The 72,089-nt window shown below is 38.6% G+C and overlaps 1 protein-coding gene across 5 annotated transcripts; it reads right to left on the bottom strand.

The window, feature by feature from the left end:
• Positions 1–17,595: 17,595 nt before the first annotated feature.
• GK (glycerol kinase) lies at positions 17,596–56,483 on the bottom strand. 5 transcript variants are annotated; one of them, XM_065654881.1, is made up of 21 exons: positions 56,306–56,483; positions 48,438–48,511; positions 47,661–47,767; positions 47,007–47,084; positions 45,100–45,179; positions 43,698–43,835; positions 43,077–43,186; positions 42,412–42,478; positions 40,238–40,273; positions 39,524–39,591; positions 37,940–37,982; positions 37,171–37,251; positions 35,213–35,291; positions 33,235–33,331; positions 31,544–31,628; positions 27,592–27,712; positions 25,702–25,845; positions 24,660–24,740; positions 22,954–23,043; positions 20,947–21,017; positions 17,596–19,859 (listed from the first exon to the last, which is right to left on the bottom strand). In XM_065654881.1, the coding sequence occupies exons 1-20, from the start codon at positions 56,381–56,383 to the stop codon at positions 20,974–20,976; spliced, it is 1,701 nt and encodes a 566-aa protein (XP_065510953.1). In that variant the 5' UTR covers positions 56,384–56,483; the 3' UTR covers positions 17,596–19,859; positions 20,947–20,973. The 5 variants fall into 5 exon arrangements, with proteins under 5 accessions (XP_065510953.1, XP_065510963.1, XP_065510971.1 ...); XM_065654891.1 differs by having other exon boundaries at positions 22,954–23,040; XM_065654899.1 differs by lacking the exon at positions 20,947–21,017.
• Between the last annotated feature and the right edge of the window lie 15,606 nt (positions 56,484–72,089).

Raw genomic sequence — 72,089 nt, 5'->3', positions numbered from 1 at the left:
TTTACACCCATTTAAAGAGAAAACAATATGTGCAATAAGATCAGTATATAAAAAAAAAAAATACCAGCCCCAGCCCCAAAACTAAGACCTGTGCACAAGGTGCCACCAGAGCAGATCACTCAGACCATTCCTAGTGCCAGGATCCAGCCTCAGGTGTCCTCAGCCTCCATCCAGCCTTGCTCCAGCAAGGTCCCCAAGCGTCTGCCGGGAAGGGTTTGGTCTCTGTAAGAGCAAGTTCACCCACAGCACCTGTAGTCATGCCCCAGCAGCTGCCCAGGGAACGGGCAGCCGAATTTGTGTGCTGATGCAGAGAGGCACCACCGTCTGGAACTGAGCTGGAGCTCTCTGGTGTGCTCGAGAGGCTGCCCCTGATTCGGCACCTGGGCACCTGGAACTTTTATAGTTCACAGAATGCAATCATTCAGTCACAGCCTCGGGGAAAATACTGCTATTCCTCTTCATCTGCGGTCCTGATGCCGTAAGGTGCAGGTGTCTTTCACCTTCCCAGTGCGTGTGGTGGTGGCAGCTGGGAAACTCAGCTCCTGGCAGAGCTGGGCTGGCTGGTGCAGGGCGACCCACCAGAACAACCAGTGCGGAGCAGCAGCCCTTAACAGGGCAACCAAGTTGGTTTCAGCACCCTTTTTTTGCCACTTGCTGTTTTTTTTAAAGTAATCTGAAGATTTTGGGGGTTGGACTAGATGACCTTTGAAGGTCCCTTCCAACCCAAACTATTCTATGATTCTATGATATCTGAATTCATACCCGTGTAATTCTGCGTAAAACAATGTAGATCCAAGAAACGCAAGTAAAACGTCTACTGAGAACTACCTAGTACTGATTTTGATGTATGAACATTCTTAACATGCTTTACAGGAATATTTATGAGAACGACATAACCGTGGTGTCCAGCACTTAATGTTCAATGTGCATTCTTGAAACATCTGAATTATAGTACTTAAAGACTTCACAATGCAGAGTAAAAAGGTATTAGACTGGAGCATAGAGTTGTGCTTATTTATTGAACCCAGTTGTATTTTGCAGGAAAATATGGAATGAATCAGCTCTAACACTAGTGCAATTTCTTATTTCCAGCACTAAAGCACCTCTGCAATAATAGAAACCCAGTGAAGAGCATTAATGGAAAAAGGCTCTTTGGTGTTCATGTGCTCAGTTCTCCTTTGGGTAAGAAAAAGCATTTTTTTGGTCCGCATTTTCCACAGATTTCAGTGGATTCTTTTCAATCTGTTTGTTACTTGTTTTGACAGTTCAGACTGTGTATGTTGAGAAAGGTAATGTAGACAAAAGTCCAGGCACAACAGAGAAAGCATGGCAAAATTCAGTGCCAAAACACAGAGGTTACTTTATCTAGTAAACATAATGCAAGGCATTTAGAACAAGGCTGAGTATCATCAAAGTAAATAGCAAATACATAGCAGTCCATTTATTTTCCCTTTCTTTCCATCAGAAATAATTACTGTTTAAAGATACCTACCTGAAGACCCATCATGTCTAGGAAAGACCAACAGAAATAATCACATCCTTCAAAACTGATAAGAAATCAAACTGTGCAAATTAAATTTTCCCCACTTTGTCTGGCAAAAACTGTCAATCACACAAGATGTAGCAAACAATTCTCTGATTAAAAGAGCAGAAGCAGTGTCATTTTTTTCCCCAAAGATAAAGTAGAAAAAATTCCTCAGCAGGTTTTATGGAAAATACAGCAATTAGACACTGGAAGAACAGAAAAGATACTGCAGTTTGAGTTTCAGGTTCGCTATAACCCTGTTTCTTTTACTGGAGTTTATAGTCCTTTTCATAATTCCCTATCTGCATGGAAAGTTCAAATCAAATTCATTTATTTTTTCCTCAAATAAAGCCTCTACACCTTATTCCATTTCTATTAAGTGGGACACAAAACCTGAAATAAAAACAACTGAATAAATCATGGATACCATACTATTTTTAACATTCAGATCATCTTTTACCTGGCAAAAAGAAGAACGAAAAAAAGAGTAAACCACTGGTGGAAGGTTTATTTTTTTGGTCTGGTCTTCACAAGTCCCCAAAATAACACAGAATTATTTTAGCCAATTCAGTCTTGCTTTAGCTACAGGATACAGCTGGAGTGATTTGCTGGTACCTTCTCAGGTGCACCCAAGTAGTGCTGGGGGTTCAGCCTACTGCAGCGCTGTGCAGCCTTTGCCAGAATATTCCTCTTAATCTCATTCATGCAGTCAGCATTTATAGTAAACACAGTGTGAAATCTCGAGGCTCAGATTTAAAACTCCCTTAACAATAACTTTTTCCCCCTAACACAGGCATTTAATCTATATTGAGGGGAAAAAAAAGTGTTATCTGGACCAATTTATCACAACGTTGGTAAGCTATTGAAGGAAAACTGAAAGGAAATGAAGCCGTAAAGCAGAACTAGGTAGAAGATTAATTTGGGGATTTCCTCGTTCTTTATGTCCTACTGCATATTTAATATTTAAAGAAGATACCTTCGTCTCCAAGAAGCTATAGAAAATACAGGGGAAAAAAGGAACATAAAAAGATAAAGTGTAGTCATGAAAGAGAGGGGCAAATTATAAAACTGGCACTGAAGTGAACATGAGCTGTTGAAAGAGAAAAAGGAACAGATTTTTTTTTTTTCTGAAAAAAACCCCCACATGGATTTCAATTTAAAGTGTATTTAAACAGAAGCCTGGCTGGCAATTTAACATAGAGAAGATATCAAATAGCCATTGCACAGTAGCAAAGTGGTTTTAGTTAGCCAGCCTGGTGGATTAAATAAAGACTGTATGTCCCAACTCTTAACATCACTAGAAATTAAAATGTATCTGAATTGCCAACAGCACTAGGCATAAAGTTACTACTTTTACTCTTGTCATTCCAGAGACTGGCCTGACCACCTCCCACACTTACTTCCTAGCTAAAGGTTGGATATTCATTGTACTACTGCCTATGCTGTCCAGATTTCCTAAATTAATGATGTTAAATATTTATGTGCCTTGAAGCAATAAAGAAGCTTAAGTAAATGCATTAAAAAAGCTACCAAAAAAAAAAAAAAAATCCAAGCATATGCACATTAGCTCCACCTCACTTAGACACTTTGGTGTCCAGGTAAATAAACAGCCTCACAGTCCATCTCCCTCTGCTGACCAGATCATCCCCTGCCAGGGGAGTGTGGGGCAAGTCCAGAAGACAACTCAGGCCACCAGAGATCCTGACTGTGCTCCAGCGGTGACTTTCTGTGCTGAATACAAATGTGGCGCAGGGCAACAGGGTCAGAGCTGTGAGACTCGAGGGTACCTAAACTCGAGGCATTACATAGCTGCAAAGGAAAATACTTTCCACACTGTCACTTGAAGACCTTTTAGTATGTTTTAGCTGGAGAACACGACACCTGCATCCAAGAACATCCATGTTTGGAGAAGGAAACCAGCAGGATTTGATACCTAGTGCAGAACCATCACTTTCACAAGGGTTAACCACACAACCACTGGGACAACGGGGCTGGACATTGTCCTTCACTGGTGGGTTTGTGTGGGAAGTCAACACACGTATGAGCGAATGGTCCAAGCCCTGAAAGCACACACATGAATGCAGAGATTGTAAAGTTCTCTCAGGGGAGGGGAAAATCTTCGGCCATCAGGCTGGTATTTGATCTGCACATTTTCTTTTACGGTGTCTCTGCTTAGTCCAGAATTTATTTATACAGGAGTCCCACATGTGAATGTCCTGGGTTTAACATAAAACTGTAATAATGAGGGTCATAAATCAGCTAATGATGTGATGTTGGTTAATGATTCATTAAAAAGCCCAAATAATAGAACTTAATAAATCATCGTGTTAGGGTAGGGAAAAAAACCAAAACACCTTTATCTTAAAACAGGTCCATGTGTGACCTGTTACAGATAGTAACAGAAACTTCACGTTTGTTGTCTGGCAGCTGGAACTCTTCTTCCTTGCATACTATGTGGAACTAGTGGTTTTCCAAAAATAAACAGTCAGTGTGACCTTAAGTAACAAATACACGGCTTTTCAGGGTGGTAAAATCCATAACTTCTCAAGGTTCTTCTATATAATTCAGCAATGACCTGCTGGTGCCTTTCAAAGGATAAATATAACATAAAAATCAATACTGAGTTACAGAATTTTTTTGGTAACTTTCCCATTATTGATTTAACTCTTTTTAGAATTTAAGGCAATGAAACATTTATTACTTTTTCAAACTTTATTTTCCTGAAAAATTCTTACTCCAATTTTGCTGTCCTGTCCTTACAGTTACTCATTTCACTTTGCATCAGGCCCTCTATATTTCTGTGAAGCGAGATACATAACAAGATTTTCCCTACTTAATTTATATATATATATTTTGCTAAGTCTGATAAAAGGACAATTCTTAATGTGCTTGACCTGCATATTTGTCATTTTAATTCATCAAGGAGCCCAGACCTCCTGCCCTTACTGGAGACAAGCATTAAGCACGCAAACTGTTGAAAGTTGATTTCTTTCTCTAGAAACAGATACCTACTTCTTTCTCATTGAAGCTGTTAACATTAAAATACAGTCGAACACCTTTTCCGAATGGAGACATTTCTCTGGATCAAAGCTATTATGACCAGCATTTTGTCCAGGGTATTATTTTTTACACTTGACTGTCCTGAAAAGACAAAGAAGATCTGCACCGTCAGTGGAAAGTAAAAATCTCTCCTTGTCCTTCAAATTACAACTAAAAGATGGGAAAAGCACAAGAGGAAATACAGCAAAAGTAATGACCAGAGTGCTGTCCACACAGACCAGTTAGACATCTTTCAATTTAAGGTTATTTATTCAGCTTATATCAAGTTTCAATTATAAATAAAATAGTGATAAACTGTCCTTCACTGTTTTTTCATGAGGCTCTTAGGCTATCGGATGGCAACATGCATCAATAGTTTTGTTTAGTTGCAAACTCGAAGTGCCATGTATTCCCAACTCATAAAGACTTGTTGAGATATGTGCTCTAATTTTTATACTTCACCTTTTAAATATATACACAAAATTCTGTTCAGGAAGGCAAGAAAATACTCAGAGCACAGGCTATGTTTTGGACATCATTTTTGGGTTTATATGAAACCATATCAAAGATCTCTACCAATTTTGAACAAGAGGTACTGGAATTATTGATATCCCAGAACTCCGAGCTATGTGCTCCACACAATTTGCAATTGAGACGCAGTAGCAGAAACCAGCAAATTGATGCATTTGCTCTTAGCTCCATCTTCATTCCACAGAAAAGACACAACCATGTTTCAGTGCTGGGTGAAAGCAGCTTACAAATTGTTTGAAAAGCATTGATGTCTCTTTCACAATTAAAAGGACATAGCTTTCTTTTTTTAAAAGTCAGAGTACAGTGAGGCACTGCACATTATCTGCGCATTCAAATCTTTCCTCATCGCATTTACTAAGTACATCAGCAAGCATTGAAATAAATGCTGGGTTGAAAATTTCCCCTGTGTGAGTTAATGTAAGAGCAAAAGTATTGCCTGATCTGAGCAGAATTTGTAGCAACAGTTTGAGGCTTGTACTTAGGGACAAACAGGGTAAATCATGCACCGCTGCTGTGGGAGGTTGATGTCAGGCAGAAAGGGTGACTGGGCCAAGTGATTTCTGCTTCTTCTTCGTTTCATAGTCATTATCCTCTCACCAGCAACCCCAAGTACTGCTCCACCAATGCTCGTAAAGCAAATCATAGAATCATTTGGATTGGAAAAGACCTTTGAGATCCTCAAGTCCAACTATTAATGTAGCACTGCCAAGTCCACCACTAAACCATGTCCCTAGGAACTTCATCTGTGCATCTTTCAAACACCTCCAGGGATGGTGACTCCACCACTTCCCTGGGCAGCCTGTTCCAACGCCTGACAACCCTTTCCATTAAATGAATGTTCCTAATATCCAATCTAAACCTCCCCTGGCACAACTTGAGGCCATTTCCTCTCATCCTATCACTTGCTACTTGGGAGAACAGACCAACACCCTCTATGCTACAACCTCCTTTGAGGAGGTGAAACAGGGCACACACACTAGTGGCACCTGCACAGCTTGCTCTCCTCATCCTGAGGAAGGCTCTAGGATGACTGGGAAAACGTTGCTGGGCAGTGGGAAATGCCACCAGACTCAGCCCTGGTCAGCAGCTGCCCAGGTCTCCAGTAGCCCAGGTGTGACCCCTGCGCTGGGCAAGCACAGAGCACGTCTTGTGCCAGCGGCCACTGCACAGGACTTTCCAGCAACAGCTTCCCTTGACCTACTAACAAACGCGGTGGACAGTCAAGTCACCTTTATTCCTACTGTTTGCACTAATTGTCTATTATTTAATCACAGGAAGGATTAGAAAGATGTCCTTGGGTACTGGCTAACTACTTCTACAACAGAAAATAAGGAGAAAGCATCCTGTCTTCTCTTGATCCCAATTCACAGTCTTGATGACCGCTGGAGTAAACCATCTCTTTAGACATAGTCATGATCCAGTCACATGTAGGCATGTGCCCACATCCCTAAACCTTCCTCAGTAACTCCTGCTCACTCTGATAAAGTTTAAGTGTTTGGAAATGTTATTAATATGCAAACAAGACCTGATCAGACCCCATAGTCATTTAGAGACCAAATCAACAGCCCAATACATAATATTTATCCTGGAGGAGCTATGTAAACATCACTTGGCTGATTTTAAATGACTAATCATGTCTTGCAATAACACTGTTCTCATCAAAAATTGTTTCTTGCCAGCAATTAAGTTCTGGGTGTTTTACTGCCTTTGGGATATTTTGCATAAACATTGCTCATTAGCCGCATCAGGAACAACAGAAACAGAATGAAGTTTATTTTGAAACTAAAATGATCATGCAAGGAAACAAACACTCCAGCTGAAAACTCAACCTGGAGCTGATGGGTCGTCACAGTTAATATGTAATAGATCCGTGATACAATATAAATAGTACAAGTCCCACCATGCAGTCTGGAAAACATAATAATTGCAAGGATTTTACATATTCATCCACCTACTCACATTTTGATTTTAGAGTGGTCTGTGACCTTCTTGCATTCTAATAATAAGCCCCTTTATTCACTTCCCTCTCATCAGAAAAAAAAAAAAAAGTCAGACTACAAATAAGACAATTTACAGATTAAATCATAAAAAGCAGAAAACATCGTTTAATTAAAAATAGGGAGCCAGGAAAACAAAAACCAGCTATTTGACATATTGAAACTATAAGAAACACTATAGTCTAAGTTTCTCTTTTCAGAAAGAGAGGTAATGAAAAAAGAATAAACTTCAAGCACAATGTTCCAGATGTACTCCTCCTACTCTGCATATAGAAAAAACAAACAAACAAAAAAAGGTACATATAAATAAAGAGAAGATAAGCTATGGTAGACTCAACAGACCTTCTAAGAGGTCTTCCAAAGAAGAGAATGGAAATATGCTGCCATGTCCAACAACTCAAACACTACATAATTTGAAAAATAGAATTATTTCTATCTTCTTGAGCTTGAGAGAGAGAGAAAAGATTGAAAAGGTGAAAACTAGAAGCTTTAAAATACATATATATATAACTATACCTGCAAGTAATAATTTTAACCCAGTACAGTGAAATTTGTATTAAAATAATTAAAGCTACCAATGGCAATCCCATTAGGTGGAAAAGTGATCCCTAGGGAGGGAGAAAGTGGAAAAGCAAAGAACCAACGGCCGGAAAACAAGTTGTAGTAAGAGTAGTTGCATTTATGCAGTCCTAAAATTACATTCAGCCCTTTGAAGGCAACCATGAGGCTGATGTGGCCCTCAGTGAAAATGAGTTTGACACCCCTGACCTAGAGGAAGGGAATAAATCCTGTATATTGCCCGTGCCCCTTACGGTTTATATCTACCTCCGTTTTGTTACTACACCGTCCCTGAAGCAGTGAAGAGATGTCATGACTTTCTTCACCAACTACAGATTCACGGCAACAGAGAGGCTGGTGGCAATGAAAAACATCCACCCCCACCCCACTGGGATGAGTAATTTCCTAATGAAGAGCTTTATTTCCACCCCAGCAGCACGGATGTATCATTGAAACCCGTTTTGGATATAGCTGTAAATAATTAAATGCTGCTGGATGTAACTCATTTATTGACCATCTGGGAGTGAGACCAGGGCTCTTCCTAACTCATGGGTAAAGAGCAGTGGGGTCCCATATTGCCAAATAGATGAGCAGTAGTCAGGAGAAAAGCACGTGCATTGTGTGAAAGAGTACGGCAGGACAGCAAAGTTCATCTTCAGTGTAATACTGGATGAAACGTGCAGATAACTCCGGATCCTCACTATAAGAGTGAACACAAGGAAGCAGGCTGACAATCCTGTTTGAGTTTTGTGACCTTTTCCAGACATATCCTCGCTAACGGTACTTTGGCTCCTACTGGAGCTAATCCTGCAAAATTTGTACGTTGGACTACCCAAAGAAATCTCTCTTCGCCTGACAGTGTCTCTTTCCTGGGGAGAGCAACAAATTGCAGCTATTGCAAAAGGCAGAGCCCTTTTTGCCCCTTATTTTTCAGAAAACAACAGACTTCCTTTGTGTGCAAAACCAAACACAGAAAAATAGTAAGGAGCAACCACGTGCTTGACAAAACAGAGAAGGAAAACTCAGAAAGTCCAGCTTCGTTTTGCCAGAAAGCTGTAATTTGGGGTCAGTTAAGTCAGAACAGGGGAAAATAAAGCTATGGCTCTGAAAAGGACACCAAAAGGAGGAGGGAGGGAAGGAAAAGTGGAAGTGATGAAAGCACCACCTCCACTTTCAAGCTGTTAATGATATCCAGCTGGTTTTCACTACTAAGGGTATTACTTTCCTCCCTCTGAAAGTTAAGGTAATGCATTCTATTAAGCAGGAAAGAGTTTGAAGTGACTAATATCCGCTATTCTGTGGAGAGGTTTCAGCATGGTATTTTTATTCTTCTCCTTCCTACTCCATCAGTAAAGCAGCAAAGAAGCCGTGTTGAACAGTGTTAGACAATTAATGCAACTGATGCACTGACATTTTCCAGTGAAATCCTTTTGCTAGAATTTAATTATAAAACTTAGTGGACTCCTTTTACACAGTGAAATAAATTTTAATTAAAACTTTTGCAGTCTTTTCAGTCCCTTTACACAATTTACGTGATGAATTTGATAAACACGTGCAATTACGGTGCTCTGGATTTTTAAACTCTAGCAGCCTTCTAAATGTCACCGAGGCAAAGATGACATGATATGAATGGCTGGGTGGGAGCTGCCCTTGGCTGCCATCCTAGTTAAGGGCTCAGTCTTTGATCAAACTATGCCTATCTATCTAGATCCTGTCACTTGAGAGTGACGGCCCTGAGTGAAAGCGTCCCAGACTCCTGGTGTGACTCAGGGTGAATTACTTAGTCCTATTGCGAGCACCATGTTTTGCACCTCCAGTCTGGACAGTGTGGCTTTGGAGACCCAAAACTAAGCCTCCAAATCTGTGAAGTCCCCTCAAAAGTACCACCTTGCGCTGCATGTTGGGCATGAGTTTAGGGCACCGGTCTGGCAAGTTGCTGGTGTAAACACCACGGTCCCCAAATGCAAAGGGGCGGAGAAGGCAGCCTCTCGTGTCCTAGTTGTCACCTCTGCTGGGGCACTGAAACTGTGTGGCTTCAGCTTGTGTGCTTGGTTTTTAGGGGAAGCAAGGAGAACACCTCACCATCAGATGTAACAAATAATTCAGGTGAGAATCTTTTTGCTGCCTCGCGGATGGAGGGCATTTGTGGAGCTGGTGGGTGTGACTTGCCGTGCTACTGCACAGTGGGAAAACACAATTTTCCCTCCCAGGGCCAGCTCTGTGCTCCCAAGGGACTTCAGTCACACAGGGGTGATGGGATGAAGCCCAAGAGCCTTACTGGCCCCTGATGGCTTAGGGGTTAGACTTACATTTACATACAACTGTAGCCATCATAAACAGGATTATTCCACTCATAACTAACCAGGGTTAAGAGACCCTGTGCTTTTTCATCTCTACTAGGATACCCAACACAGTGTTTAAAAAAAAGGAAATACAGCAGAACAATGAATAACTGAGTGACATTTCCCACACTGCGCTGGTCTAGCACAACTATTAAGAAATGGTTAGTCTTATTTTGACTCATTTAAACATACAGAGTGTGCCCACAACAAAACAGCCAGTGAATGAAGAAAAATAAAGGAAAGAAGATGACTGAATGGGATCCAGAATGCCATGTTGTTACCTGGCTGATTCAGCCACAGGTTAGTGACAGATCAGTGTCCTTGGTGGTTGTTTGCCCATCCACCGACAACGGCGTTAGAAACTCCTTTGGTATCTATCAGACAAGACAGGGACAAATTGTAATCTCAACAGACATCCTAATGCCCAAGACCAGGGTCCAGGTTTAAGTGGCAACAAGAATCCACTTGTGTATGTGGTGCACAAGGGTAAGAGAGTAAGACTTAGTCTGCCGCCTGTGCATGGCTTGTTTTCTGAATAAACAAAGGGCTTCTGCTTGTTATACTGCCAAGTGAGAACTATAAATGAAATTAGCTTTCCTGAGAAATTAATGCAGTCAACTAGTGTCTTTTTTTTGTTTTCTTTTTTTTCTTTTTAAAATTATAAACAGTCAGTACTTTTCACCAAAGACAGAATGTGGTTAAGAAAGCTAACACAATTCTCTGGTCCTCTGTTAAGAAAATCAATTTATGCTTTAAATTTTGAATCAATCAAAAGCTTCAGATTTAAAGCAGAACTTGCCATAACCATACAGAAGGTTTTTATGTTGCAGTTTTTTATAAACTACATAATAATTTACAATTTTCTCTCAAGTCGCTTGTGGCATTAACTTAATGCTAACCTAGGTGGCACTAGTAAATGACGAAAATATCAAAGAATCAAAACAAATGTATGTTTGTTGAAAACGAACATAATAAATAACGTAATAAATATCTGTGCAACTGGATTTTGAGTACAAATATGCCTTGATTAAATAATAAAACTCCCATGCATTGGGCCAGCAATGTCTGGTTACTTGGCTGATCAAACAGGAGTTTAATTTTTATAGTTAAGGCTACATTTCCTTAATATCTGCTGTGGTAGGAAAATGACAGTGGTGACAAATCTATTTTTTTGGAAAGTTTGCACCATATGGGATGGTAGCAAAGATCATTCTAAAGAAAAAAGGAGACTGGAGAAATCAATCAGTCTTAACTGTACACATACCCAAATAAAGAGATACCATCCCTGAGGGCTTTTTTTTAAACTCTTACCCATAATTCCTTTCTCAAATGCTTTAGAAGTTTTCTTCATTGAAGAAAGATTACTTTTGAATAGATTAACTTTATTCTATATTGTTTAAATTAGAAGTGTTATGCAACTTGGCCTGAAAAACATGCTATTAAAATTGCTCTGATAACAGTCTGGTTTAGTTCAAGCCCAAGATGCCAAGGCTAGGTCTGCAAAATTGTTTCTTAAAGCACAGAAATAAGATAGTAGTAAGGCCATTTTGCTGTGGTAAGACAGAGATTTTAGATCAGTTCCCATCTAAAATGCCAGTGAAGCCATGAAAGTACAGCATTGCCGCTATGTCTGATGTGGATGGGTGCTAAGGTATCAATCAAGCAAAGTGTCCTTGTCCCCAGGGGTAGCACAGCTGTGCTGGCAAAGGGTTACAGCATGGGCCACACTTCAGCACTGAAGTGGGGATGGAGAAGGACTATTTAAATTTATACACATGCAAACATACTTTTTTCTTCTGAATGCTCTTTTCCAGAAGCGGTACTCTATTCTTGTTATGATGGAAGTCAGATCCACAAAAAACCCTGTAAGATACTATCCTGAATCCCAACAAACACCCAATGTGTGAACTTCAGCATAACTCTTCTTCAGCTCATCCCTCTGTATAGTGTTTCTTTTGTACTGTAGCTACAAGGCCATCTGTCAAGAGGAAGGATTAACTCTGTAAAGGTGGATAAGGAGTACACGCTCTGAAAAATGTATCTTTAAAGTATGACAATGTCTCTATTTGCTCTAAGACTGTCAGACAGTATCTTACTACAGTAGCAGGGTGAGGGGACAGATGGAGAAACCTCAGCTTCTTGTTCCTGTTCTGGAATGGCAACACTTTTAGTGACATGAGGTCCTGACTCAGAGTGGTGGAGTAGACAAGCAAACTCCATATAATAAAAGAAGAGCTCTTAGCAGCCTTCCGAGTGGATAAAAGGTTTGAGTTTTTTCAGGGCCAGAGAAAAGAGGTAGAGAGAAAGAGGTATCTTGGAGATGCCTTTGCAAAGGTATGTAGCTCAGTATAATTTCAGGCACCACAATAATGAGAACCCATGCCTTATGCACTGCAAAACCTCTAACTTCAAAATAAAATAAAAGAAAATAAAGAGACATGGATCCCAGTTACATCTGTTTTCTTCACTATGGAACATCAGTTCATTTCAAAACCTAGGCAGTGTCCTATATTAAATATCCATAGGGAGAAAGAAATTACATATAGACTGGGGGACAAGATGCTGGAAAGCAGCTCTGCAGAGAGGGATCTGGGGGTTCTGGTCAATGGCAAGTTGGACATGAGCCAGCAGTGTCCCTGGCAGCCCAGAGGGCCACCCGTGTCCTGGGTGCATCCAGCACAGCATGGCCAGCCGGGCAGAGAGGGGATTGTCCCGCTCTGCTCTGCACTGGTGCGGCCTCACCTGCAGCACTGGGTACAGGTCTGTGTGCCACAAGATAAAAAAAGATATTAAACTACTAGACAGCATCCAGAAGAGGGCTATGAATGTGGTCATGGGTTTGGAGAGGAAGCTGTATGAGGAGCAGCTAAAGTCACTGGGTTTGTTCAGCCTGGAGGAGACTGAGGGGAGACCTCAGGGGGCTACAGCTGCCTCACAAGGGGAGGAGGAGGGGCAGGCGCTGAGCTCCTCTCTGGTGACCAGTGACAGAACCTGAGGGAATGTCAGGAAGATGTGCCGGGGAGGTTTAGTTTGGACATGAGGAAAAGGTTCTTCCCCCAGAGGGTGGTGGACACTGGAACAGGCTCCCCAGGGAGGTGTCCCGGCCCCAAGCCTGGCAGTGTTCAAGAAGAGACTGGACAAGCCCTCAGACACATGGTGTGACCTGTGGGGTTGTCCTGTGCAGGGACAGGAGTTGGACTTGATGATCCTTGTGGGTCCCTTCCAACTCAGGACATTCTATGATTCTACCTAATTATACTTTAATGGCTACTTTGTGCATATGTACTATTAGGTCTGTGTGTAACCTTGGCACTGGAACGTTGTGACTTTGGGTGAAAATTTGTAACATTACAAGTCTTAGGGGGATTTCTGTAAACAAGAATTGCTACATCTCTTGGTTTTTTAATTTTATTATGAAAGAGCTCACTGTCTTTCCTCGTACGTGGTTATTACTATGCATTTACTGCAAACTAGTTTGGTAGCACTGATCTGCAGCGTGTAAATGAACTGCTCATATGCTGATGTTATCTTTGTTTCTATTGTAAGGTAGTACAGCTGTGACTCATGTTTTTGCATAAATATTTACATTATTATTTCAACATTTTCATTTTGAGAATACTGTGCCAAATGCTGCTGCGATAGCTTCAACAGATGCTACTTTGAAAGCAAGTCAAAATAACTCTTTTTTTTTTAATGAAGCTATAACAAAATCTTCCAACAATTTCAGAAATTCAAGGAAATTCTGTAAACCAGTATCATCCTTCTGCTATGACCCACAACCATCCTGTTGCTTGTTATATTGATCTACTGTTGTGTTACACTTGATTCTGAACTGCTAAAATTCTGGTATGTTTTTTTCTACCTTTCCTAAGTGCTTATCTCATGCATCAAATCTTAAAACCATGCCTGCATATTCCAATATACGACATGCCTCATTTGCACATCAGTTGGGACTTGGTGTTTCACATACTCATGAATAAACAAATAGCCTATTTCAAGATTGGCAAATAAAATCTTTCATCACTATTGTAATATGTTTAATTTAATTAATTAATTAATATGATTTTTACTTAACATTACTTAACATTTAGTAGTTTGACAAACCCTGTGTATGCTTGTTTGTTGTTGTAGTATCAGTGGGGAAACAGAAAGACTGGTATCAAAGAAATGATCGCATGATCTGAGACCTGTTGCTGGGTATGACAGCCCTTGGTCACTCTTGAGTCTGAAGTTCATCAATGAGCTTGAAATGCAAACCAAGGTCAGGTACAATTCATCTACTTCAAGGCTTATGTATCAGAAAGTCACAGAACAGAGGCATCATGTTGCACATGAAGTGGTTTGCACCTTGTTGAAGACTAACTAGAGTCCAAATAGAATAGGTTTTGTTGGTAATATGAACCTGTTTCCTGAGGGGGTGTGTCTTAAAGAGACTTAATAATATTGTCTTGAGGTTTAACTGAGATACAACAATCATTACTTAGAAAACAATGTTAAAGTTATCATCTCGTATTTTGAAGACAGGGTTCTTGCATGTTCCAGATAGGTCACTCTCCCCTCTTTTCCCCTTCTTCCTTAACGCAAAAAGTTTGGACAGTATCAGATGCCTCCAATATTTGTAGCATGAGAGCTCTAGAAGCTTTTCTTCTTGTCGGCATTTTCTTCAGCTGAAGAATTCTTTAATATTTGTGGATGAAAGTGATGTTGATATTGAAACATAATGCAGAGGAGTGCATTAATATTTGTGTTATGCGTCCTCTCAACTGCAAGCTGACTTGTTTTTGAACAGAGTAGTAATACAGTAGGGATTTCTGTGCTCATAAAAGCTGATGAGAAACATTCATCAATCTTGAATTCCTCTGTATCAAAGAGTAAGCTCTACATCAGGTTTTCAGTAATCAGTTCACCTGCAAGACAACATATGCAAGAAAGATGGATAGGGCTGATGTAGTCAGAAAACTTAAAAAATAAGTAGCTGCAGTGATAGGCTTAAAACTCCTGATGCTGTTTATGGAGGAGCCTGGGAAATGCAGGTGCTGCATAGCACATTGACTAACCCATCCTGTTGCCAAAACGAATAGAAGACAACCTGAACAGCTTTAGAACTGTGAGGGAAAATGCTTGTTCAAGGCAGCGACAGCCCATCACCAATACCATCCTGTCTGCAAGGTCTTTTCTGGTTGCACAAGACACAAGAAGTGCATCAGGTGATCCAGAAGCTAGAGCTCCTGGACCTTCAGTTCTGGGAGTGCTCCATCCCTGCAAAAATGAAAAGTAATGGTGCTGGAGATTCTTCCAATGGAAGTGAATGTAAGGATAGTCATAGAAGGAACCCCCAGGTCAGAATCCCACAGATTTAAAGAAAAAAACACCACAGACAAAAAGAAATTACTCCCAAACTGATGTATTCCCATTATAAAAAATTAAGGAATCCATATCTTTGGGTTTTGCTAACTACAATTTAACTATAGTCTCTTTGGAAGCATGTCATACCATGGTTGGCTTTTGGGCAGTTTTGAAGCACCTGGTGGTATAATTCCATATGAAAAAATAGGGTATTGAATTAATGCAATCAGGAATCTGAAAAACAGTCTGGTTAAATTCCCACTAGCAACTGCTTATAAGAGCGGGATCAGCGAGAGCAGGGCCATGTCCCATTGGGTTTTGAGAATCTTGAAGGATGGAGACTCCACAACCTCTCTGAGCAAAGTTCTCCTGCATGTGGCCAGCTTTTCTTTCATTTGAACGGAATTTCCTGCATTTCAGTTTGTGCCCACTGCCCCTCGTCCTGTCACTGGGCACCACAGAGAAGGGTCTGGCTCCATTGCTTTACTCCCTACATCGGGTATTTATATCTGAGCTTTCTCCAAGCTGAGAGGTCCCAGATCTCTCAGTGTCTCCCATACGACAGGTGCTCCCATCCTTTAACCATCTTTGTGGCCTGTCACAGGACTCACTCTGGTATGTTTGTCCGTCTCTCATACTGGCGATCCCAGAGCTGGACCCAGCACTCCAGGTGTGTCTCACCAGGGGAAGGATCACTCCCTTGACCTGTTGGAGATGCTCGGCCTGATGCAGCCCATGGTGCTGTTGGCCCTATTTCCTGCAAGTGCTGCCTCATGTTCAACTTGGTGTCCACCAGGACCATTTCTGCAAAGCTGCTTCCCAGCAGGTTGGCCCTCAACATGTCCCAGTACACAGGCAGGACTTGGCACTTCCCCTTGTTGAACTTCACAAGGTTCCTGTCAGCCCTTTCTCCAACCTGTTGAGATCCCTCTGGAGAACATGGTAAAACCATTCCAGCAATATTCTTTTGTCATTTTCAAGATTTAGAGGGCTGCTACTCATTTGCCTGCCCTTATCTCCAGAACTGATGAGTACTACTTCCATGAATGCTGGTAAATTATAATAATTAAAAAAACCCCCCAACAACAGCCAAAGATCCTGGGCTTGTGTTACAGCTCTGAATGGGTCAGCATTACAACAGCTACAGATCTTGAATTCTTTAGATGGAAAGATTAGGGCCTGGATGCTGGTATGGATATTAAGAAGCCTATTTGGATAGGGCTCCAAAAATAGACTAGACATTGTATTAGCTTTTGTTGAACAAAAAAATCTTCATACGTATAAATTTCTGCTACTGATTACATCAATAAAGTTCTCATCTCGTAATATTCCAGCTTGATGAATCAAGAGATTTGAGTGTGCTCTTGAGCAGCACAGCCAAGGGCAAGCCTGTAATTTTGCTGTGTGAAAGGAAGACTCAAGAGAAGCCTTATATTGAGTAATAACATATTACCTCAGGTTTCTGTGTCGATGTGATATTTAAATGCCTTTTCTGGCAGGAGGGTGAGGAGGTGGATTGGTTCTGACTCACACAACTGATTTCGATACAGGGGACTAAAGACTTTGTAAAAACTATGGATGAAGGCCATATCCTTGGGATCATTATGCAGCATCAGATGTGCAGGATACAAGTGGGAGCTTTGTAGAGCCAGAACAAACAAGAATCTGGCAGGCTCTCTTCATACTTGTACCTCCACATATACACATACCTCCATGCTTCTTTCTTAAAATAACCTTAAAATAACACCTGACACTCCTGGCTAGTGCCCTCAGCAGTATTCTCTACTCCATGAGCATTTCTTCCCCCAACCCATAAAGGCTTTTGATCTGTAGCAGTTACCAGACCACGGTATAAGGGCAAACGCCGCTGGGCCTGTAGGCCCCGCCAAGTGAAGTTGTTTGAGACCTTCGGATCAAACTTGTATTACGACTGTGTCCGTTTTTGACATTCCCTTTTGTTTTCCTGCTTTTTTCCTGAATATGGAGGGACTTGATGAAATGTAATTTCTAATCCAGTCCTTGAAACCGAATATATCACTGAAAAGCAGAATGAAGTACTGCATGGAGTTGAGCTGTACACGAGAGCACATTAAAGCACATCTGTGATATTTAAAGAGGGTGCTCTACTATTTAATGTGTCAATGTATGCTAATGTCTCATACAAAAAACATTAGTTGAAATGTGTTTGAAAGATAATGTGCAAGAATAAACTGACAGCTTATATTGATTTATTTATGGTATTTTAATACCAAGTTAACGCATTTCTCAAGTAAGAATTTTATAAATCTGGCAATTTATAGAAAAAAAATAAATCACAGCTTCACAAAAATCTAACTTTCAACAGCTTGTTCCCTCCCTCCCAACACACAGTTTAAAATATATTTCAACTATGTTGGTAGAAAGTTAACAATGGTGTGAAATTCTTAAAAAACATCGCAACAACCACTAAAAATAAAATAACGATTTTTGCTCAGTGAAAAAGTAACAGGAATTGTGTTTCCCGGTAAAATTCAGAAAAGCAGCAAAAAATTTCCCTTCTACTTATTATGTGCTACTTTTCCTCCTGTCACGTACATCACTAGCAAAGGCAACACTTCAACATTAATCATTCCCAGGTTCAGTACTTCAGTGTTTTTGGCAAGAAGTCATGGGCAGAGGTCTGGTGTTTGAGGTGTGTGCTGCCCCTGCCCTGTGTGCTCCAGAGGCTGCTGTCACTCCTGTTCCTTAGGGTGAGGTGGGATCAGCAGCAACCCCAAGTAAAGGTAAGGAGTATAAAGATTTTTCTATGGATTCACGTTAATTTTTCATTCTTTCTTCACCTCTCCAATACAAACTGGAAAACACAGAAATTTTAGCCAGCACACCTCACATTTGAGTATTTATAAGATAGAGGATTCGAATGATGTTGTTATATTTTCTCCTGTGCACAAAAACCCTCTCTGTTGAATTTATACATGCAATCACAGGACAAAAAAAATGTTCCCTTCTCTAACTTCTTAAGTGAAAGTCACATTTTCAAAGGTCATTGCACTCAATAATAAAAATAAAATTAATATGCATTTGATATTAAATATCTTGTACAGACCTGAAGTTCTGTGCAATCCATTGCTTCAGACACACATATTTAACATCTTTTTAAAAACTAAGCCTCTAAACATAGTTTCTATACTGATCTAATGACACTATATGAAAACACATTTTCTTTCACCTAAGCAATAAGGCTGACATTTGTCATGCTGTTGGTGCAAACAGGAAAGTTGAAGATACTATTATCGTGTCACTTCTTTACCCTTGGAGGACAAAAAGCTTCCAAGTGGATGCAACTCAGTAGTCATAAACGTTGCTTGAGAATTTCAGTGGCCCAGTTCAGGTGCCAAGTGCTTACTCTTCCAGGTCAGGGTGTTGGTTGTCCCAGAATACTTTGCGACAACTTGCTGTTAAAACTATGGATATGGAAACTGAAAGGGAGATTTTGGTCCCTGAGATATACTAAATGAGATCAAGAACTAAAGCACTGATATTTAATTTGGAGTGGACTCTACTTAAGGAAAACTAAGTTAGCTTCAACTTTCAGAAGTTTAACAAATATCACTAAAATATTCTTAAGCAGGATGTCAGAATATATGCGGTATTGGTGAAGAAAAGTGCATTGTACAGAGTAGTTTTAAGAGTTATCGGTTGCTGAGGACCTGTCAGCAGTCCCGTATCAAATTTGTCTTTCCAGCTCAGCAGAATAGCACAGGAACATGAAACATGGCCTTAACCAAAACATCTATTTACTCCTATTTCTTTAAAGAAACAGCTACAGGACTTAGTGTCTTACTTGTAATGGGAAAACTGAACACAAATGCCAGAAGGCAAACCAAACTTTTAAACTTTGTAACTGAGCATTTCAACTGTACCCTGTGGACCATACCAGAAATCTCTTCATTGCCAAACCAGTGGCGATGTGTGCTACTGGTACTACATTTTGAAATAGTGTTTAAAAGGTTTGTACCATTGAAGGTGTTTCAGACCAGCAGCAACTACAATAAAACATCTTTGGCAACCATAAACATATGAAAGGTAATTCACAGCAGCTGGAAGAATTGTAAGATGTTTACAAAGTTCTATAGTGCATTTTTAACTTTCTGCAGTGTGTTGTATAAAGTACCAAAGCCCTGAAAAGAGGAGCTAAACATCTGATATGACGTCAGAAGGTGCAGGGTTTTGACATACCAGCTTTCTCACACAAAGCTACGGCTTGTGAAATTTTAGAGGATGATATGAGAAAGTCCACGCAAAGACCTCCAGCGCAGTTGGAGTTGATGGGGTAAGGAGCAGAGTAACAAAGGCTGAGGACTTAAGTTTCAGGGTACCACTGGGAGGTTACACAGAGACTGACAACAGACGGATTCACGAACGGATTGAGTCACACAAATAGTACAATCACATTGGTGGTGGAACCTCTTCAGAGAACAAAACAAAACAAAAAATCAGCTGCATCTGGACAGTCCACTAAGTAATTTCATTTACCAGCACCTTAAATAAGAAAAAAACATGTGTTAGCAATATAGAATTTACTCTAAAACATTAATAACACTCTGTAACACAGCTGAGCTATTATATAAGAGCAATTCAGTATAACCATCTTTTGTTTTCAGTTAATGGGATTATAAATTAGGTGTATCTTGTGACACCAGATAAACCAGCACTTAAGTGTGTGGGATGTGCAGGAGAGAAAAGACCACGCTATTAAGATGGGTAAATTTTTAACAAGTAGAAGAATTGAAGGAAGGTACTCTAAGCTTACTTTTTCTGAATATGAGCTCAGCTTTCACAAATTTGGGAAACATTATTGCAACTAACTTGCAGAACTGCATAGTGATCCCTGTATGTAAATTAGTATGCAATTTGGCAGTATCACAACACAAGAAACTAAAAAGGAAAAACAGAACCTTAAAAAAACCACAAAGCATATTTAAGCAGGAAGAATACAGTGTTACTGTCAGTACTGATGCCTTCTTCTGTGAGAATAAAGTAAAAGAATTTATGTCACATAAGATCCCATATATAGCCAATCCTCATTTATACCTCACTTGAGAGGTGCCAGTTTAAGCATGCAAAGGCATTTCTTTAAATTTCAGTCTAATAAAATATAATATCACTTCCAGCTAACTTCCACTCCCTAAAAAAGTACAGCTGCAGAATATGTTGAAAACTCTCAGATGTCCACTTCCAAAACTACTGTGAAAAACTTAAAAGAATCTTAGCATAATGATTCCAGTCGCTACACACAACTTAATAGTGACATAAAACAAAATACTGGCCCTTTCTCTCCTGGGAGAGAAGAAGAATGAGAATCATAGAATAAGGTACAAGTAATGATCTGATTTTGATGAAATTATGAAATTATATCATGCAATACAGTATTGTACTTCATATGCAGTCATCAGGTTCTGCATGAAAAGGCAGTTAGTCCAGCAGTTCTGTAAATGGGTTTTTGCCATGTTAGTGTTCTCTATTCTGCCACAGCAGATTTTTCCTTTGCATTTCAGTAGCTGTAAAATCATGGCCCTGCCTTACAGAGACATGTTCAACAACAGCACTGTTGACGTGCAAGACTTACTGCTGTTTCAGCACATGAAGGATGAATTCAATCCTCAGTAGATTCAATCCTCAAACCTACAATACTGATGACTGCGTTCCAGTTCCAGTGTTTTATTAAAAGATAAAATATAACAAATTAATTGAGTTCCTGTACTGAATTAGAAGGAAAGTCTGGTCAGCTGGTTCCAGCTTTTAAAAGCAGAGAATACTTACCAGAGGAAATGTCTAAGGGGGAAGCAGCCCTGCTCCAATCAGCAACACAAATTCTATATATCATGTTCTACCCTAACACACAGCTGAGCAAAACTACAACCTGTACATATCATCACTGATGCTATTCCTGTTTAGACATCATCGTTTTTAAAACAAATAAAAGCTGGAAATTTCTTGCAACTTCTCCTGTCCCCAAGCTTACCATGTAAATAATATACCAACACATAGGTATATAAAGTTCCTGTATTGATATATATTGTAACTATATATAGAGAATAATTTGAAAACAAGGGTAAAAATGGGTTCTGAAGGCCAGAGTGATGGGATGAATATGTTTCCCACTTGTGGGTTAGAAAGGCACTGACAAGCTTAGGGAAGGGAGAAAAAGATTTTTTTTTTTAATGAGTTCCAGCAATGCAGGTTTAGATATTTATATGCAGGTTACTGATTAGTTAGTTTTAAAAAGCAATACACCCAGAATTTAAATTGCGTATCTGCACACTTAACATTGTTCTTCATATTATTTTAGGTATCCTCCATGTTGTGAAGAACCTGACCTGGAATTAATATTCAAGTTGCTTAGTTCAGCTTCTTAAAAATTTACCCACTTAATCACAGCTGGTTTTAATCAAGATTGCTCTCATTCACAGATACATTCCAGAGTTAGTAAATTAATGTCAATCCATTTGTTCAGTTTGATTTTTGCCTAGCATTTGTTTAGTTTGAATTTAGTTCTCCTACAAGCTCAGACAGTCTCTTCCATGCAAGAAAAATTACACTTGAAGAGTTAATTCAGGCTGAATGAGTAGAAACAAAATACGAACACATAATCCCAGGAGCATGCTAGAGTCCTCAATTGTCTGTTTAATTAACACCTCCCCCCATCCCACCAAAACCAAACAAAGAAAACTAAACAAGCCCCCTCCAAAAGCTTACTAAGCAGCAACATGGCTATACTGTAAAATATTTTATTTGGAATGAAATTATGAAACACCACAACAAAGAACAAATGACATCACCATATAATCTTTTTCTTACCATAAGAATATCTTAATGAAATGTCTTACTTCTGGCATAAGCAACTAACACCGTCATCCATGTTAAGAACTTCATTTTCAAATAAAACATATATTAATAGGTTGAAGATGCATCTTCATTGCATATGCACACAGTCCCTTTCCCCAGTTCTGCAGATAGGCCTTTCAGGGTCTCTTCTCTTTACACCAAATGAATTCAGTTATCCATCAAGAGTAAAGTACAAGAGAATATTCTACATATTTAGTTGATGAAGATTTCTAATAATACAACAGTTCCAAGGGGACCAGAAAAACTAAAAGGACGCATGAAGCCTTTCAGGGACAGAAGAAAAGTCTTCCTTTTCTTTAAACAAGATCCTTAAAATAATTTTGAACATTATGAGAAGAAATAGAGAATAAAGGATGGAACCTTATTCTAACTGCAATACACACAGTAATGCAGGCAATGCAAAACTCTGCTGGGCTGCTCCAACTTATACCCCTTTGGTAAACTGTTTACAGTCTGTGTAGCCAGATATAGGGAAAGGAGAATTCAGAGTTTCATGTGCATCTAATAACTATGAATTTCATGGCACATGAGGATGAATTGAAGATGGCATTCACCTGGTTCCCCTAGGTACTGTATGTCTAATTCACATCCTGGAATACTCGTGTGCATGAACAACAAAAAGCATCAGTCATTTTTGCTAAAACTAAACAGATGCAATACAAAAAAACCCAACACTTAAACCAGTGTAGATAGCTTTTAAAGTGATCTAGTTCAAACGATAACTAACCTGAGACGTACTTTGCTCCGATTAACATTATCACGCTACTCATAATAAAAAAACCCAAAGGCAGACTACAGAAGATACTAGGGTCAACTGCTGTCATCCAGGGGAGGGTGTTTCCAGTCAAGCAAATCAAAAGAGAGATATATATATATAAATTACAATATATGTGTTACAAATCATATGAACAGCAAAAAGTAACAAATGTAATGACATTTGCAGAAAAACTGAAAAAGATCATGTGTAATCCCCACAATAATTCAAACAGGCTCTCAATATAAGATTTCAAATCCAAATTCCACTGTTAGCCCTATCTAGGTTAAGCCCAGTTCTAGTATTCTTCAATCTTAAATATTCCTAGCAGGCAGAAGACAGAGTTTCAAAGCAAGACCTGAGGAAAGTAACATATCCCTCCCCCCAGTGTTAAACAAGATAATGACTGAGGGTAAGTTTTGATAAACATATCCCTTTTCACATGAGCTGAAGAATAAGACAGAGTTTTACTTTTCTGCAAGGTAGAATTTTCTATCCTTCAAAATGAAATAATGATATCAAGTAAGACATGCATCAAGGACTTGGGATTTTAGGATACATAACAGAGAGTTTAGATGTAAGGCTACTAAATGATAATGGACAACACTGAAGTGAATTTTGTCATTCATTCGACGTAACCCACTTCCCTTCCAAATAGCCTTGACAGAATTTTGTATAACCATGATGTTAAATAAAACACTTAAACATATAGGATGGTAAAAGGAAAATTTTAGCTTTAGCTTTCAAGAATAAAGGAAGAGACTTCATGCAGCTTGAGGACTGCAACTGTGGATTGTGGGGGTAGATTACATTTTGAGCATTCTTTACTTAATACTTTTCATTCTAACAGTTTTTCTAGCACAAGGAAAGTGAAATTAAGATAAAGCCCATAAATGATGTGTTGTAGGATGACTCAGGACTAAAAACCTACCCTGAAATAGTGCTGAAATATAAATTCAAATTACAGACCAGAGAAGACGGCAGATTTTATTTAATTCACATCTGACAGATGAAAAAGCCCTCTACTTCAAAAGAAAGAATTTGTTCTGTCCCTCAAAAGTGTTTGTATATTCTCTGTGTGTGAACAATAGGTTTATGCAATTTTTCACTTTGTAACTTCTTGCTCTTAGCCCTCGTGGGTCAAACAGGTTTTGATGTGGCTATCAATCCCTCCTTCCTATACAGCAAATAATAAAGGCAAACTATAGCAAGAAAAACCACAGGATGAAACTTTTCTCCTTTGCAACATGAGGTTATAATATAAGAAGAAAGTTTATGAAATCCCTTCACTGTCTTAGAATTGTGCTGTTTCTCTTCTTCTAGGTAAGACTTTTTTTCTGTTGTAAACCAATGCTATTCTGCAAAACCTGCACTTAGTTGTGATTTCATGTCCTCTGTTTTCAGAGCCCTATGAGATATTGCTTGTGCCTTCCTTTCAAGAGGAAGACCTGTCTGTCTGTCTGTCTTTCTATCTCTCTATCTCTCTTTCTCTCTTGCTTTCTCTCTCTCTCTCTTCCTATCTTCCTGCTTTGTTTCCATAGTGGTTTTAAGTAACAATTTTAAAATCATCGGAATAGTCCAGAGATGCTATGAACAGAAAAGGTCACCAAACTCAAGATTAAATACCTAGGCTAACTGGTTAATTAATAATAAATGACTTGCATTAGTTTCTGGTTTACCATTTGACGGAGCTTCAGATGTCTCCCAGTCCATAGATCTCATCACAGCTTTCTTCCATCTGGCATAGCGAGATTCACTTTCTGAAATTGAGAAATCAGCAAACAGAAAAGCTTCTCAATGCATACGAATAAAAGTATTTAAAAAGCAGAGACTACAATATTAGCTTTCCACTCTTTTGCACAGTATAGTTTGTCTGCACAGAACAAGTATTATAAAACGCTGTTTTGAATACAAAACCCAAATGAAACCAACTCCAAACCCTACAGTTATGCATAGTAAGGAGAAATAAGCCTTAAAACCAATTTTATGCATGTTTGCCAATAAGAAGATTTACAAGTAGGACAAAATGAAGCCATTGTTATTCACGTAGAAGCCCTTCAGTGCTGAAAATACTGTCTTAAGTAGGGATTATAGCAGTAATTATAATCAAAATGGGAAGACAAAATTCTGTACCAAAAACTAAGAGATCACTGAAAAGACAAAAATGCATTTGTTTTGCATATGGATTAATTATGTCAAGAACATCCTTCCCATCTCTAGAAGCACATAAGAACTGATGAAAAAGGTGAAAGCAATGATTCTTTTGGCTTTAAAAAGCCTATATTAAAAGTCTCCTCAAAACAGTCTGTCCTTTCTACATCTGTGAAAACTCACAAACGCACAGGAGCTTTAGAAGACATCTTTCTCAGTAAAAACCTTCCAAGATTTCTTTGATTTTACTTGCTATAAATCAATAGCTCCTAACTGCAATGCTCAGTACAAAGCTTATTTCAAAAAGAAGAAAAAAAAAAACAACCTGTGGAATTATGTTGTTTTAACCATTTTCCAATCTTACTAGTCAATAAATGGACAAAACAGCAAGTGAAATGCACTTTTCTCTAAACCAAACACTACAAATCTGATCTTCAACATTTGCGAGGATATTCATGTATGTAGCTGGTTTTTATATCACTGTATTAGACCACAACAAATAAAAACCCCCTATCTGTGGACATAAAGTATTGATTTTGCAACTTCTTAGATAACATGAAAGAGTTTTACCCTCTGGGTTGATCTGTGGTTCAAATCGTTCACATGTCACTGCTGTCAAATCTCCAGGATTCAGACTCCAAACTCCAACTCCTTCTGCAGCTCCTGCTGCCATAGCAGCTCCTAGAGCTGTCGTTTCAGGCATTGATGGCTTTACTGAAGTAAATCACAGAGAAGGCCGGGACGATTTTAATGAAAGTCACCTTGATTACACCAGAACTAAAGATTTACATCTCTATCTAGAATAATATATATTTTCTACAACTGCTATATGCTTCCTTTAAGTTTACCAACTGCAAACCTTATTTTATTGCCATTCACATGGTTATGAGGCTAACTTCACCTATGAGTCATTCAAGTCTTTGAAATATCTCAGATCGCTACTTCCTTCAAGACTGAATCATGCAATTGCCCATTTTCATACCATGTACAGGGCTGCTGGCCTCAACCATCAGTTTCCTTAGAGTATTCCTGTTCACAATATACCACTTTTTTGTCTTCTCCCTTCTCAAAAAAGTAATCACTGGCTAAGTTACCAGTCTTGTTCCCATGCTCTGGATATTGCGTTATTGAACGCATTCAGAAAAGGCATCTTAAAAGAGGTTACACACCTGTACTTATCAGCTTGTTTGCCTTCCAAGACACTATAGAGGACCATCCCATGATCATCTATTAACTCTAGAACTGCTTGCTTCTCTGCTTCAGCCAGAGGATCCTTTAAAATCTGATTTTACTGATCCAGTCCTTTCATCTGCTAACTATGCATCTGCACTGCTAGTATGAGCCCTGTGTATTATGTATTATTTAAGGCAAGATATAATACCTCTAGAGTCAAATACTTTCCACTGAAGTGTCTCACATTTATGCATGAGACAATATAATGTTTTTCTAAATGATTTTCTAGAAGCTGCATATTAGGCAAGATTATTACATTTATGCAGCAAATTATCAGTATAGATGAAGATATATAATATCTTTATGTTACTCAGTGACACATCGCATCCTTAAGAATGCTAATGTATGACTTACACTACTCAGCAATTTGGGATCTGCTACGGGTGTTAAAACATGTCTTCAGAAAGATGCACCCTTTTCACTGACGCTGAAATGCTCCAGGTTTCAAGTAAAGTCTTTAAGGAACTTTAGTGTACTGAAATACATCCTTCAAAAGCTAAAAACCCTTTTCTATTATTCTAGGCGGCTTCTGTGAGAGAAGTGTTACATGCTCATTTCTAAAACAGTCACATTGATGTTAGATCAGAATAATGGTATTGGAAACTTTCATGTGCCTCAGAGAAGAACAACCCCATTTGGGTTTGTATTTTATCTTATGCATGTGAAGAAAACTGGTTGCAAGATTCCCACTTTTGTTGTAACCTCTATTCCCTTATTTGTTGCTGCTGTGGGAGGAAACAAAATAGACAATGTGTTCTGTGGGTCTTCTTTTACACTGTAAATGAAATCAAAGTTTTGTGCAGGCAAGGAGAACAGAAAAAAAGGGTATTTGCTGTTTGCTGAAATGCAAGAGCAAAACATGTGCAGTGGAGGTGCAAAGTTCTGATTTTTCTCTGAGTAAGATTCTCAGGGACAACATGTTGCAGGAAGGCATTAATTTAACTGATTTTAAAATTGATAGATGTTTAGAAATTGATATAAAAATTTTGAAGTTCAATATCATCACAGTACTGTCATATTTCAACACAAGAAAGAAGTCAGTGATTCTCTATGAAAGTGAATCTCAAAACTGGATGCAAGACCTAAAAACTTTTTCTGAAAAAAACTCCAACATTCTCAAACAGTAGCAAAAGACCAGCAAAACCAACAATTTGCCCTCATTAGTCATTACAAACCAATGTTGTTTTCAGCTTTAAAAAGAAATTAGGAGTTGTAATTTCATCTTACCTACTGGAATACAGAGAATGTCTGACTGGAGTTGCATGAGGAGCTTATTATTGGTCATTCCTCCGTCTACTTGTAACTGATGTAGTGGTATCCCGCAGTCCTTGTTCATGGCATCTAAAATCTTATGTAAGAGCAATATATATTATGATTTCATTACAGAGAAATCCATTATACACTCTGAGTGTAAAATACTACTAATAATAATTAAATAATAAATTATAATAATAAATAACAATTATTAATAAATTACTAATAATTTAATAATAATAAGTAATTAAATTTATAACAAGAAATTAATAATAAATAATAATTCAGCATTTGCTGAAGAGTAATAAGTAGGTAATTGCCCTCCCCTATATATCAAGAGGGCAAAATAGAAGCAGTGGCAATACTTTTTTGTTTAACATACAGCAAATGCATTCTATTTATTACAGAAATGGTAGCGCAGGAGACATTTCTCCCCTGATGCTCTGTATCTAGCCTATGTATTTGGTCTGAGAGGAAGAATTTTGAAGAAAAGCTGATGACAACTACAACATTTATCAAAGCAACCAAAGGAAGAAATAACACTAAGTGGAGGCCTTTAGCTGATTACAGTTTGTCTAGACACTTTCTCCAATTTGATGCACTAAAGACTTGAAAAATTTAAATGTTTGAACTGGCAATCTGGGAGACACTTCAACAGGAACTGCTGAACATTGAACTGTTTTGAAAGAGCAGCCTCTTGAAATATTTTCAATTAGTTGTTGAAAAATTTACATTACATGAGATAGACTGGAAAAATCAACTTAGTGTAATTTTTTGTAAAATTATGTTTCCTTCTTTTGAGCAGAGTAGAGGGATAAAAATTAACAAAAAGTGTCCAAGTGTTTGCACGGGATAATTAACTAAGAGTAGAGTATTTAATTCACTGATACCTATCAGTATGCATTTTAGGGGTCTGACATATCTTTCTTATGAAAAAAGACTGAGAGTCTTTTCAGCCTGCAGAAGAGAAGGCTGAGAGGGGATCTCACCAATGTTTATAAATATCTCAGGGGTGGGTGTCAAGAGGATGGGACCAGACTACTTTCAGTGGTGGCCAATGATAGGATGAAGGGCAACAGGCACAGACTGAAGCACAGGAGGTTCCATCTAAACATGAGGAGAAACTTCTTTACTTTGAGGGTGCCAGAGCACTGGAACAGGCTGCTCAGGGAGACTGTGGAGTCTCCTTCTCTGGAGACATTCAAAACCCATCTGGACACATTCCTGTGTGTGATCTCGTCTAGGTGAACCTGCTTTAGCAGGTGGGTTGGACTAGATGATCTCCAGAGGTCCCTTCCAACCCCAAACATTCTGTGATTCTGTTTCCTAAACATGTAAGATTTGCCTTAAACCTTAGCTACTGGTAACACCACGGCATTATCCTACAAGCACCTATTAAATGCCGAACAGTGGGTTTTCTAGGGTTTTGTAAAAGCAGCCAATTACATACCTCACTTACATTTTTTAACATTAGAGCAGAATTTTTGTTGATTAAGTTAGGCATTAACTAGCGGAGAATGATTTTCTCTTTGGAATTTTTCTATTTATTTGAACAAAAAAGAGGTGTGCTTTTCTCGGCTTTAAATGATTAAGCAACATAGACCACAAAAAAGACCAAAACTACAATGCATTCTGTGCTGTTCTGTTGTTCACAAAGTACCCAGTTATGCAATCCTTACTGGGAAAATTCAACATGTTTTTTAAAAAAGAACAAAAAATTTATAGGTTTGTAAGGTAGTAAAAACTACACAGAGATGAATTGTCCAGTAGATTCTACCCATTCCCAGGAAGTAAGTCAGCCAGGTTATTTATCAGAAAAATCTTCAAAGGAACTAAAAGAACTACCAAAGGATAAATAATGGTTAAAAATCTGAAGGTAAAAGGCCAGTTCTCATGGTGGCAGCATCTGTCCATAGGCCTGCACTGTTCAACGCATCAGAAATAACCTGGAAAAGAGGATTCATAGCACAGCAGCAAAGTTCACTGGCACTACTAAGCTAGTACTGTTCTCCATCACTTATTTCTTTCACTTGTATCATTTTACATTTGTCTGTGCTGATTCCATCTGTCTTTTTTACCATTCAGAATTTCAGCAGTGCCTCATAATCTCAGCTTTACAGACAGACACTGCTGGAGGCTCTGGCTTTGTTTATCGCTGTGCAAGAGTGTGTTGTATCATACTATGCATTCGGTAGAGACTAAAACAAAGAAAAGAATGCTAGAAACCAGGAAGGGATGAAGGAATAAACCAAATCATGATCATGATGCTGCTAACCCTATTGTACTGAGGTAGGATGAAGAGTAAGGTATTCAAGTATGTAAGTTTCATCTAATGACAGCACTGTACAGCTCCTAGAACTGAAAAATTGCTTATTTTTCCATAATGTCTTCTGCAATCAAAAAATAAGTGTCATCTGTCTGCACAAGAAGGAGCTTTTTGGATAACAAGGAACAGAGATTTAGAAGTATTGGATGGCACAATAAACCAAGAAAAACTCCAATGAAGATGAAATGTGAAGGTTTTCCGGAAGGATACAAAAGATTTTAATTTTAACTGGAATTAAAACAAAAGAACTTTGTTTCTGACAAGACAGAACTAACAATGTATCTTTGAAAAATGTGCATATATTTTACCTGTGTCACTAGGACTTAATCTATTAATTTAAGCATGTCCAGAGACCTGATTAGGCACTCCTATCATTGTGATAAAAGCACATTGGCTGAAGTATGAGGAAGTATTAAATCTTTTCAGTTAATTTCACCCTTAGTCTGAGAGCTTTATTCCTCTCCCTCATACTCCCAGTCACACATCCTATCTCTGTTCTGATATTTGCTACACTCCTCTGTGAGGCAGATGAGGTCGTCAATCCAGCAGAAAAATTGCTCAGCAAAATGAGGGATAATTTTCTGCTGGAAAGTTAATTGACACATGAGAAGGAATGGATGAGAGGAGGGACAAGGAAAGAGAGGATCACACAATGGACTAAACTATCAGTTCAGTTCCCTGTGACTTTACCCAGACTTCTAGTACCAGAAGCTTCCAATCTCCTTCGAGAATTTCTGAGAACTCAGAGGCTGTTTAGCACAGCTTCAAAAGCAGACATCTGGGTGAAATTTCTGGCTGTCTTTTGTAGATGAGTACTTTTTACTCTATTCTATGTTACTACAGAAACAGCGAGCTGCTTTCCTCTTCTCACACAATTTTAGCTGTTATTTTAAAACTCAGTATCTTTAAATAACTGCAGTTTAAAAGCATGCAAGCAAATCAAGGTTTGACTGTTACCCTTTGGTGTCTAGGGATTTCATTTTCTCCTGTATTTGTATGGAACACAGGGAGTGTAAATTGATAATAGATGGTGATACAAAGGTTCTAACACTCAGAACATACTGATATCAACCCCTTTGATCTGACTGGAGGATTCATTTCTTCTGTGAGAATTTAGGTTTGCTGTTGCAGAATGCAGCGAAGGCAATACAAGATGTAACAGGCAGGAGGTGAGTCCAGATTTCCCTTGGTATGTTTGCTCCTGGCTTGCTTTAACTTATTTTTGTTCTCATGTACTGGAAGCAACATAAGTCGTCTCTGTCACAGCAGACAATATAAAATGTAGTCTCCTACACTAACACAACCTTTTAGTTACGGCACAGGCCTTGTCATTTTAATGTTTCTATGTTCTGCCTCTCAAAATATTCACAAAATACATTCACCTTATTTTAAGTGCTGATAAAAAGCAGCATTGCCACCCCAAAATAATGTACCACCCAACCACATCATTGTAGCTAGGCCCACAGAAACAGTTTTTCAACATTAGCACCACCTAAAGAATAGCATCATAGTACAATATAAAGCATACGATTAATCTTCCTGAAGAGTCCCTGTTATCACACTAATTTGCAATGAATTTAGGACCAAATTTGTCCTTACCTCTCGTGTTTGAAAGCAGACTGCTTCCAGTGCAGCAAAGGCAATGTGTTTTTTATTTGTAAACTGAGTAAGGCCACAGATAATACTGTTAGAAACAAACGAACGAAAACCAGTTAGGACATACTTCTTTACCATACATCATTACTTCAGACATAAGCCTTCTAATTCAAAGCTCGCCCAGTTCCATTGTGTGAGGACTGCTTTTTAATATTAAAAAGCTCTTTTCTCTTTAAACTCTCTAATCCCTGTTTTCCTGACAAACATGCTTTCAGTGTCCATCCAATACAATTGCTATAAATTAAAATTGCTTGCCAATCTGCATGCAAATGGGTACATATTCACCCATACACACACAAGCACACACACAGATTCTTTAAGAAAAGGAAATGTATGATCAAGGCTGATTTTTCTTAATAAATTCTCTAGTGCTTTCAGTTCTTAAGGAAAAGTCCAGCAGGGTCAGCGCTGTGCTCTAAATGCTTAACATTGTTTTCAGATCTATTCTGGTCATTAGTTGCTTCTGCACCTTCAAAGATTTTTGGATATGGAAATTATGCTACATCTAACCATGAGTAAGCTGAATTCTGTCAATGTACACCAAACTGCAAAGCTAAATAATCATCCTTTTATTCTATTTAAACATCTGAGGAACAGTATTGTATTACACAGAAATGCTGCAATATTTGGTGTTGGATATATGCAAGTTCAAAGATACTGAAAGGACATTTTTAGTTGTTGCCATTCCAAGGATCAGCTTTTAACAGTGAAAAACTTAAGCTCTGTGATCTGAAAAACATCTAATGCAAAGATTCTTTTCTTCCTTACATACAAAAAGCGTTTAAATTCTAAAGATGCAACCACTCAAAACCTTTGGAGATAGATGTTCTTTTAAGTTATTTTGTATTCAAATTTGTTATGCTTCTGAGACTCTCATGGCATGTTGTGATTCCAGCAACAGTAGGCAAGCACAACAGCAGAAAAGACAAATAGAAGGCTACCGTTTGAACTAGTAGTTCTAACGAGGAACAGCTAGTTAAGTCCTAAAAAAACAAGAAAGGGACTGGAAGGAGAAAAGAGTATTCAATAGACTGGAAAGAAAGCTGGACATAAGGGGAAGGAGAGGGAGAATTGGGAAGGAATTAAGTAGCCTGTATCATTTGAGAAAGTGAATACAGCAGCCATGGGCAACAGTGCTCAAAAAAATAATCAACTCTTAATTCTTCATTTTCTACTATTGCTGCCTGGCAGCTCACAGGTATGCAGACCTCCACTTTCTCTTTAGTGAGATGAAAATCCTTACAGAACCAGAAATGTGTCAAGAAAACAGCTGGCCCCATTAGCAGCAAGAATGATAGAACTATCTTGCACTTGTCCTCTGAAATGCACAACCCAGACCAAATGTCTTCCCTCCCCCCGCCCTCTTTTTTTTTTTGTTTTGGAGGGGAGAGGGAGGGAAGGGTGAACAGCTGAGCTAGCTAATCCTCCATTTTCTCCCTATTGCAGCTGCTATTTTGAACAGATTAAATACAAAACCAAAACACAGTAGTTGCTTGAAAATACCACTGACAGTGATATATTGACACAGGTCAAAGGAACAAAAAGAACAATTTTACATACCTGGAAGGACTAGTGGCAGTATTTGTAAAATCATTAAATCTCTCTGTAAATGCAGTGTTTAGTCAGATTCTTACCCCCTTGCACTGGGTTCCCAGTATGGTGCATACAGTCCTGAAAATGCTGGCACAAAGTAGCAGCCATAAGAAGTCCCTGCTTCTGCAGCCAGTTTTTCTAATGCACACACACAAACAGTCTTCATTTAGCTTTTCATAACTGTACCAACACTTAAATATGATACTTATATGTGTTATTATTTAAGTAGGGAAAATATTCAGAATATGTGAGATAGCCACAAAAATAAGCCACATACAATTAGACAATACAACTAACTCCAGCATTCTGCTCCTTATTAACTAGTTGTCCATTTGCAGCAACATGAATGGCAGATAGGTCAGAGGGAGCTGTGGGAACGTAAACTGAAATCTCAAAACTGAACACCAAAATTGTGTACTCAATATTCTGACCTAGATTCTGTGTGGTTTTCAAAGGGCGTCCTGTGGGTAAAGAATGCAACCTTCAAAGTAGTCCAGGAGGTCACACTTGACTTGCATTTAAGTCAAGGCAAGCAAGTAAAACTGGATCAAGACCAAAGGGAGCTAAGAACTAAATTCCCATTAATTTCAAATGGATTTAGAGTTCTAAATTCTCAGCTTACACATGTAATCACAAGGCCACCTACAAGGAAATCTGAAGTTTCTTAATATCTGAGTAATAATTTTGGATAACTGAACTAACTCCCCAATATTAAAATATTTGTATTTTTTACAAATTACATTAAAACATCTAGAACTGCAAAGGAAGTAATGCTAATGTGCAGCTCCTTCCTATAACAAGAAAGTATTTTTTTCTACTTTTGTAAATTTCTTCTGTTTGCATTGATCAGAGAAGCATAGCAGTAGAGGAAAGAAGTAGGAAAACTTATTCAAAAAGTCTTTAAAAGCATACTTTCATACAGACTCCATTCAAAAAGGGAGTGAGGGGAGAAGGAAGAAGGAAGGATGTGTTGAGGGAATCATGAAGAGATGGTGAAGTCTCATACACATGACTTCTACAACTCTGACAAGATTAAAGTTCTTGAAACTCAAACCTTCTGAAGGTCTAGTCAAACTTGTGAAGCCAACAGGTGCTGTAGTGTTTCAACAGCTGGCTAACTCACGTGACAGTAGTTTATATTCTTCTCTATAATCTGTGAAGCTTTCTTACAGAAAAACAGACTGATGTTTTAAATTTTTTTGGTTTTTGTCAGTTTTACGTAAAATTTGGATTCTAAATTTTTCCACCCTTGAATAAGATATCAAATAATTAAAATATGTAACGAATTGCTTTTTAATCCTAAATCTCATTAGATCAGTCACTGTCAAACTGTTGCACTTGCAAGCATCTGATATTTTTTCCTTCTTCAGAGTCTGATACATTCCTGGTTTCCATAATGTCACACACCAGCTTGTTTCAGTTCAGCTCAAGCAGAAAACATCATCTACCCAAATGCTAAATGATTACTGTATTCTTAGCCAAAACAATTACCATCCTCCACAATTCCTTTAAGAAGCAGCTTTGTAAACCGAGGTCCCTAACTCAATGGATATGAAGCCTTCTACATAAATCATTGCATATGTAGGGCCTCAGGTTCTCACGTTTATGACAGGAATGAATATGTACGTTTAGGATCAAACATGACCTGACTTCTGTAATAGAGACTATAATACTCTTGGCTCCAGAAAATTCAATATTGTACAAAACCAGGAAATATGCTGTAAGTGTAGTATTTTCCTGAATATCTGCTTGCTAGAGAAACTACTAAAAAGTACAGGTTGCAACAGAACAAAGCTGACAAAGGGTTTCAGAGAATATATTGATATGCTGTATGAAATACATATCAATAAACAGTGATTTAATGGATGCAAACCAAATTGTTCAAACACAGCAAAATATATACATCATCCAGCTTCTCTTTACTTCAATATTTTGAGCTTTCATTCAACATTAGAGTTATCGAGACACTGGGAAAGAAAACTTTAAAAAGCTGAACAGCTCCAAATTGTGACTACTCACCAACTTCCTGTGAAGTCTGAACGATACCTAGATTGTCCCTCAGCCAACGAACAACAGCACCAGCTATAGCAACGGATCCCTGAAGGAAACAAAATCACTACAACATTAGGAGACAACAACTGGTAGTTTCGTGTTCCTTTTCATGAGACTGGAGAAGAGGGGTAGCTGTGGCCTCCAATTGCAGGCTGACAGTCACAGCACTCCCAAGAATTCTCACAATCAAACCACATGTTTCTTGGCAGCTGGAGACTGCCATGTAAAAATAGCAGCCTGTTACGCAGGCTCCATGTAGAAAAGGTAGATATTGCATGACTTTGTCCATGGGGGTTAGTTACCATGACATTTCCTAAGCAATCTTCTTGTCTAATTTAGGTCTTCTCCTGAATATACAGTTATATGGTTGGGTAGCCTCAGCCTTCTTTTTCTGACAAATAAAGATTTTTATGCTTTGATTTAAAGATCTAAGACTGATTGTGTCTAGAGACTAAATACAAATACCCAGATAGACAGAAAATTTAGGCACTTGCATTTACCAGCAAAATTTTTCTGTTGCCTCAGCAAACAGCGCTGAGTGGCTCCATCATGCCATAGATGAATGGCATGGTTCCAAAAGGACTTCTCTACAAGACAGTCTCAAGTCTAGTAGACTAAGCTTCAAGTAAAATGGAAGCAGCATTATATTTTCATTTAAAGCCATTGCTAAAAGGACCAGGGGTGTTTTCTAACCAGCTAGCTATTACATTCACAAGATATGGGTTTGATTAAAATAAAAGACTGAATCCACATTTCTTGCCTCTCTGGAAAGTGTCTCAACCAGCAGATTGTAGATATTTCAAGCATGGATACAGGAGAAATAACACTTAATATTTTCTGTTGAAGCCATTTCTTCAGACAATATCATTAAAGACTTGGAGACGAGGAATAAGCGAGTATACATGCATGTGTTTTGGCATGCAGAAATAAAAATCACCTCTCACATACCTGCACAAAATTAAAACCGCAAAGTTTGACAGAACATGACAAAGGCAAGATCAACTGTCCTTAGGGAAGGAAAAGGAAATGAACCTGGCCTAGTAAAGTACTGTAAGCCACAAACTATTCTGCCAGCAAAGAAAATCACATGTTGCCTTTGTCTGTTTCACATGGAAAACATAGGCTCTCTACAAAAGCTCAATGGCAGAAGAGAACTCAGTATGTGTGTTTTGAGAATAACTATTAGATCAAGCCCATTAAGCAACATAGATGGAAGAATAATCATTCTACTGATCCTGATGAAGCTTTGGTGCCAAATAGGTGCTCAGCTGATCTGTGCTTCAGAATCAGAGCTTTAGAACAATGAACCCTGAAGTTATAGTAAAAATCCAATTTTCTACAGAATTTGCACGCCCTCAGAGCTGTGTAGAGAACCAAAGAACTAAATTCTGGAAGTAGGTACCTAAGTCTTAGTAAGTAAAAAGAACTGAATTGTTAGAGGATTCTTGTACCAGAAATTTTATTCAGAGTTTTAAAAGTTAGAAGTAAAATCCATTAGAATGCAATAAAAAACAAAGACATTTAATCATGCCTTTTATCATGAGAGGATGACTAAAACACTAGTACTTTTTTTCCCTATTTTAAAACCAATTTTAGTATAAATTTTTTTCTTTTTCTATTTATTTATAACATTTATTAATAATTTGGAAGACTGTGTAACAGAAAAAATGTGTTAGCCATCATGCCCTGAAAATATAGATGATGCGATGTATAAATATTTTTATTAGATTATGTGATATAGACTGGAGATAGGGATAACCAAAACCACACATAAGCCTTAAACCACACATAAGCCTTGAAGCATGCAAGCTATAACACAAAGCTATTTTGATCTCCATGCAACTGAAGATAACATAAAGATACTAGTAAACAGAAGTAAACAAGAACATTTATCACTGCAAGAAGCAAGAAATTACTGGACTTACCTCTAGTGCATAACAAACAGGTTTGTCTCTGCCCAGTTTGTAAGCTATTGTGGTTAGAAGACCATGCTCAGAAAGCACAGACTAAATTGGGAAAGGGGACAGAAAAAGTAAAGCATGAACAGAGACAGAAAATATTTAAATACAAATATTCAAGTCATAATAAATCAGAGACAAACTCTTCGCTAGCAAAAAAATAAATATGGTAAGTTTAAACAAAGTAAGTTATCAGTTGCTCTTAATAAACACCTAAGATAGAACTCTCAGCTCACTGGTGTTAATTCACATTTCCACAAGCTGCCTCACATCTTTCCAGCCTCCTTATAGCAAGTAATTTGGGCTCTTTATAAGGAGATGTGAATGAGAAGCAAGCCAAAGCTTTGCATTATTTACCCAACTATAACTACAAAGAAAACTATGGGAGGAAATGAAGAGAAGAAATAAAATAGCCAAGACAAAGAGAAAAGCAAGTAGTTCAGTAACACTACACTCAGCACTTCTAGGTGAGGTTAAGAAATACATACAAGTAAAGAGCAAGAAACGTGCTATGAAAAGTTCTTTTTGGAAACTTAAGGAGCTAGGAAATAGAGTCTTACTGAAACACCTTGAACACATTATTACTTTCTACTCTTTCAGATTTCAGTATGCACTTTTCCTTATCTCTAGTGATATAACTGTTGCTAGTAAGTTTAAGAAAGGCTAATATAGAGTTGTACTCAAGAACTTAAATAAAGATTGTAAAAAGAGTGAACAACTAAAAAATGCAACTGACCTTCTGACCTGTATTGCACAGCAAGAAACATCCTGTTCCATACCTGGCATGAAAGCAAAGGAAAGTTAAAATGAGGGTGTTTAAAGGATAACCTGTTAACGCAGTTCATGACTCCCCTGTGGAGAATCGAGACAGCACTTTTTGCACTTGAAGGTTATGTTACCGTTAACTAATGATAAAATAATCCTCAAAAAGTTGATTTAAATGCAGCCTGCAGCTGAAAAATCTAGCCACACACCTCTCTCTCTGGCTATTTTTTGTGTAATACTTGATCAAGGAGCAGATATGGCTGAAAACTAAGTGTGAATTCCTCTTTGGTGGCAGCGTTTACCTACTTAAATTTAAGCCGATTATGAAAGCTACTTTATAAAATAAATATTTCACGATATAAAATTCATGCTTTTAAAAGGCAAAATTTAAGAAACTTTGTTCATGTCACAAAGAAGAGGGTTTTCTTTAAACATATTCAGCTGAAAAATTTCTAAAAACGGCATGTTTCTCATTTGAAGACTACATCACATGTGTATGTATGTACATATATAAGGACACAGTTCAGTAAAAGGAATCCACTCTAAATTATTCTAAGAAATCGCTAGTTTCCTACCCTGAAAATTAATAGCTTAAAATAGTATTGAGAAAGTCTTCAGTTATATTTTGAGAAAAAAAGGGTAAAGCAATAACACAAAGAGGTTAAAAAAATCTCACTTTTACCTTTTGGTTTAGATGGATTTTTTTCAAAAGGTCTCTTGTGTTATAAAAGTATTTCTTATAAAAATACTTTGTGACATTATTACTTAGAACCATGTTTGTTTTGCTAAAATACAAGGCCATTAGCCATTACATCTGTGTATAAATATAAAAGATAGACTGAAGGTTAACTAGCAACAAGTACAGATTAATGTGTAATTAAATCTGTGAAAGTCCAATACTTTGTGTATGTACCTACATGCTCAGTGAAGCACATGGTTGTAAGTGGAACAGTAAATCATTTAAGCAGAGAGCTTTTCCTCAAATGAATGTTTGATTACAGCAGCTGCCTGATTTAGCTGATCAGCTATTTTAAACAAGGGACACTAAGAGGCTGAGAAATAGAAAAAAAAAAAAAAAAAAAAAGATAAAATCCTCCACACTGACCTAGAAACAGAAGCAAAACTAGGCATTGCAACTGAAATGAACCTTTCCCATTTAGCAATGCTGTGAGTTTTTTTGTTATTCAGGTCTATGTAATCTAACTTACACGGCCTGTATTTGTTTAACTTTAGGTCACAATTTAAATGCTACTGCAACTGTTTCAATCTGTGTTTTGGAGAATTTTAAAAAAGTAAAACCTCTTTGTCACAGACATTTCCTCACAGTGACTTTGTTTCAAAATATGCCTCACAAACCATTTAACTTTAATATCTGCACTATTTTATATGAAAGTCAGGGCATTGTTTACTTTGCAGATCAACAGTCAAAAGGTAGAGCTGTAGTTATGCAGTAAATACAAAAGCATTTGGCAGTTTGCTTGAAAGAGAACATAATACTAAATTCAAAACAGAACAGTGACATACTGTTTATCTTACAGCTTTCATAATAACTTACGTATTTTTTGCCTGCCCATCTTGAAAACACATTTGCCCAACAAGAGCAGCAGACTGATCACCCAGGCACTAAAAAGAGAGATTTTTTTTTTTTAGCAAATATCTGCACATGAATCACATACATAGCAAGGAACATAAACAGATGCATTTAACTGTATCTCTAACCTATTAGGAGCACCTGGGCAACTGAAAGTCTCTATAGAGACAACCTGTGCTTTTTACTACTATTCCGTTCATAAGAACTGCAAATGAAATGTGTTGTACCACTTATGGTGAACAATTGAAAGAAATCAAATTTAAAATTCAGTATCTTTATGTATATTGTATTGGAAAAAGCTAAGTGTCTGCCCAACATTTCTGGATTATGCATATACTGAACTCTTTTTATATATTAATATAAAGCAGAGCTTGCTTCCATTTTGTAAGTTTACTCATTTACTTAGAGATCCTACATTTCCAACAGCACTACACATTCATACACATTAAAGCTGTCAGCTGTATTTCCACAGCCAGACCTTAACTTAATAATGAAGAACCCTGTCAATTAATAATTCAACTTCAGAAGTTTACTTCATGTTTGGCATGAAGTAAAAAACAAACAAACAAACAACTCAATTTGCAGGAGGGTTCACTCATCTTAAAGCTTTTTCCAGTGAAGATATGTTCAGGCAGTATCAGGTTCTCATGCCAGAATCTGAGTTGAAGTAGAACTTACCCCAGAAATTGGTACACCTGTCAAAGCTCCAGATTTCTGATTTGCAAAAAGAGAAAGAAAAGTTCCAAATCAGCTTTCCATGACTACAGTTTAAGCAATGAAAAAGAAGCTAAACTTGTAATGCTAAAGGAAAACAAAGAACGGCCAAGTAAGCAACATGGTTCAGTTGACATGTATATTGGACTTCAGCTTAATGCAGCTCATGCCTAAAACACTAAAAAAAATAGAGCAGGAAATTTACAGGTATACTTTATGTCAGCTCAACAGTTCCTAACATAAATTTCGTTGCAATCACAGCATACAGAAAATGAGGTTCAGCATAACCTGTGCAGTCAGCATCAAGCGTACAATGCAAAAGTATAAAATGGTAAAGTGACTAGAAAAAATGTGATTGTGATGACACATTAGGCAAAGACAGATGCTGAATTTTAAGATAGAGCATTTTAAGTCTCATACATAATTTCTTCCATACACTACCATGTAGTTTTTCTTGCAATAGGTATCATAAGAAATTTATATCCTGACAATTTTTACTTCTTTATTTAAGTTGTTTCTTTGTGCAATTGTGAAAATGCATTTTCAGTGAAGTCATGCAAGTGCATTTCCAATCTGAATACTTGTTCTTTAATTCTCATTTTAATTAACTGGACTCAAGGTAACTGAGTTTATAAATGCACTAAAAAACCCTGCATGAATATGGTGTTTCATTACAATAGAATGAACGTTTGTAGAGAGAATGGCACACTTTTCTCATTTATAAAATAAGACGGACAACATTTATTAGCCAGTAGCTGTACTTTTTAATTTCACTATAAAAAGAAACATTCAACAGCCTGCAAATTAAGGCAAACACATGCAACAAGACCACATTTTAGAAACACCTTTGGCATGAACTCTAATTATAATATCTCAAATTTGGAAATACCTGCCAAATTTATTGGTCTAGAAAGTGTGCTTTTACTAATCCTTAAACCAATGGAAATGCACAGCATCTGAACAGAATGGATACGACATGGGTGGTCAGCCTAATTGAAGCCTCTACTCACCAGGCTAGAACAGATTTTCTACAGTCAGCAAAAGGAAGAAAAAAGAAAAAAAAATGGAAGGAAAAGGGAAGAGAAACAAAAGTTCACGTTTAAAGTGACCAGCTATTCTGTTTCCCTTGCCAGGTCTTTTTTTCCATTTATCTCACTCATTCAGCTTACTATAACCCACTGTCATCTGACTTTCACATTAACAGAAGTCAGCAATGACTTCTATTGGCATCTACACTAACAGATTAGCAAAATACTTACATTCCAGGCAAGCTAGAGTTACACTAAAAAAAATCATAACTTGTCTTAATTACAAAATGCCTGTATGTTCTTAGTAAACAATAGGACAAACTAGCACGAAAAAGCATGTAAAATCACAACATCCCGTTTATCCAATTCTGAAACTTTAAGAATAAATTAGATGCCACTGTATCAGAAGAGTTGGTGCTGCATCAAAGTAAACTTGAAACTTCAGCCCCACAATAACAATTAATGATTTATTCCTAAGTAGTATTCACAGCTGCACTGGAAGCAGTGTGATTACAAAGACATCGCAGTATTCCAAAATTTTTTTTTTTTAACTGAGTGCTATGTAAATATACACAGCAAGAGGAGTTTATTTTTCAAAAAGAAGGCAATCTAAGGTGTCACTTGCAATTTTCCAGTTCACGGAAAATGAGTAAACTTGCCTTCAGTTATGTGGAAATAAGACATTATACATCATGTCCGGTCCTCTTAGACCATGAAGACTTCCATAGTGACTTTTATCTCTTCAGTTATACAAGAAGTAAAAATATTGTGCTCTAATAACAGCAATCCCATTGCTTTAATCTACTGATAATACATTGCATTCTGATGGCTAGTTTCTAAATCGATAAGTAATTATAATAAAACTCCTAAATTCTTATCCTTATCAATAACCTCTCCCATCTTGTTTTGTCTAACTGACACTTAAAAGAAAAAACAATAGATACTCAACTTCATATAACACTACATAACAGTAGATAATGACACATTAAACATAAACAATACTGGTCTAGAAAAAGCCATTAGTCTTAATCTATGACAATTCTGTCAAATCCATATCGATAGTTATATTTGTAAAAGATTAACTTCACACACATACACAAGAAAACATACCATCAGGCCATAAATCTCAGAGGAGCTTCGGACTTTAGGAAGTATTTCCACAGGAATATCAAAGAACCTGAATGTAATACAGAACAATTTATATATATCATCAGAGCTAAATCAGAAAGCATTTTGCATTTATTTTCTTACATAAGTTTAAGCAGTGGAGAAAAAATATAAAAGAAGCTTTGATTTCTAGGGTTTAATCCATCACCGTGTTTTTCCACTTGTTACAATAAGTGACACTGAATTACAGAGTAAAACTGCATGTATTTGAATATTTTTTGAAGAGATATCCAAGTCCTTCATGTGGGAAGTCATTCCTCTTCTCAAAACATCTTTATAATATTGTTATTAATAAATATAAATTTAAATAGAGACACTATCATTGTAACTGCCTTAAAAATTTGATTAAGAAATAAAGAAACTATTAAATGTCATTGCTTCATGAACCAGTCTTCCACCTACAGAAAAAAAAAAAAAAAATCAAGGCTCTCATTCTTTTAATTAATATAGATAATTGTAATTTGGACATCTGGAGAATGTTAACGGTAAATACAACAGTAATTGCTGATCTTAGTCTAGATAAGAGATTCTTACTATTAAATTAGTTTCTTTACACATCACTTACAGAATCTATTTAAATAACAGTATTACTGAAAAACTGAGCTTACTGGCAGAGCTCAGGATCCCAGTCCAAGGAATGAATGTTGAACAACATTGTTCTACTGGCATTGGTTACATCTGTACAGTGAACGCCTCCATTCTTTCCACCTGTCAAACACTAAACAAAAAATATCAACAGTTTTCACCAAGAAAAAGGTACAGGTTTACTGTAACAAATTACAAAAAAATATTCTACATTCACAAAGCTTTCAGCTTGGGACTGGGAACTCTGATATTTCTGCAACAACTAAAGAGGCAGATCTGATGTAGCAGAAAAAAGCTATGAGAGAGGTAATAAGGGTACAGCAGTACCTCCTGAATTATTATATTGCAAAGGTGGCTAATATATGTTTCTGAAGTCTGAGATTTTTCCAAAAGCATGAGCAAAAGTTTACAGCAATGTATAAATGGTAAACTACACATAGGCATCTACAAAAAATACAGCAATACAGTGACAGTAAAAGTTCCTCTTGTAAGGAACTTCTTTAGTGGCTTGTGGAACTTCTTTAGTGGCTTGTATTGACATCACTGTGTGATCAGTCTGCATCATGTGTCACAGTACTTTGCACAGAAATTTGCATGATGTGGCAATTAATTTTAAAAAGTGAAATAAACTCACAAATACATACCCATATAAGCCATGAATCAATAGTCCCAAACAGAGCTCTTCCATCATCAACTGCTTGCTGAATCTCTTTCACATTATCCAAAAGCCATCGAAGTTTCACTGCACTAAAATAAGTGCTAAGTGGAAGACCAGTTCTAGACTGTAAAATTAAAAAAAAAAATAATCCTTTAATCATAGAATCATCTTGGTTGGAAAAAACTTTTAAGAGCACTGAGTCCAACTGTTAACCTAACACTGCCAAGTCAGCCACCAAACCATGCCCCCAAGAACCTCATCTACATGTCTTTTAAACACCTCCAGGGATAGTGATTCCACCACTTCCTTGGGCAGCCTGTTCCAATGCCTGACAACCCTTTCCGTTAATAATTTTTCCTAATATCCAATCTAAACCTTCCCTGGTGCAACTCGAGACCACGCAAGTATCTTTACCATGAATACTCTAGTTATATGTAAAATTGTGAAAATAAGATGAAAACCAAAGACACAAAGCTCAGAGAAATGACACAAGCTTGTTATTTAAATAAGTATTAAGGATACAATACACAAGTCTCAAAATATCAAAACCAAACGAACAGTGCACTGATGGACAAATATCAAAGCTGATCTACATGCAGTTCAAAGACCATTTACATGGAAATAGTTGTTTGCAGAAATCCTGTCTTATCTAGGATATCTCCAAATGACTAGACAGCAAGTAATGCCAACAAAAATGAGTTGCATGACTCAGGAAAGATCAAATTTGTATTCTACTAGAAATGAAAAATCAAATAAGTTTATATGCTTTGCGACATCCATTTCCTGGCTATAGGAAAATACATAATATACAAAATACACAATATTTATACAATCAATCAAGGAAAATATAAATCAAAGAATTATGACACCTTTTTGCAAGCATTTTTTTCCAATTTGTTATATGCATATATACAAACATAAAAAAAAAGAAATAATTTGCTCTTTATAAAATATCTTCCCAGTTCTCAGATTGGTTGCAATTGATTTCAATATTAAGGCATAAAATAAGAAAGGATAATATATTTCACATCAATAAATTATTTTCCAACCTTTTTTTTCTAGTTGCTCTTAATTTTTATGTGTGATGCTTACTTATCATTCGATAGGTAGCACATGACTAAGTCTTACTATCCATTACTCATTTAACATCTCTAGTGAGATAGGTAAGGAATGTTAACCACTTGTTTTGAGGAAAATAAACATTTTCCAGTCTCAGATCTGTAGTATAGTATTATGCACATTTTTTATTATTTGACAAGCTAAGAGGGACTAGAAGCTAGAATTGACCGACTTGGTTTTGGGGAATTCTAAGCACACATCTCCAAAATATTATATACTGCAGCAACAGGAATTCAGCTACTATTTAAAAGTTCTGGATTATCTCTTACCTTAAAATATGCTTTGTTTTTTCCTGGAATTCTTTTAAGAAGCCGTTCAACTGTTGACTGGGTTCTCAGGTCAAGCCACACTAAAAACACAAATAAAATTAACTGATCATGTGATTTAATACACGAAAAGCGACATGTACTAGCTGCTTCTACGAAACTAGAGTTCTTGCCAGTAAACTTCTGCCTTTATTTTTAGCCTTTCATGTAGTTGAAAGAATATTGTATTACTATTGTATTTTTAATGTAGCGTTGCAAAAATTAAAAATGTTTAGATAAACTCATTTGATTCAGAAGAACAAATGATTTGAGAAATCGAACAGAATTTTCCACAAAATAGGATACCTATTTTTCTCTACCGGAGCATATGCAAATGATTAATAGTATCTTGTTTACAGCAGATAACTGTCATTAAACTAGGAAGCTAAAACAAATAGCAGGTTGATTATTTACTATTTCTATGAAAACTTTGAACTAAAGTGCTATGTCAGAGTTATGAAGGTACAGCTGGACTTGAGATAAAGCTGTAAACAACATATATTTGAGCTCAGAGAAGTCCTGGGTATTCAGTGATACTATGTTAAACTAAATCTGGCACTTGACATGGCCTAAAAGAGCAAATTTAGACAATTATAATTTCTCAGCTGATATAATCTGAAAAGCCAAGGTAAGTTAAAAATAAAAGTCCAAATCAATAAGTAGTCATTAAACCTATTTAACACATTTTTCCTATAAAGTCAAATCAAAAGCATTCAGAAAATTTAGTAAGCTACTTCATTTAAAAGGAAGCGATTGTCATTCAGAGGAACCTTGACAGGCTTGAGAGGTCTGCCTGTGCAAACCACACGAAGTTTAACAAGGTCACATGCAGGTCCTGCACATGGGGAAGGGCAATCCCAAGCACAAATACAGGCTGGGCAGAGAATGGATAGAGAGCAGCCCTGAGGAGAAGGACTTGGGGGTGTTGATGTGAAGCTCAACATGAGCCAGCAATGTGCACTTGCAGCCCAGAAAGCCTGGGCTGCATCAAAAGAAGCATGACCAGCAGGTCGAGGGAGATGATTCTCCCCCTCTACTCCATTCTTGTGAGACCCCCACCTGGAGCACTGTGTCCAGCTCCAGGGTCCTCAGTACAGGAAAGACATGGACAGGTTGGAGAGGGTCCAGAGGACGCCACAAAAATTATCAGAGGGATGGAACACCTCTCCTGTGAGGTCAGCCTGAGAGAGTTCAGGTTGTTCAGCCTGGAGAACAGTAGGCTCTGAGAACACCTTATAGCAGCCTTCCAGTACCTAAAGGGGCCTACAAGAAAGCTGGAGAGGGACTTTTTACAAGGGCATGTAGTAGCAGGGCAAGGGGTAATGGCTTTTAACTGAAAGAAGGTAGATTTGTATTAGATATAACGAAGAAATTCTTTACTGTTAGGGTGGTGAGGCACTGGCACAAGCTGCCCAGAGGAGCTGTGGATGCCCCATCCCCGGAAGTGTTCAAGGCCAGGTTGGATGGGACTTTGAGCAATCTGGTCTAGCGGAAGGTGTCCCTGCCCGTGGCAGGGGGATGGGATCTAGATGGGTCTTTACGGTCCCTTCCAACCCAAAACATTCTATGATTCTATAAGTCTATGATTCTATAAGAGCTTCATTACATGCCAAGGATGTACAAAACCCCTCAGGAACATTGTTTTTTGTTAAAAGCCCATAAAGCAATTTATTAAGTAAAAATTTTAACAGACTAGGCTTTTTAAAAATTGCTCTGGTGTACACAAACACACAACTTATGACACAGGTATCAAAAAATCAAAGAAGTTAGTAGGCTAGACCACAATGAGATCTGCACAGGATACTAGGGAAGCGCTTTTCTACAACACTCTCATTTTATGATATTACATACTCAGAAAATACAGTAGTTACCAATAGCATTAGAAAGAGGTTCTCCAGTTGTCTTGTCCCAAACCACTGTTGTTTCTCTCTGATTGCTGACTCCAATGGCTTCAGAACAAAATAGAAAGAAGTATTCTTTTCAGAAGGTTTGTTTTCTCCTTTTGGGGGGTGAAGGAGGGTAGGGAAAGGTGGAGTGGAGGGAGGAACAGGTAAGGAGAAGAGGAAAGTAAATGGGAAATAAAAAGCTTCCAACTTTTTCATGTTATGATCTAGCAATGGTACCTCTAAAAACTCACCATTCAACTTTTGCTGTTTAATCTATGTGCTCTAAATCCCTTTTTTTTTTTTTCACAAGCTGAGACAGCAACAACACTGACACGGAAAGTATCTGTTCCTGTTAAGTCCTGATTTAAATTTCAGAATTTCTTAATTTGTCACTTGTCTCTGTGATTTTGCAAGATTAGGTTAAGTCTACTTGGTAGATTTTGCATTGCTAATATACACAACAGACTTATTTCCTCATTATTCCTCCCAAACAAACTGCTCTCAATTCCAGTTTAACATCTTCTTTGAGGCCAGCACATGCTGCCATCGTTCTTTTTATTGACTTAAAAACTAGGGAATCTGTCTTGTTCAACCATGAAGATGTTAAAGCCCTTGGTTACCCTTAAGTACCAGGAATACCTTTTATGTTAGTGATGTCTATGTTCAGTTGTTGCAGTTTCTCACAGGTCCTTTCAACACATTCATGGACAGACTTTAATATTTCCTTTGGATCTTGTTCTACCCATCTGTAATAAAAAGTAAACACAAGTTAATAGAAGACAAAAGTTACATTTAGGGGAAAAAAAGAAATTCTAGTCTGAAAAACCAGCTGAGTATTTTGTCACAATCATAACTACAAAGTATGTTTTACATATACAGAAAAAGTGTAATGAATTTCAAACCTTTTTAAACAGTAAGCTGTATTTTCACAAGAAAACTATCTGCAGAAAACAAAAACATTTGTTTTGGTTTATTCTATACAGAGGGCTTTGGCAACAAAATGGTAGGTCAGTTAAGAAGAAACAAACAAAAAAATGCCTAAGAGAACAAACCAAGCAATTTCTATGGACTAAGCTGAAGACTATAATTAAATTGTAATAATGAACAGTTTTACCACTTTAAAGGAGACTTAAAGTCTCATTTAAACTTAAGTTCCAATCTTCAATGTTTAAACTTTAGATATGTTAAAGAGTAGTCAGAGTAAAACACAAAATATTTTTCGTTTACGTAACTCAGAGCACATACCAGACAAGTGTCTTTTTTAATGCCATTTTTCCTACTACACAATCTTTTATAGCAGATACTATGTTCTTAATAATTATTAATCAACTTCAGTTTTGATCATTCACAGATAAAAATATATAAGTTCTACAAAAATGTACACAAACAAATTAAAAAAACAGAGAAAATTCATACCCTTCTTTGGGGAATTTCTGCTCTATCTCAACTTGATGGTGACTCAAGAGCTCTGCTGTTTTCGCATTAAAAACCTGAAAATAAATTACACAACAGAATTTTCTATAAACACAGAAGTTTAAACAACAATTAGTTAACATTTATTCTTCTGAACAAATACAGTGATAATTGATAGTCAGAATCTGTCATCAACCCAAATATCCATATAAGCCAGGTTCAAATATATGGATTTTGTAATTAAGGTGAGCAAAGAATATTTTGGTGAGCTTTGCTGTCAATTAAAACTGCTTTTCTTTTCCTTGATGGATTGGGAAAGAACCACATTTTTTCTTGTGGAGGTTGTAGAAATTAAACTCCTGATGCATTTTAGAACATACCTCTCAGTAAAATACCCACTGCTAGTCATAATAACATCTATTTAGTTCCCGCTCAGATACTCTAATGCCAGAGCTATGCCTTTTCTTGGGTTAGCTCAGTTAGCTCACTTTTAGGGAGAGTGATTTTAAGAGAGACAATCACACATCATCTAGAAAGCACAGAAGGGACCAAACTATGAAGAAAGAGAAAGCACCTAGGCAGAAACAAACTACAAATACAGAGCTCATGAACAATCTGATGAAAAAAGCATCACAATATATTTAAAAAAGAGAAGAAAATGCAGAAAAGTGACTTGGATTTGGATATACTACAATAAAAACCAGCAGAGTAGAGAATTCTGAGGACTTTACTAATGGTTGTTCTTAAGGAATCACAAGTTAGATGCTCCCCGCCTTGCAGTAGAAGCTCTGTTAGAATACACACTGATATTCCTAGGCTTGTTTCCAAAAGTAATCTACTGTGGCCAAGGTATGACAACACCCAGTAAAACATCCAACTGAATTGTACAATGAGTAAATCAGCATAATTGACTGGGCAATGACGACATTCCTGTGAAAACGTCTTTCTCACAAGCATCATGCAGAATTTTCTGCTTGAAGAATGTTCAGGGACCTAGAAATTAAAATCTAGCAGCAGAGAGATGAACTGCAGAACATGCCAGTAGGACACCACCCTATCTTTCTATGGCAAGCAGAGGAGCGTCAGACTGAGAAATCACTCTCATGCTAAGGGCACAAAATTCAGTTATACCCATCCACTCTCCACAATACAACTGAAACTTTTCTAGACTTCTCATTCCACACATTTTAGGAATTTCTCTAAAAAGCTTTTAATCCATAAACTCTTGATTTCATTTAGATAGTACAGTTTACTCTGAAACTAGTACAACAAATCTGATGAAGAGCAGATGAAGTTCTGATTCTCTAGTTTCTTTGAAACCTGAAAGTGTATCTTTAGAGTGAAACTTTGAAGTTTAGAAACATTCTAGTTATATATTAGAATCACAGAATAATTCCAGCTGAAAGGGACCTTGAGAGATCTCTAGTACAACCTCCTGCTCAAGGCAGGGTCAGCTATGAGATTAGACCAGGTTGCTCAAGGATTTTTTCTAGACAGGTCTTGAAAATCTTCAAGGATGGAAACAGCACAACCTCTCTGGAAAACACTAAAAGCTAATTTTTCCCCTCCTCTTCTCACAAAAGAAGTCTTTAAAAGGTATGTGTTCATCCTTTTCTGTTATTAGTTGGAAAGATTACATAGAAAATGCGTCGCTGTATTCTTTTTACCATATTTATTTATCTGTGTGTGTTTCAACTACCAGCTCAGGCTTGACATGATGCTATCTTAATAAGAGGGTAAGCTCTGTCAGTACTGCATGCTTGGAAGGAACTAATATGATGGGATAAGGGTTTCAAAATGCTATGCGACATAGTTAGTAGCAGAGATTAAGTTTTGCATGTGTGCAGAAAGATTTCTTATACTTGAAATTGCCTTTCTGCCAAAAGCATAGTGACATTTACTAAGTTTTTATAATAAAGATAGAAAGATAGAAGACATTTTATTCAACGTGTATGTATCTGACCTACTAACAATATTAAATATCACTCAATAATCATTCACCATTAATCATTCAGTATTCCTTGAAACAGAAGGCAGTGCATAAGGATTCCTACTGTTTGCAGGAAATAAATACAGATTTAATTAGACAAGGTCATTCATTCAACCTGGCATGTGTGACCTGCAGATAATAAAAGGATGAAGCTCTAGCATAGCAAGGCTTTTTGTCTCCTTCTAAGAAACCTGTTCTAACAGCAATAAATTCTCAAGAAGCAATAATACTAAAAATGCATAGATTTTTCACGCCCATAGAGAAGAACTAGGCAAACATGCTCTCCTAATCTATCACAAGGGAAACTGCAAGCTTCTGACATCTTCAACAAAAGCAGCAGACACTCCCTGTACCTCAAGGCAAGGGATTAAAAAGTTTCACTGAGGACAATACCATGCTATACAGTGCTAAACAGAATTCTGATACACGAAAGGATGCCAAACATAAATGACTCATTACATTTACACTCAGAAGACGATAGACAAAGTAGGGAATAAATAGAACAAATGGTACAGTCTCTCATTCCCTGTGCCTTCCTCCCCCCTCGAAAAAAAAAAAACCAACTGTTGCCAAAAAAAATCCCCAAACCATCTTTGCTTCTCTCTGACAGTGGTGAGAGAAATAGATGACAATGAGTAATTCAGATAAGGTCAATATATTCCTGTTGAAACAGGTTTGAAGTGTATTTTTGTCACTGCTCTCCTTCCTTTCATATTCATTAAGAACGGATTCCAGTTTATGTTACTGATCTCTCACTTTCGGGGGGCTGGGGAGAAAGTCAAAGTCAGTTTTGCCTTAATTGTATCAGCAGTGGTCATAAAAGAATTGTCTAGGCTATTTGGACATGCAGAGCTCTCATGAACCGAGATGACCTGATGAAAACCGCCAGATATGTATTGAATTCTCTGGTAAGAGATTAAAGAAAAGGAATAAGTAACACCTTCCTTCCACTCCCAACAAATTATCATACAAAGAACTAGAGCTTGAGCCTTGAATCTCAGAGTGAAGGAGAATAAAGACCTACTTAGCTACGCTGCATGTAAGCAAGCAGACAAGCACAAGAGCTGATCACTTAATTCAAGCTCTTTATAGGGTCTCTTAACAGAATACATGACATCATATGAAGCAGTGCAAACAATTAATAGTCATAGAATCATAGAATACTAGGTTGGAAGAGACCTCATGGATCATCTGGTCCAACCTTTCTTCGCAAAAGCACAGTCTAGACAAGCTGGCCCAGCACCCTGTCCAGCTGAATCTTAAAAGTTGCATGATATTACACTGAGTCTAATAATTCAGATCAATCAGTTCTAACAGTTTTCGAAGAATGAAAATAAATATGAGACAAATGGACACATGAGGCTCCTGGAAGCGCACAGCTGAAAAGACAATAGTGAAAAAATATTTTAGAAGTAACTTTTCATGATTTTCAAGCTTTGCCATGTAACTCTGACTGCAGAAATGCTACTTCTGTTAGCCTATGCTGTATCTTCATGACTTTCTGTTAAACTGGAACACCTATGGCTTTGCAGGCAAACAAGCTCAGAGCTGGAGTTCTGAACTTGCATTGAAATCAGCCCAACTAGGGGAAGGATGACAAACAATAATTCCACCTTTAGCATTTAACTAGGATTAGCAGGTAGTCAGAATGTATGAATAAGCACGGTTTAACAAGTCTCCTAGAAATTATCTTGCTTGGAAGGCTCCTGATGAACAGACCTTGCCCCTCCCTCAAGGAGGTGCTTATGATTATGGGAATACAAAGCAAAATACAATGTGTTTTAAACGATAAAAGCCAAGACTTAGGGAAAAAAAAGAAGTATTTGCAATATTTTTAACCCTTCATGTTAGCTATACTATCGAGTTCTGCTTTTTCCCAAAAGGTCATGTTACTTCAGTAGAAGGGTGAAATGGATTTCCCTCTGAAGGGTAAGCTCAATGGGTTCTAAGTTTTTCCTTATCTAAAACCAGTTTCTGTTTACTGAAAAAAATGCTTACAGCGTTATAAAGCTTTATTTAAATGTTTCTTCTGGAAATGAAGTAACAGAAGAAAGAAATATTGTCTGTAGCTAACTGACAAACCTAGAACTTAAAGTACTGTATACATACTTCACTGTTTGTGGACTTCACTGAGTGTTTAGAGTCTTGCTGTTCCTGGCTAAAATGCCAGGAAGACTTCACTCAGCAAATACCCTTCAAGAGATCAGGCAGTTGCTCAGATGGCCATTAGCTCCCGATCTCAAGACTTTAGCAAAAGAGTGGATTTTTATTACAATGGATTTTTATTATATCATTCTTGAATAAAATCAAATGGAAAATGACAAATGCAAGTATTTGACAAAAATATTTGGCAAAACATCTTGACCAAAATTTAGTCATATGGGTACACTTGTTCAGCCTACTCAATTTATTTTCCTACTTGATATATTGAGGAAAATGAGCCTTAAGAAATTGCGCTGGTACTCAAAGCACTGCGCTCTCCCTGGTAACTCTGTTACCCAAGTTCATCCCAACCTAACAGAGAAGTTGACATCTCAAAAATAATTACACCTAATTTTGCAAAAGCAAGTAGCTTAGCAAAAAAAAAAAAAAAAAATCCAAATTAGGGTCCCCAGAGCATAAAACTACAGCATAAGCTAAAACTGTACTGCATGTGAGAGGCAAGGATAAACGAGTGACAGTAACAGAAATGCACCTAATTTCTGGTGTTTCTTGATCATCTATGCTCATACAGCCTCATTCATGTAAGCAGGAGAATCTCTCAAAATTTGTGTCCATACACAGAATAATTAATTCTGGAAGGAATCTCTTGAGGTCGTCTAGCCCAACCCACTGCTCAGGTAAGCTTAAAGTTAGACCAGGTTGTTCAGGGCCTTTTCTAGTCAGGTGTTGAGTGTCTGCAAGGATGAAAATTCAACAGACTTTCTGGGCCTCTGACTCAGAGCCCCTCATAGTGAGACATGTCTTCCTGACATCCATTTGGAACTTCACTTGCTGCAACTCGTGTTCATGTCCTATTGTCTTTTTCTATGCATGCCTAAGAAAAGGCTGATTCTGTGTTCTCTACAGACCGTGGTTAGATAGCTGAAGACAGCCCTTTAGACTCCCATATGACAAAACAAGCCCTGATCTCCCAACCTCTCCTTGCATGCCTTGTGCTGCAGACTCTCTCTTCCTCTGGAGGGACCAAAACCAGACACAGTGTTCTTGATGCTGCCTCCTAAGTGCCACACAGATGGCAATAACTGCTTCCTTTGATCAGCAGTCTGCACTTTTCTTAATGTGGTTAATCTTCACTGCAACAAGGACACAGTGCTCCCTTATATTCAACTTGCTGTCCAGGAGGAATGCAGGTCCTTTTTCACCAAGCTGCTTATTAGCCTTCTGTCCCAAGTGCTAAACTTTGTTGAACTTCATGAAGCTTCTGCCAGGCCCCTTCTCCAACTGGAATTTCAATGAACTGCTCCCCCTGGTCAGTGATCATCTGCATGCTTGAGAAGGTATTCCAACACATCCCTGAGGCTGTTGATGAAAATACTATGTATGGGGTATCAGCCCTCACTACTGACTGCTGTGGAACACCACATGTAAATTGGCCACTTGTAATTGTAAATTTAGACTTTGAACTGTTGACACTACCCTTTGGCCCCAAAGACCAGCCAGGTTTTCACTCAGACACCTTTAACCTGGTAAAAATCATATGCCTTCCATCTTAAAAAACTAGGTAACAGTTGCACTGTACTACTGAAGACGTGCAAAGTAACTAACAATTAGATTTTGACTGTTGACTTGGTGAAGATCAAAATTGTTGGAAGCACTAGAGAAAAAAAAATAGAAATCAGTGAGAAAGGTATGCAAAATAACTAACACAGTAAAAGATCAAGAGGTAATAAGAGACTCAAGGAAATGAAAAGAACACATTACATTTTGGCTTAAAATATTTCGAAGCAAAGTCTCCTCACTGTGGCAATCTCTTCCCAGCATAGAATTCTCCAGATACATGTGTTATTATTTGAATGACTGATGCAACTTGCAGCAGAACCCTGCACACTTTGACCTCTTCTTCCCACCTACCCCATGGTCTGATTTAATTCAGTGATGATGTATCTTTTTTGCTTAAATCCACATAACTTTATTAACATAACAGTTTGGTCACACTGACAAATTTAAGACAACACTGTATTTTGAAATGAATTGAGAGAAACTGAGATGGATATAAGAAGAACTGAAGAGCAATAGACACAATACACTTTAAAAAAAAAAAGGAAAGAACTACGGCCTCTTATTTATTAGTGTGAGCATCTGAAACCTCTGACAGATGAAACATACCTCAAGTAGACAGAAAAAAAACCTACTGTATACGAGCCATTGATGAATGCATCTAGCGTAAGAAATTCCTTGCTAGAGGAACTTGTAAAAATACTTGTAAAAAGAGCTTGAGTGTAAACTTAAAGCTTGCAGTGTCTCTTTTAGTTCTACTAGTGTTACCCTTTTTGGCTACAAAAAAACTTAACTTAGTGTACGCATAAAGCAGATAGAATTTATCTTCAGGTGTTACAGTGAACTCTTCCGAATTATTTTCCAACAAGGACTCCTGAGTGGCATTCGAGAGAGCCCGCTGGTGTCATTTGTCAGTTTGGAGTCTCTCCGCCCCCAGATCTGTGTTTTGTCATTTGACAATCCCATGAAGGTCATGATATTGAGCAATAACAGTAACACAGGTCAGGAAGATATCCTGCTTCATGAAAGAACATTCAATATAGGGGAAGCATTAAAAATAAAATAAAATATTTTTTTTTTAAAAAAAAGGACAAGCCAAAACATGCATCTTCCCAGTTCAATGTGCACATTTGACAACATTTTGTATCTAGCTATTATCTCTATTCAACTTCAATAGTGGGAATTATCACTGGGACCTAAGTCAAATTACCATGACTTACTGACTAGGTGACAGGACATTTGTAGAGATTTGCAAACAGGATGTTTATATAGTAAATTTCATATACAATAACAACATTAGTTACTGTCTATTGCATAATCTGGAAATAACTAGAGCCTGAAACTAAACGACTTGTATCTATGATTACCATATTAATCATCCCATCCTTAAACTGTCTTTCTCCAGCACTTAAACAGCCCTATCTTTCGTAAGGTGTACAAGTTCAGTCGCTTGAATACCCACAGTGCATGGGGTGCACTGACACTAAGGTTGTAGCCTCCAGAACCGCAGCAGTCAGTTCAACAGGCCCACGTAGACTTTAGAGTGGAATGAAGCAGTCATTGCATTGTTTGAACACTAGCTAACCACAGTCACTGAACTCTCACGGATCTGTTTCTCCAGTGTCTGAGCACCTTGTCGATTTAATTTCATTCAGGCCAAGAGACCAGACAGATTTAAAACACAGCCTGCTCGAAGGAGCAGGATTTTGCAGCCCCCTCAAGCAGCAGCCAAAAACGCTGGCCTCCGGCTTGCTCTGGGGCCGGGCGGGCACTGCTGGCACCGCGGCCCGGCCCGCTCCCCTCTGTTCTCTGTCAGACGAGCAGCGCTGCTCGCCCCCTAACGCGGCGGGAAGATGACAGGGGTCTGATCACCGGGCGATACCGCTGGCCTGCGGCTCTGCCACCCCCGTGTCCACCGGCACCCGCTTCTCGCGAAGCGGCACACCCGGCCTGCCCTGGGGCAGAAGGATACCGGCTCGGGGCAAAAGACGCGAGCCGGGGCGGAGGCAGCTCGGCCCTGCGCGGCCCGCTCCCCCTGCCCTTCCCCAAGGGCACAGCAGAGGCCGGGGGAACCCCGCGAGGATGCGGGGAGAGGGAAGTAGCCGCCGGCCCCCGCACTCCTCAGCGCCCGGGGCGGCCCCAAGCCCCACGATGTGCTCACCAGGAAGCGAGTGGAGCTGGTGCCCTGATCGATGGAGCCCACCAGTGGCCCCAGCACCATCCGGTCCGACGCGGCCATGAGCCCCCCTGAGCCGCCCGTTGGGTCCCCTCAGCGATCCCTCAGCGAGCGGTTAACGGCCGCGCCGACGCTGCCCCAGCAGCTCGCGGCCAGCGGCGCGTGGCTGCCGAGGTGAAGCCGGCGGAGGGGCGGGGCGGGGGGCGGGCGGGGCCGGGGGGCGCTGCCGCGCGCGTAGTCGGCCCGCAGCCAACCAGAGCTCGGGGCGCGGCGGGGGCGGAGAGGCGGGGGCGGGGCCGGGAAGCGCAGGAAGTGGGACAGTGGCGGGGGAGGTGGGGGCTGCGGGGGGGGCGGTGAGAGCGTCACGCGACGGTTACTCCCTCTTCCCCGCCCGCCCGAGCGCGGTTGGCGCGGGTGGAGCCGTTGGCGCGAGCGGAGCCGTTGGCCTGAGGGCAGGCGCGGGAAGCCTGAGGGGTTTCCTGACGCGAGTCGCTTGGCGAGGGGCTTCGGAGGGCGATGAGAGGTTCCCGGGAGAGCCTGCTGAACGAGGTCCCGGGGCCCCAGCCTGGGATCGTTTGTGCCCTGCGGCGGCGTTCCCCGGAGCGAAACCTGTTTCGCCTGTAATCAGGGAAAAGGAGGAAAAAAAAACCCCTCGCGGGCCCGGCCGGCGGCTCTGCCGCTCTGAGGCGGGATCCAGCCGCTGAGGATGAGCGTTCGGGAGGTGCCAAGCCGGGATGTCCACTGGAAATTTTCTGTTCAGAGCGAATACTGCCAGGGATGCAATTCAAAACTGAGTCACCGTTGCCATGGCGATGGCTGAAAAACGTTACTAGGCCCAAAGGGTCTTGTTTCATCTTTCAAAGCTTTACCCTATGTCAAGCAAAAAATACAAACCTTAAAAAATGAGATCGTGATCCTCCTTCCTTACTATGTGTTGGTAACTAGTGCTTCAAGAAAAACTGCTGGTGTTGCAACACCCGTGATAGAACTGCAAAAGCTAATAATGCTGACTAAAGCACACGAAAAGTCAGCCCCCAGAGAAACCGTTACATAGATTTGTCTTTGCTGAAACTCCCCATGAGTGGTATTTGTCCAAACTCATGGCGTCTTGTTGGCATTGCTGCCTGATCAGCAAAAACTGATTGCTGCCACTTGGTAATGTTTTGTGTGACATCATACCCAACACTTCTGACATACCCTTTTTTTGTCTGTTAGTACTTGAGCTAGTGTCTAGGAGCCTTGGTTGGGATGTGAACAATGCTATCTGCTAACGTGTAATAAATAGCAAGGGATTTAGTTGCAGCTAATAATTACAAAATCTGAAATGAGACAAATGCATCTTAGTAGTAAGATCCATATTTTCAAGAGTGAGAATAATGAAGCACTGGAAACATTTACCAAATATTATGAAGGATTATCTCTTATTCTAAAATTTTATAACCAAGACTGGTATTTTTTCTTAGAACTTAAGCTGTAGTTCAGAGATCAATTTGCTCAGGGACATGCTGCAACCCATAGGGAAGGATCCAGAGCAGGTCATACATACTAGAAGGTCATGATGATCCCTCCTGGCTTTGCAAGACATCTCTCCTCTACTTCCTCGTCATGGTGGATGCTGCAGGCAGCTTCTACTCTAGAGCCACAGGCAACAACTGCAGTTGGCTTGTAAAGCTTATGCAAGATTACAGCATCTTCATGTAGATTAGTGATTTGAGGAATTAATCTCATGGGATCGTAGTTAAGTCTGAATTCATTAGTACAGTTGCTAGGCAAAGTGTGGGGTTTGTGTTATTTCTTCTGTTTCTTCTAAAAACTGCCGTATGGTATTTTGAATGTATTTTATCTCAAGATAAGACATGATTATTTTCAGCAAAGATTGCGGTCTCTCAGGTTCCAAAAAGAGAGGAAGCAATATCTTAACTGATATTTATGCAAAACATGAAATACTACTTCACCTATGCAAAATTTCTAAAGATCACTGAGTTACAGAAATTTTCTAGGAGGTGCAGATCTTCAGTTTTTTTGGGGTATTCTTCAGCAGTGTCTATGTGTTTTTGTAGACTGTGAACAGGAGGGGTGGCAGTGATAACCTGTGCTATTTATTTAACCTGAAACAGACACAAGCAAGACAGAATGAGGAAGAATTTTGACTGAAACTGGAAAATATAGAGTTAGGGAGAATTGCCTATTCTTCCTAGCTCATTCAGCAGTGTACTCTCCCTTCTTTTACATTTCTATTCAGTGTTTGAAGTGAAATGGTTTTTTCCTGTAGTATTTATTATACAATACAGGAGCGTTAGTATTTGCAGAGTTATTAGTACAGGTGTTGGGCACTGTCCCAAGGAAGATGCCTGCAGGGGAAGGAAGGATGGAGCTGTGGCCGTACCTTTGCTGTAAGGTGGTGTGAGGCTGCACTCTGCTGAGATAATTTTAAAGGAATTAGTTTTCCTTTAAAAGATTGAGCATGAGTATCTGTGTGGACTAATTTCTTCTGCTTCTGGCTCAGATCTCACCGAGGCGAGTCTACACAGTGCAGCCTAAGTTGTTAGCTATTCTATTCCCCTACTGAAGAACATATATGATGTGGGGGGGAAAGAAAAAAAAAATCAAGCTCTTATCTAGCAAGTGCTGGTTGGGAGCCTTGTATATATTTATGACAGAGGGAGAGATCCTGGACTAAACTATCTTAAGCCTGGCATCCATTGACTTTGGAGAACTTAATTACAACAAAGTTGAATTCGCTTCTGCAAAATACTATCTTTATGAAGATGGAACTTATTTTCAACTGCCTATGCAATGTGGATTCCTGCACATGGTGCTCTTGTTCCACATACAACTTTTTGTCCATTTGTTCTGCAGACTGAACTCGAGTGGAAGTTTTCTCCACCTCTGAATATAGCCCCACTGTTTTCTTGGTTATTTTAAGGCAGTGAACATGCTTGAAACACATTAATTAAACACATAAATACTTACAATGCGTTTTTCAGAGACAGCATAATTTGGTTCCTGAAGAACTATTTTCAGTAGCAAATAAACCCAGTTGTTTACCTTCTTTTTTCTTTGGTATATTGTTTGTTTTCTTTTTTTTTTTTCCCCCCTTCCAATCTCAGCAGAATGGAGGGATGTTGGTAATTAAATTCTGCTCTTTCTGTCATATTCTTTTTTATTGACCTCAAGTTAAGGACAAAATGTGACTGTGTCAGGCTACTCCAAGCATGTGATACAGTGCGAATTAAAGAGTGGATGCCAGACGTCCACGTCTTTCCTTTCTGCGTCTTAGTGACAGAGGAGGCTTGGCAGTCAAATCCTGCTCTTCCTTACTGATGTCCAATGTTTGTGCTCCCTCAGGAAGAGCTGCAGGCAAATACTTTGAATTATCCTGGAACAGGTGTACCTATAAAGTGCACAGTGTGCCAAGATAACAAGTCACGCCGTCACATACACCCTTTTGCCTACTGGGAAGATGGATGGTATGTGTGAGAGTGAATATGCTTGCACAGGTGGATAAATTCAGTCTGTCTCACTGGCTCGGGGAGCAAACATGAGCAGATCATGACCTTGGCTGTCAATGTCTTTGCATTTATGTAGGTCATCTGCAGCACCCATATGCAGGGAACCTTCTCATAGATCCCGGGGAAGGAGATTACTACTAACAACTCTACATTCTGTCTCCTCAGTTTATTTTGGAAGGTGTCCACAGGCAGTACTCTGTCACAATTTGGCAAGAAGAGTTTTATTGTGAAGCCATGACTGTGGTGAAGCAATGAAATGTCTTGCAGGATGTGTTTCACTTCTGACCTGATATTAGACAATAGTGTTCCGTGAATGAAATTTTATATTTAGAATCACTCTCATGCTGTTCAAGCCCTGAGCAATCACTCTTGCAGTTGCTCTCTTTCTGGTGGATAAAAATAAAATGTAGATGAAATAAATTCGCATTTAAAAATGACTAATACTGAGCACTTTGAAAAGTAGCTATTAAGCCAATAAATCTTTACATGCATATTATTACTCAAACCAAAATGGGAAAATCAGAAATAAAATCCACTCAAGAATTTTATATAGGTAAAAGTAAGCATTATTGGGAATTAAATAATTCAGAGAAATATAAATATTCATTAGTGATATAGTGGATGCTTTGCTCTTCAAAATCCTTAACTCTGAGATACTTCTAGCTTCCATACAAAAATATGACAACTTACTGCAAAATTTACTCCTGAGGGAAAAATGTACATTGCATTGAAAGGGAGCATTAAAACTGAGTCGTTTTTCTATTCGTTTGGTAGCAGCTGTATTTTGCAAGCTTTTTTTTTTAATTATTTTTATCAAATGGGTTAATCTAGTTTGTGCTTCATAAACAGATGATATGACCAGTTCTCATAGGCTCATTCTGTTCTTTCACTTTCAAATAACCAGAGGCAAGGCAACTGCTGCTCATACAGGGCATCTGTTCACATGTATCTTTTTTTTCTGCACTTAAGCTTAAGTGAAATTGCTATGTATAATAATAGGATTAGAAAAAAGGTGAATTGCTCTGAATACTGATATTTGATGCTTTTGTCTCTAAATCCAGTCTTAGAATTGAAAATTTAGTGATGTACTCTACAGGCTCTAGTTTCCATATGTGATGAAGATATTAAGAAGCAGCAGTGGAATTGTGTGAGAACCCTGAGACTGTCACTGCACTGGATTTAAACAAATTCTATTAATCCTCCACTACCCTGTGCTCTTATACAGAGGAACTAAAGCACAGCAGAAAAATATAATGTTTCAAGTGAGAAGTGCCATATGTCCACAGAGAGTACAAGAGGATAGTTTATTAAAGCATACTATCAAATATGTATTCATTTTGTAGAAATATATTTAATTAAGGAAAATCCATATTTAGTAGACATAAGAATATAGATTGCATACTTTTGGTTTTCTGTTTCAGTTTGGTTACTGTGTGCTGAATTGCTGTGCAACATCCTCAGAAAGGGCGCTAAGAATTTAGTACTGATTATTATATTTTAGTCTAGTCATTTATTCTAGGTAATTAGATGGCCCCAGGATCCATATATTTCTTTGTCCACGAACTTCAAAAGCTTTTGATATCATGTGTCTACAAAACCTCTTGCGGAAGTGTTTTTTTTTTTTTTTTACAGATATGGAGAAAGGCTCAGAGCAGCTAAATTACTGGCCCATGTCATGTAGCAAGTCCTTAGCAGAGCAGAGGTAAAGGGCAATGTTCCCTCAGGTCCAAAGGCGCTGCACTCTTCAGCCACTGCCTTTCTCAGGAATCAGTAACCACATTCCTGTTGACCTCAGAGAGAACAGAACTGAATTATCTAATAATAACCAGCAGAGGCAGGGTTCCACAGGGTACGCTGAGCTACCCACACATAGGTCCTGAAAGGCGATGTTTTTACCACTACTATCCTGGTCCCGGCTGTGCACAGTTTCTGCTTCTTGTGCAATGGGTCTGGTTTTTGTTGGATCCCTTCTTGAGTTGTCTGAGCTCATTAATCTGGCAGAAAACTTATCCAGACAACATAAAAGTGGATTGTTTTCTGCCAAAAAGCTGCATTGACTCGCTTACTGCAACGAGTGCCAGAGTGGGTGCAAAAGCAGAGCTCTTCACAGCTAGGAGCATGGGAAAGGTTAAGAATGAGTAGGAGATGATGTGGGGGAGACTAGGGGCAGCATGAAATATTCAGCAACTGCAACTTCTTAGATTGCCTCAGCTGCTCATGGACCTTCAGCCTCTATATCATCAAATCAGATGTTAGCTATCTGTTGGGAAATACTGGTGATATTAATGGCTACACTATTGTCATGAGGACTCAACTATACTCTCTGTTTTTGAGAATAACTTTAATGCAGTACTGTTTTCAATTTTACATCATAAAACGAGTGTGTTTCTCATAAAAGTGATGAAACAGCTCAGCTATACAGAGGTCTTTTGGTGATTCTTTGTGCTCTGGTTATATCCTAAGGCAAAGTGAGGTTAGTTACCAGCAGCTGGAGTTCTTGGGGACTGGTAGGTAATGTACGGAGAGCATCTGAGAGACCCGTGTTTGCTCAGCCATAGGAAGGCCTAGGGCACATCTTATGGCTGCTTATAGCTACCTATTGGGAGGCTATAGAGGAGATGGATCCAGTCTCTTCTTGGAAGTGCATGGTGACAGGACAAGAGGGAAGAGACACCAGTTGGAACACATGTAGTTCTGGTTAGATGTAAGGAATGGCTAGTAACAACCAACTTTTTAAAAAAACCTTTTTCCCCCTTCCTACAGACAGAGTTGTCAAACAGTGGAGCAGATGCCCAGAGAAGCTGTAAAATCTCCCTTCTTCAGGACGCTCAAAATACAACTGGACAAGGCCTGACCAGCCTGCTCTAACTGGGCCTGCTTTGAACAGGAGGTAGGACCAGTTGGCCTCCAGACATTCCTTCCAGAACACGTGATTCTGTGGTTCTGTGACTTTTTTTGAGGGTAAGTGAACAAGTGCTCACTGCTGAGTACCTGTAGCCATACTTCTCCTCTATTCTCTTTAACTCTGTGAAATGTCTGTCAGTAGACATCAGCCCCGTGCTGTCAGTTCCTCTCCATCTGCAATCTAAACAGAGACAAGTTGGAATATGAAATAGAGACACAGAGGAGAGCATGAAGCTGGTATACTAGTGGGTTACAGTTCTCAAGAAACTTAAGCTGTGGCTAAACAACCTGTTTTCCTTCATTCGGAAGTACCGCATGCCAGTTTCCATGTGATGTCTCCAAGCAGAATCTGAAACAATCAAAGTGGTTCAAGTAAACAATGACCTCAGGACTGCTGCCACTACCTGCACCATTTCCAAATGCTCTAGCAATTGTGTTGTGCTTTATAGTCTATAGGGGTTTAATAATGAAGTTTAGGGGGCCATCATATAGATTTTGAAGATGGAGACAGTCTCAAGATCATTCTGAGACAGTCGTTCACTGATGTCACCTTTGCCCTAAATACCCAAATCAAAAATACCTCTGTGGGGCTGGTGTTAGCAATAGGATTGAATGGTATTGGTGAACATCTGATAGTTTCGAATTACAAAAAGGCAGATCCCTGTGGACATCCAAGGAGGAGTACAGTGATTCTTCCATTTTAGAGACTGGAGCTCTAGGAAAGCATACAATTTCAGCTACTCGGCTAGTAAATTTGGCTACATTCTTATGCAGAAGCATGATTTGTGCGTGAAGAGGTACTCCATCAGAAAAATGGGCATGTTAGAATGATATTCTCAAAGTGCCTAAATGTCACGAACATTGCAAGTGGAACTGCTGATAGCTGCGGTGATTACTTCTATTACCAGGTCATAAAGGACTCAAAGTAATGGAAACCCCAACCTCAGATTTCACAGCATCAAGGAATTTCTTACCAGAAGAGGAGCACAGGACACTGCTTTGCTCCAGTTTTTAACTTTTGCATCAGTTTTTAACAGGTGAGGAATGGGTAGAAATTGCTACTAGATTAATGGTTAAACAGATATATGACCCAAACAGATGGTTCAAAATAAAGGAATGAAGACCTAGAAGCAAAGCTTGATATGGTAATTGAATAACCCAGACTTAAGAGTTGCTGCCACATTAAAACTTTTCCCCTGTTTTTTTGACTCTAATCTTTTTAGGTATTTGTAAGTTTTCTAGGTATTTCCTTAAATGAATGAAGAGTGTGGGTGTTTAAACAAAAATTCTGTAGTCTCAGCAAGGACTTGATATTTACAGTCCACTACTTCTGCAGAAGATCACTGAGTAAGTAAGAAGAGTCCAGCAGAGCCTGATTTATAGGTGAAGACATTCTGGAGAGATTTGGTGTTGGATATTGTCCTATAAACCCTGTTCAGTGTTGCTGACTCCTCCAGCAGTATTTGGGAATACTTTCCATAAGAGATTATGAAAATACCCTGAATTTATGTTGTGAATCTAGAGGTTCTGTATGTAAGGAGAAAAATCCTTTCTGACTGATATTGGGGGTAAATGAGCCGTTTTCATTTAAAAAGCAGTATTTAGAAGTGTAGAAAAAGACTGAGCTTTGCAGAAGCCTAAAAGTTTTTCTTACTAGCAACTTTCTTTCTTTCTCTCTTTCTTTCTTTCTCTTTCTCTCTTTCTCTCTCTTTCTCTCTCTCTTTCTCTCTTTCTCTCTTTCTCCCTTTCCCTTCCTTCCTTCCTTCTCTTTCTCTTTCTCTTTCTCTTTCTCTTTCTCTTTCTTTCAGCAGTACTAGCTGATATGGCAGAAGCTGTAAACAGTTCTGGGGGCTCAATAAAGCCAAGCACTCAGACCTTCTTTTCTTCTTTTACTTCTCCTTCAAGGCCTTACAGTTATTGGTGGAGGGCTTTGAAGCCCAGTCTAGAACCTCCTGAATTCGCAACCGGATATTAAGAAAACAAAGTTCCTTACAAATCTTCAGCCAATAGTCAGGAGTTGGGAGAAGTTGTGGAAGGAGATGTCAGATGACAATCTGATGCTTCCGGGGACTAGGATACGAAGGACTGTTGCAGAGCAACGGATCCTTCCTGATGCCAAGGTCTGACATTGATATGATGGCACTCACCAGCAGGAGCTATTCCTGAAGCTTGTGATTTCTACTGTTGAGTGTTCTAGGTTCAAAGGAGTAGAGACAGACATGTATAATGCGCAAGTTTCTTCCTGAGACAGAAAACTCGTTTGCTATGTAAGATGGCAAATACAGCTCACTGGGGACACCAAAATGTACACCAGCCTTTTTGAACTTCATAAAAGATGCCTTGCTGTGTTTGAATTGGGAATTGAATTGGATTTGAAATTAATTTAGAAGATATTGCATATATTTCTTGCTGGGATTGCTAAAGCGGAACCCCAAAGCTACACTTAAGGGGGGGAAAAACAGCAACCCAGCTCTAGGAAGAGAAGAAACTCTCAGACTCAACTAAAATAAACTACAAGAAGAAAACAAGGAGGAAGATGACCAAGGTATCAATGAAGCTGCCCAAGAGAAAAGTGATCTTTAGCAGCAGAGAATAACCAAGGTTGTGAGGTTAAAAAAACTGTAGAATATCTTGAGGAGAGCACGAGAAAGTTGAAACATATCTAGTAGATATCATTAGGGCAAAAAGCCCAGTCAGGCAAAGAGAAAGAATATATGTGGACTAATCTCCAAAGACTGAGTTTGTCATTTTGATAATTTATCATGTGCTTTGTGAGCATCTGCTGAGACTACATATCTTACGCATTACTTAGGACAGCTAATCTAAAGAATGCACATTCCTGGTGCAATGGTGGGGAATCACAACACATGAAAAGAAGAAAATCGCTCAACTGAAACAGTGACTGGTTCAGCTGTTCTTGCTCCTCTCCTGGAAGTTGAGGATGAACTGCTCACCATACAGTCCTGACCCAGCATGGGACCCAACCTGCTGCAGTTCAGGCTGCCCAGGGTAATTCTAGTGTTAAGATCAGCTTCTGTCAGAGCCACCTGGATTACGACCAAGCCTTAAGGGCAGGATGCTAGACCAGAGGCAAATGTAAGGGTTGTCTTTCCCTGGAGTGACTATAAGGTGACACATCAGTAGTGTCAACTAGAGTAATCAGATTTGCATACTCGATTCTGAAGCACAGGCACTTGTGCAACGGGAGGTGTTTATTACAGGTTTATGTATGAAATGTAAAGATGGCTCCACCTATGCTATCAGTTATGGCTATTTCAGTAGGTTATTATGGAGTTCTGTACACGGTCAAATTTTGTGAATCTTATATACTGACTGGTTTTCCAACAGCAGGTTCCTGTTTTTCTTTAATATACTTCAAAACATAGTTTCCTGCTCATGTTTCCCAGGGTAAGTTCCCAATAACTGCAGCACACTGTAGCCGTGTTATTCCATCATATTCCAGGGCCTTTGACATTTCAGTCTACCTGGCAGTGCTTTGTTAACAGAATGCATTTATATATTCATATTGCATCTACTTGTTATTAATTTCTGTCTAGTTTCAGTAATGCTCTTGGTCCATTATTAGAACAGCTTACTCACAGGCACTTGGTTCTCCCCAAGTTAAAACACTCTTCTGCAGGAGCAGAAGCTCCTTAGGGGCAGAGTTGAGAGCTAGGGTGGAAACTGCTCCATCTGCCTTGTTTGTGAGTCATCCTTGTGAGTACATTAACTTCTAGAAGCTGGGTTGATTCTTTTATGCAATTTAATAACATTCTAATGACTACGAAAGAGTGATTTGTCAGTATATGCTCCTTATGGAGGCTATTAGGCCAAAAGATGCTAAAGGCATAGATAAAATCATAAGGCTGGACATTCAGATGATGAACATCAGTGTAGCAGCAGTAAAATTCATCTGCTTATTGCAGAAGTAGAAAAAAATTGCCTTTCTAATGACATTATAAGGTTCCTATTATTCTAAGATAAATTTATAGCTGTTTATTCTGTATGAGATTATATTTTTGGTATAATAATAATACTACAAAGAAATTTAATTGCTAACCTTAGTCTCTTTTATACATATTCATTTCTACTATATTATTTGCGACAAGGAGTCAGCCTGAGGCAACACACTGCTCAATTTGATTTCATATACTATAGATATAGTTTATTCTCTCTGTTCTGTGCAGAAATATTTATCTGGCTAATGACCAAGACAGTGCACAGTGAGTGCACCACAGCTCAATGTTCAAAAATACTTTAGGAAAATTCTTGCTCCCCCTGCAGTCAAAGGAAGCTTTTGCAGAGTATTTAAGAAGGAAAGGAGATGTGCATTTCTCCTGTGGATGCTGTAAAATGTGTTTGATGTTTGTGTGTGTGTTTGTTTGCTTTGCTTTGCTTTGTCACTGCTTATTTAAGATAGAAACTAGATTACAATTTTAACATCAAAATACATTTCTCGTGGATATCTTTGCTTACTATCTTTGTTTGCTGTACTTTTGTAAACAAGACAGACAGTGAGTAAACAGAAAACGCTACTTCCATGGTGTATTTTGTACAAAGTTCTCAGATGATTAATGGTGGAGCATGTGAGTCTGCTAAAACAAGAGGATAGAGAGATTAGAAATCTCAGAGGCATTTGGAACATAGGGAATTACAGTTCTTATTACTTCCCAATAATATTTTAAAGTGTGATGTGAACATCGAAAATAAATGGTATTAATACTAAATAATTATTGTATGTGTATATAATATAGATGATTTAGTGTCGTCTTATATATATGTAATATAAACATCTATAAAGTTTTGTGTAGTAATGTCGTATTTCCAGATATTATATTAAAATAATACCACAGTATACATCAACATGCATAAAGTAGCAAGTGGTTTTATAAGAGTTTAATGCCATTAATTTTCATAGAATAATTTAGTTTGGGAGTGAACTCAGAAGGTCACCTCATTACCCTCATCTAAGATTAAAAAAACAAAACCAAAACCAAAATAACAACAACAAAAACCCCCATACTTTTTTTTTTCCCCTAGACATTCTATTATGCAACTCCTTAAGTTCCCAGAAGACACAACATCCAAAAAAAAGGATTTTTTCTGTACCTTCTTCTGGAAGGACTAATTCTTATTTTCTTTTTGCCTCTTCCTCTTTAAAATTTTATAATAATTAGAGTCCTGATGTAAAACAAAGAGCTCTTGTGTAGCTGAAATGCTATGTTTTCCTTATATACCACAGCAGAAGGTTTTACTTGTTATCATTTTGACAACTGAGACAGCGTATGTGAAACAGGTGATCCCAGCTAACAAAGCATATTTCTCATGACAGCTTGCTGGACAGGAGAGGATGGATTTAAGGATTACATAACAGAATTAAGCAGTGAACATTTCAGATGCTTTAAAGTCAGTTCAGAGATATGTATTTTGGCAAATAAAGGAGAGATTTTTTCATCAAAATGGATTAACTCTGAGAAGTTATTTTTAGTTTGGAATATTAGTTTTTCTCCAAGCCAGTCCCATAGAATTTGAAAATCAGATTTATACTTTTATACAGAAAATCTCTCCTGAAAGAAACATCCTGCACAATATCTTTTGGCTATGCAAATAGCCCTCATCAGGTAAACTTTAACCAGCCAGGCTTCCAAAGAAATCTGATACGCAATCACTCATTGAAGAAGAGGCTGCTGTGGAAGAAAGGTGAGAAGCCTTTTTCCCTGAATGTGGTGTGTCCTGCATGTAGAGTGGCTGGTGTGTTGATACTGTATTTGTTACAGAGTCGCTCTGCCTCTTTTTTGTCAACTGCAGTTCAGAGACTATCTTGTTTGTAACAAATTTCACTGGTCATGGGAAAGTTTATTCTACAATTTGATGAGCAATGCTCAGTTCATTTACCTCAGGAGGCAAAGAATGAGGAACTGGAATACGCTCTGTCAAAGAAGCAGTTCAAGGGTGGAGTGTCCATTTCTTACCAAATCTTATAAAATATGTCTTATCTCATGAATGCAAATCTCAAGAGGCCCAAACTCTCACCTCTGTGCCTTTAAACATGAGCCATGCCACTTGCAGCAGGCGAGTCCAATAACCTGTGGTTCTGGGCCTGAGGACTGGAGAAGTGAAAAACAAAAAAAAAGTAGGAGAATGATTTCTTCAAGTCTGCAGGGAAAAGAGCTTCTGAATTCCCAAATAGCTTCATAACAATCATTTTTTGAGAGGACAGGACAAAGACACCATTGTGATGCTTTGAGGCAGATCCTCTCCTGCTGTCCTCCTCCTCTCCTCTCCTCTCCTCTCCTCTCCTCTCCTCTCCTCTCCTCTCCTCTCCTCTCCTCTCCTCTCCTCTCCTCTCCTCTCCTCTCTTTTCTCCTGCTATTTCATGAGGACCCTGGCCTACCAGTAGGTATTGGATCAATCTATAGCTGCCAGGGTCCATGCATCAGGGTGCTGATAGTTTTTTTCTCTTTCCTGGGCTCCTCTAACACCTGTGTATTGGTTGGAAGTGCCCTTCGATTGCTATGAAGAGCTGGTCAGACCTGCTCAGTTCAGCGCAGAGGTCATGTTGCTTGGCGGGAATGAAACAGAATAGCTGAAGTTAACTCTTGTCTGTCCTCTCCTTAGCCTCAGCTGGAAGACAGCAAGGCAGTGACCAAGCAGCTTCTGCTGTTCAGGGACGCTTGTGCTTCATGTTGGAGGTACAGCTGGGTCTGTGGAGAAGCTGTGGCCTGCAACTGGAGAGATATGGAGATATGGCCCCCTCCTGGGCTTTAGAGTGATGTAGCTGATTCAAACCCTTCAGTTAAAAAACAAAGTCCAGCCCTTGAGGGCAGTCATCAGAGACCAGATCTTCTGTTTACACAGTTGACCTTAGCAGTCATACTCTAAAACTCCTCAGGGCTACCAGAGAGCATTATCTGTAATATAACCACCTTTCTCTGCAGTCCAGAGTCTGTGAGTGATAAGCGAACAACCTGCTTTATGGGCAGCAAGCAGCCTTAATCCTGACTTTTGCCTAGGCATAAAAATACTGGGTTCAAAGTACTTTGTGCTGGTACAAGGCTAGATACACATTTCTGTGACCATTGATTGCATCATGTATCACACATGGGTGAGTCAGGGTTGTTGTGAAATACTTCCTAGTTACTTGTAGCAGTAAATCCATAGCAGAATGTGGATTATACTCTAAGTGCTTATCTTATCACGACATCTGGGTGTGTATAATTATTTTATAAGTTTCTTCTATTAATTTATTTTGCCTTAGCTGACCTAGCATGAATGGCTCCTCAGTTTGATGATGATAGAGATGTCTGTAGGGTCACTGTAATTTTTAAGTTACAATTTCTGTGTTGTAATTAACAATGTTTGTGCTGCTTGGTGTGATATGAGACAAAAAAGGAAATGGCACAAATACTAAACATACCTAATATCTGATGATTTGTCTAGTTCTCTCCTAATAAAAATCTATACCGAGTCATTAAATATGCCAACTATCCAACACAAAGCAAAAGATAAACAATATAAAGGAAAAAAAAAATAAAATAACCAACTTTGCCTGACAGCACAGGCCTACATTTTTCAACATTTCTAGAATACCCAGAAAGATACAAGCGTTCCTTAATACTGACTTAAGAGTTAAACTTTTCAATTTAGTAGGTGCTATTCCCGCTCTTCCTGGTTTCATAATTGCTTCTTTAAAATGAACAAAGAAACAAACAAAAACCTGTGTCATCCACATTGTCCTGAAGTCACTGAGATTTCTACCTCTTGTTGATTTTCCAAAATCCTTTGCTGTTTTGCAGTTATTGATGCCAGCATTCAGACTTGTTGCAGTAATATCTTCTACTATGGAAATGTAATTACTTGGCCTGTGGCCGCCTTTTTTGGTTAACTTTCTCTTAGTTTCCAGTTTTGCTTAGTGGTTGCTGAGATCACTTGAATTTGTTTCCCTTTTGTGAGACCAAATCCACAAGATTGTCTTGTTTTCCTTAAACTGCTATGTAAAGTAGTATTTGCCAGTAAGTGATTTTATGAGTTGAGAAAATTTGGTTTGTATAGACCAAAGTGCAGAAGGTTTTTCTATTATTATCTTATTAAAAGTACTCAGTGGATCAACTGCTTTTTCTGTTGCAGCTTCCAAAATTCCCTGATTGTCTCCATTGTAAACCAGTGCCCGAATGCAGACACAATTTTCAATTGAATGTTACTGACAGAGAATCTGAGACAGCTGAAAAAGTTGTTTGCTGGAAAGATGAAAGAATGAGAAGTGAGGGATGTGGGAATCACAGGCAAAGAGCGAGCCAGTACTTGAGAAAAAGGTACATGAAATTCAGCCAGTTACCACAGGATGGCTCTGCCTAGAAATTACAGACATGTGCCAATACACCAAATGTAACCAGATCTCTGTAATACCTCTTAGGTTTCTTCAATTTTTGTGGTATTTTGACACACTATCAAAAAAATCCCTTCTTAGTAGCCTGATTGCCTTCACTTTTATTGTGTTACACTGAGGTAGAGTAAAAAAATTAAAAAGAAGAAAACCCCCATCTATTGTTCAATCCTGTTTTCCAGTTAAAAGCTCTTTGCCTCATCTTAAAACCTCACCACTAGTGACTAGCTGTCACTGAACCACGAAGTACATTAGCAGTGTGACGCATGATTTATTTTTAACAAAGGCTCAATGCAAGCATTGGAATTAGAGTATGTATCATATGGCAGGATTTTATACAGGTAGGCAGTGTTCCAGGCGATCTGTATTGCCTTTGAAAATAGCATTTGAAACTTTTATAATGTAATTAACTAGTTCCTCCTTTGGAATTACACAGAAAATCCTGGTTTATTCCAGAGAGTCTTGTCTAGCCACAGTGGGAATCTGACACAAAGCCAGGAAGAAAACTGCCGATATTGTACTGAGCTAGTCTTGCAGCAATGAATAGTCTTCCTTGTCCTCAAGGTGCAGACAGGTGAAAGAAGCTCCTCCTCTTATCAGCTGGGATTTGCTGAGGCTTAGAGCTTACTGAATCTGGAGACCTGTTAAGAAGGGAATCCAGAGCTCACCCAGAGGCAAAAAAGCAGAAAAAGGTTCTTGGGGGAAGAAAGCCAAGGGGAGGAGGGAAAGGTAGGCTACACCCTGCTCTGCCAGCATCGGTAAAACAACTGAAGGCTCTGCTGCCCTCTTCCTAGGATGATGTTGTGGGCTGCTGGAGTTTCTGCTCTAGGCAAGGCATCTGTACAAAGACTCCTTCAATAAAAGGTGGAACTATGTTCCAAGCAGCATAAATAGTTCCTCCCAGACCTACTGGTTAGTCTTGGTACTAATCCAATGATGCGTCTTTCTATCTGGTACATAGGGTGTAATT

The sequence above is a fragment of the Caloenas nicobarica genome, chromosome 1 (genome assembly GCF_036013445.1).
Source record: "Caloenas nicobarica isolate bCalNic1 chromosome 1, bCalNic1.hap1, whole genome shotgun sequence".
Taxonomy (NCBI): domain Eukaryota; kingdom Metazoa; phylum Chordata; class Aves; order Columbiformes; family Columbidae; genus Caloenas; species Caloenas nicobarica.
The sequence above is the reverse complement of the archived record's forward strand: the minus strand, read 5'-3'. Positions and strand labels throughout refer to the sequence as shown.

Bases quoted from the DNA above. Each gene is read 5' to 3' on its own strand.
- GK (XM_065654881.1), bottom strand. From the start codon at position 56,383: ATGGCCGCGTCGGACCGGATGGTGCTGGGGCCACTGGTGGGCTCCATC. The intron at 40,274-42,411 runs GTATGTTTTCTT...TTTGCAAATCAG, and splicing joins CTGAGATTTATGGCCTGATG to AAATCTGGAGCTTTGACAGG. The intron at 24,741-25,701 runs GTAAAACTCTTT...TCTCAATTTCAG, and splicing joins ACCACAGATCAACCCAGAGG to AAAGTGAATCTCGCTATGCC.